At 43.9% G+C, this 72,089-nt stretch overlaps 6 protein-coding genes and 1 pseudogene across 7 annotated transcripts; 6 read left to right on the top strand and 1 right to left on the bottom strand.

The window, feature by feature from the left end:
- Window positions 1-3,808: 3,808 nt before the first annotated feature.
- Window positions 3,809-4,912, top strand: LOC310830503 (olfactory receptor 14A16-like; the record flags this gene model as incomplete). Its single annotated transcript, XM_083710282.1, has 1 exon — window positions 3,809-4,912. The coding sequence occupies exon 1, from the start codon at window positions 3,935-3,937 to the stop codon at window positions 4,910-4,912; it is 978 nt and encodes a 325-aa protein (XP_083566408.1). The 5' UTR covers window positions 3,809-3,934.
- An 18,070-nt stretch (window positions 4,913-22,982) lies between these two features.
- LOC310830502 (olfactory receptor 14A16-like) lies at window positions 22,983-23,969 on the top strand (the record flags this gene model as incomplete). The annotated part of the gene is made up of 1 exon (XM_083710281.1): window positions 22,983-23,969. One exon carries the CDS (start codon window positions 22,983-22,985, stop codon window positions 23,967-23,969), a length of 987 nt encoding a protein of 328 aa, XP_083566407.1.
- Window positions 23,970-28,621: 4,652 nt separating this feature from the next.
- Window positions 28,622-29,599, top strand: LOC310830501 (olfactory receptor 14A16-like; annotated as a pseudogene). Its single transcript has one exon. The product of its transcript is annotated as an olfactory receptor 14A16-like (transcript).
- A 5,459-nt stretch (window positions 29,600-35,058) lies between these two features.
- On the top strand, window positions 35,059-36,045 carry LOC310830500 (olfactory receptor 14A16-like; the record flags this gene model as incomplete). Its single annotated transcript, XM_083710280.1, has 1 exon — window positions 35,059-36,045. The coding sequence occupies one exon, from the start codon at window positions 35,059-35,061 to the stop codon at window positions 36,043-36,045; it is 987 nt and encodes a 328-aa protein (XP_083566406.1).
- A 10,191-nt stretch (window positions 36,046-46,236) lies between these two features.
- Window positions 46,237-47,229, top strand: LOC310830499 (olfactory receptor 14A16-like; the record flags this gene model as incomplete). The annotated part of the gene is made up of 1 exon (XM_083710279.1): window positions 46,237-47,229. One exon carries the CDS (start codon window positions 46,237-46,239, stop codon window positions 47,227-47,229), a length of 993 nt encoding a protein of 330 aa, XP_083566405.1.
- Window positions 47,230-51,716: 4,487 nt separating this feature from the next.
- On the top strand, window positions 51,717-66,065 carry LOC310830498 (olfactory receptor 14A16-like; the record flags this gene model as incomplete). Its single annotated transcript, XM_083710278.1, has 2 exons — window positions 51,717-52,101; window positions 65,434-66,065. The coding sequence occupies 2 exons, from the start codon at window positions 51,717-51,719 to the stop codon at window positions 66,063-66,065; spliced, it is 1,017 nt and encodes a 338-aa protein (XP_083566404.1).
- Window positions 66,066-68,314: 2,249 nt separating this feature from the next.
- On the bottom strand, window positions 68,315-69,268 carry LOC310830497 (olfactory receptor 14A16-like; the record flags this gene model as incomplete). Its single annotated transcript, XM_083710277.1, has 1 exon — window positions 68,315-69,268. One exon carries the CDS (start codon window positions 69,266-69,268, stop codon window positions 68,315-68,317), a length of 954 nt encoding a protein of 317 aa, XP_083566403.1.
- Between the last annotated feature and the right edge of the window lie 2,821 nt (window positions 69,269-72,089).

Here is a 72,089-nt window from a genome sequence, read left to right as displayed (position 1 = left end):
TGTCCTTTTAGAAAACAAAATAGAGGACAGGAAGTTCACAATGGGGAAGTAATTCCACACAAAGAATTCCTAGATCCAAAGCTTTCTAGATCCAACAGAGATCAAGTTGCTAGGTAGGTGGAGTTAGCAGACTCCAAGCAGTCTCTGTCCCTCCACTCTGCTGCTTCCTGGAATAAGCTGCAGTTGTAGCATGGCTCCCAGCTACAAAAGAGCCCAAGTGAACTGAATCTTCCCAAAATGTGATTTTACAGGCTGCATCTTTGCTAACTCAAAGATTGCATCTTCCTTTCTGTAACGAAACCAAGCTCTTTTCCTTTTAAGTCATTTAGAACATTTTACTTCTTTGTTTTGTTTTGTTTTGTTTTGTTTGATTTACTTCCAATGGATGGAGATTTATCTGTTGCAACTTTTGAAACTATGTGAGTAGATATCTTCACCTACTTGCTAAGCTAAAGTGTCTATCATTTATTATAGCTGAAGTATTTTCAGGGAAAATGTTTGTTTAAAGGTGGAGGGCGGCAGATGTAAATCCAACTAAGTTTTAATGTGTTTGGAGAAATCACAATTGTATCAACTCTACTATGAGAGGTTGAAGAATCTCCCTTCCAAACCTCTTTCTGCAACAAAATTACACAAAAATACAAAAATAGTCACAATTGAGAATAGCACTTGAGAGCTATCTTTTCCCAGGCATGGTTACCTCAGATTTTCAGGAATGATAATGACCCTCAGATTGCATCACAAATATTTAAGAAGTTTAATATATATATATATATATATATATATATATATATGCTTTCGTAGATTTTCACGGGTACAGGAATGCAGGTTTTGTATATATTCAATGTTACCTCTAGTCCCACATACAGAGGCTTTAGTCTAGTGACTAACACAGGTTCTTATTTGGCATTACTAAATTACAAGGTCACATCACTAGAAAAGGGAAGATCCCCTGCTGAGCTTCTGTTTCATGGAAAAGTCAGGACCAGGCTACAATGTGCGAAACACCTTAACTCTGACGTAACACAAGGTGTTCAGTCTCAGTTACATAAGAGATTGAGACAAAAATAATATCACTGATAGCTTGACAACCAAAGGTGACCTCAGATAGGCAAGCATTGCAATGCGCGTCTCGCAAGACAGGCTTGAGCGTCTCGCAAGACAGGCTTGTTTAAGAAAGACGGGGGGAGGAGAACCAGGACTGTTTGAAAGTGAACGATGTTTGGAATTTGATCTTTAACCTGGCAGAGCCCTCTAGGAGATATTTTACAAGCCTTGGACAACTAATGGGCAGACCGAAGATAAATTTTGGCAGTAGGAGTGGAATGGTGGCTGTCCCTATGAAATATGACTTATGGAGTGCGTAAAACCCACACAGACGATGTTTGTTCTTAACCTGCCTGTGAAGATTATCAGAGATCGCAAAGAAAGGAATATATGACAACAACAAGAATGAAAAAAGTAAAAAAGAGACTATCTGGATAGAACTGGATAGAACTGTTTAATTAATGCAGTAATAGAAGTGATGTTTGGATTCTCGTCCGGAGCTTGATGTATGGGTACCCCCAACAAAATTAAAAAATTCGGCTGTATAATTTGGAATTAATGTGATTTGAAATAATGTGATATGATTGGCCTGTTAATAAAAATTATGTTTAAAAAAAAGCATTGCAATGCAACAGACAGCAACTCTTCTGGAGATCGAAAAGGAGAAGAAAGAATGGCAGAAGTGGGAGGAACACAGCAGAGGGGGGAAATGGAGCGGGGAATACTGAGCCAGTCATACGTCACACAACTCTCTGTATCATGAAACTAAATAAAAACGTTATTCAAAAAAGAAAGAAAGAAATGAGTGTAAGTAAGTCCAGTTGAAACCAGAAGGTTCCATCAGCCAAGCACCCATTCCCACCACCCTTCTGAGAAATACTCCTCCCCACCTTCCCACTATATATAAGGGTCTGGTGACTTCTGTTTCAGAGTATCTGAAGAAGTGTGCATGCACACGAAAGCTTACACCCAGAATAACTTAGTTGGTCTCTAAGCTGCTACTGGACAATTTTGGGGGGAAGGATTCTTTTAAAGACTGTTTTAGGACTTTTTTTTTTAAAGGACTTGATTCTTTTAAAGGATTTTTTTGGAATAGTTTTTTTAATAATATTTTCAAGATTTATTTATTTATTTCCACCATGGCATACCAACACGGCTACCTACCTGATTCTAGAAGGTTCTAGGGAGACTTATATAGCATTATTATTATTTTAAATGTTATGTAGTGTGCTATTTTGAAACAGGAAGTTGTTTATTTATTTCTATTTAAATACCCTGATTATTTGTGTTAGAATCATGTGGCCAAGTCTTTAGAAACACTGCTTTAATTTTTGTGGGACTCCTGAGTCCAAGCTTCCAGGGACACAATTAATCATTTGTGTCAGGCTCTTGAGACCAAACTCTGAGGAGTGTGTGTGGGGTTTTTGTGTGTGTGTGTGTGTACACATGTTATAATTTTCCACCCCATGGTAAAAGCTTCATTCTGCATGAGTATACAGATAGGTTCACTGTTCCAGAAGAAAAGGATGGGATTATTATTATTATTATTTAAAAAGATGAAAATAAAGTGATGAAGAAATTGCATCTGGAAATCAACTTTCTATTAAGGAAAAAAGTAAGATATTTATAAGTTTATAACTTTAGTGATACCTGTGTAGTTTTCAGAGGAGTAAACACAGACAATGTTTCTATAGTGTATTGTGTAGAATCAGGAAACCTGCTTGTTGCGGTCTCTCCTGGAACTTATTGAGACTTGCATAGAATACCCAATGACCTGGTTTCCATGACATACTAAGCCAAATATTATCTTGGGAAGACGGCACAAATGGAGAGGAAAGCGGAAAGAGGAAAGAGGAAACGACACATCATGGAGAGGAAAGCAGAGTAGCTATTCTCCTCCATGATCCTTTTTACTGTCAGCTCAAGCTGCACCAAGTTTTGTTTCAGCATGTCATCCAAAACAGGACTAGCGGTTAGCCTCTCTCCTCACCAACCATGAACTTCAACCAAGAACAAACCTTCACTGCAGCTCCAAGTGAGTGAGGAGAGAGCTGAAGCACCTTTTCTTGTCTTAGCATAATGAGGTAGCAAAAAGGTCTGGGGAAGAGCAAAGAAGCTTTGAACCTGTACATTTTACATGCAAAACAATGTGGTTTGTGCACAGCATGCATTAAGGTTAAAAACATATAACAAAGATAAGAACAGTTGAAGCCTGTGTGATCTTAACTAGCAGGGGGAGCTAAACATTAGGCCTAGAATTTAGAATATAGGTGAGTATGTGCCAAGTGTGTGAGACATGTGGAACTATTATCAGTGACTCTTGCCAAAGACCTCACTGAAAGAACAGGGATATTAGGAATCAAGCTTTTAACACGTCCATGACCCAGATTGTTATGGACATTGCATTTAATAGAATAAACTTGATTTTGAATCTGCATCATATAGGCAGCAAGTTATCCCCTTATATTTGAGAGTTACTTCAGTTTTGATGCCGAATTACAATATCAAAATACCTTTTGTAAATATGGGAATTCTCTCAAGGTACATCTGTCCTCTGCATATTGCCATATACTAAGCAAGTATGGCAATGATGGCAGTAGGACTCCTGTGTTCCTCCTCTAGCAGTGGCAGCATTAAACTTCAAGAGCTTGAGAACATCTACTAGTTTTGAAAAAGTGGGAAGTTTATTTTAAAATAATGATATATTATCTATATGAAGACTATGTTCTCATTTAAATAAATATTTGTTTCTCATTTTTTTGTTCACTTCTTTTACCATCAACATCCAGAAACCCTCTTCCAATGTAGTAAATATTTGTTATCACAAGAGGACTTAAAACAATGTTTATCTTTCTGTTTTCTTCCAGTGACAGGAAAATTTTTACTAATGAAGGAGAAAATAAGTAATGAATCCTCTGTCTCTGAATTTCTGCTCCTGGAGTTCTCAGCAATACGAGAACTGCAGATTCTACACTTCTCTCTGTTCCTGGCATTGTATCTGGCAACTGTATTTGGGAATCTTCTCATCATCTCTGCCATAGCTTTTGACCACCACCTTCACACTCCCATGTACTTCTTTCTGATGAACTTGGCCATCCAGGACCTAGGGGCTGTTTCAGTCACCATCCCCAAATCCATCGTGAATTCTCTCATGAATACCAGACACATTTCTTACGCTGGATGTGTTGCTCAAGTTCTTTTGTTTCTTTTCTTCTTATCATCTGATATTTTCCTTCTTACAGTCATGGCATATGATCGCTATGTTGCCATTTGCAATCCATTACAATATGAGATGTTGATGAACAAGGCAGCCTGCAAACAAATGGTAGCTGGCATGTGGGTTGCTGGCCTTCTGTATGCAGTCATGCACACAAGTGCAACTTTTGCAACCCCTTTCTGCTCCAACATTGTCAATCAGTTCTTTTGTGAGATCCCACAGTTACTTACACTTGCCTGCTCAAACTTCTACCTAATGGAAATTGGAGCTATAGTGGTGAGTATAATAGTTGTGTTTGGATGTTTTGTCTTCATTGTTGTCACTTATATGCACATCTTTACTGCAGTTCTGAAAATCCCTTCTGTACAGGGAAGGAAAAAGGCGTTCTCCACTTGCATACCTCACCTTGTTGTCTTCTCCGTATTTTGTTTCACAGGATGTTTTGCTTACCTTAGGCCTCCCTCCAAGACTCCCTCTGATGGGGACTTTGCATTAACTGTGATGTATAGTCTTGTACCACCCATGTTCAATCCAATAATCTATAGCATGAGAAATAAGGAGATAAAAAATGCATTATCAAAACTGTTGGGTTTGAGGAAATCTCCTCTGTATATATCTTCCAGGCTTGTTTTGAAAAGGTATAATTAAAGGGCACTCCTGGAACACAGCATCATTTCAAGTTAAATTTTCCTAATAGATTCAGATATTCAAACTCAACATCTGCCTTGTTTCAAATGGTCATCTTGTATTCCTTCAGCTCAGCTCTATCACACTTTTGCTTGTCAGATCTCATGGCATGTTGATAATACATTTATGTATGTATGTTGAAGTTTATACCCCGTTGTTCACTTGCATGGTTTTCAAAGTGCCCAATAACAGGCTGAACACATCTCAGTAGCACTTAATCCTCTGGTTTATGGATAGTAACAGGTCATGTTTCCTGTCTACTCTGTCACCCCACATCATGCAAAGAGCCACTTTAACAGACTATTCAGGTTTTCAAAGGAGTGACAGCACCTAGATGAAATGACAACACTGGTCTTGAAAGACCTACATTGCCTCCCAGTACCTTTCTGAGCACAGTTCATAGTGTTGCCCCACCTGCTGCAGATCGGACGTGCTGAAAACTATCTGATTTCAGTCCACTGCAATTTCTGTTATAATAAAGCTTTCTTTTCCAGAGACCTTTGTGAAAAGTTTGTCATCCACAGGGCCTTGGAAGGTGGGAATAGGCTCCAACCTCACAGGACAGCGGGCAGCAAACCGGTCAATTTTGACCTTCTATGCAGTATCCGCAACAAGTTAAGACTTGTCTCTGGTTAAAGATCGAGGTGAGACTCCCTTCAGTATTCCATTGCAGTTTTGGTGTACTGAGAGTTGGGGAAATTGTGTTGGAGCCAGCACGGGGTGGAGGCTTATTGCTTCAGGACTTTTCCTTATCTGCTTTGGAGCTTGTTGTTAGAGTCAGGAGCTCTAAGACAGACCTAGTGGGCAGGGGGGCCACCATCAGGTTTCCGGTCACTGGTGAGGCAGGCCCTTGCCTAGGGCTCTTCATCCCCCTGGGGCCTGGCCCACTCCTAGAGCACTAAAACGGGTCCCTGTTAGCCAGGCATCAATTTGCTCATGTTGTGTGCCAGTTATTGCAGCCTGCGACTTGCCTACTGCCTAATTCCTTCCCAATAGGTGCTGCTACAAAGGCTGCACACTGGGGCCTGTCAGTGGACAGGATTATGAATAAGGCTTGTTGGAAGTCTGACGCTGACAAGGGTTACATCAGGAAGCGTCACCAATGATGCCATTTGGATTGTTGTCCACAGCATCAAGCACTGGGCTGGCAAGTGTGCTGACGAGTCTGGACTGGGGTGCCATCTTGGCCTTCCTGCCCATGTGAACGTATCCTGGATGTCCAGATAGGGAATGCTTTGGGAGGACTTCCTCCCTTTGGTGCAGTCAAGTGTGACCTGTGAAGGTCTTCCCCCAGCGTTGGTGGTGCAGCTGCGCAAAAAGGTTTGCCATCTTCCCTCAGCATAAGTTTGTGTTCCCACGTGCAAGAGGACTTGGATGAGTTGATGGCAGCTCTTCCTGAACTCAAAATATTTTGGTTGCAATTGCTTCAGCGACATGTGTGACACAGCAGCCACTGCCCAGCTGCCACCAAGAAGGCCAGAAAGTGTGTGGATGGTGCAGTGGCCAAGAAGGTCCTAGCCTTGGGAGGTGCGGTTATCCGCCATGCAGGCATTTCCTTCAAAGATGGGGTTTTGTACAGGTCAGATGGAGTACATCTTTCTGATTCTGGAAATGACCACTCACCTCATTAAATGGGAGGCACCCTTTGCGTGGTCGTGCACAACCCCCTGGACCCTATGCAGCACCATTAGCACAGGCTTGGCTTCGCCTTTTCCAGGTGGGATACCTGGAGGTCTCCGCCTACCTCAGCCAGTTGCCCAATCCTGCCTGGAGAGGCGTTGCCAAGGTGATCAGGCCAGGTAGGGGGAGGGACTACCTGCCCACACAATAGGGGGAGGATCTTACCTGGGAATCGTCAGATGGCTCCAGAGCTTCTCCCACCCTACCCATCCTCAGTTAAGACTTCTTCTGCAGGTTAACCTTTTCTCCACAGGTACGCGGGCACTGCAACGTTAAGGTTGCTGTTGAGGGCTGGAAAGAATTCTCCTGCATTGGCAGGTTTGCCTTTCCTGTAGCAAAACATCACAACCTTGGTGGTATCAAGCCTTGGCCGGAATCCTTTAATCTATCTTCGCTAAATTGGGGGGGGGGGTGCAGCGGTGACCCACGTCCCCTCCTCTTTGCGGCGGCGATCCCAGGGTTCCCCCGTTAAAGGGGTTGTTTGGGGGGAGGCTTTGGCCGTATGCCTAGAAGTTGTCATTGCTCTCCCCTGCAATGGCAGCTTAACAGGGGCGGGCTCTCTCTGATTGAACCTATGTTCTCCAGATCCAGCCCATCTCTCCCCCCCCCCCCCACAACCCTGATGTTTCCCATATCCCCAGCAGGGGACTGGGAGGGATAAACGGCCAATGCCTAAGCCAAGGTCTACCCATAACTGAAACATAATAAAGTTGTGGCCAATTTTAATCCCATAGCACGTTGTCTTGAGTCGTTATTCCACAAGGGGGCCACCCAGGGTTTGGGGGACTCCGCCTGTCCATGCAATGATGTTTGGCTGACTAAAGTGTCAGCGGGGTTAAAGGTTTGGTAGCAGGTGTAATAATTTTTGGCGGTGAGCACAGGTGCTTTTGTGGCAGTTAGGCATTGGTTCAAGGTGGTCTGGAGGGGAGGTCAGATAACCTGGCCCCTCCAATGTGCAACAGGTATTCCGTTAAAGGAATCCAGGGACTCGCCATGCTTTTGTCGACACCTTTTGGGGGGTAGGGCCACGCAAGAGTCCCTGGGAGCATTTTGGGGTGAACTTGAGTCATGTGGCCATAACAATGCTCCCCCATGGTGTTTACCTGTACTGACGATATGGTGGGGCCCAGTCGTCAGTGTTATCCTGTTGAGGTCAAGTGCAGCTAGTCAGGAACCAACGCCTAAACAAACCACTCACTATCTGTAATCAATTTAATTGTGGCCAAAATTTTGCCAATAACCTAAAACTAAATTCCTTGTTGTCAGGGTTTCAGGGACAGAGAGCGAGGGGGAGGGGTCCCAGGGTGACGAGGAAGAGGACGACGATGACCCGAGGTTGTCAGTGAGTCCGTCAAGTGAATCCGAGGATTCCCAAAAGGGAGCCCCCCTGGTCAGGCCAAGGGGCAGTAGAGAGGGAAGCAGTCAGAAGCAGGGGAACGAAGAGGGAATCCCCAGTGGGGGTTGGAGATCGGGACCGGCCTCTCCGTCGGAACGGAGTGAAGGGGGTGGAGTTACCAGTGCGTCAGAAGGAGCAGAACAGGGAGCAGAGAGGGGAAGGAGTTCGGAGCAGAACGTCCTGCCGGAAGGGGAGGAGTGTAGTACCGAGAGTAGCGTAACGGTCGAAAGGAAGGTCAGAGGCAACGTACGCGCGCCAAGTTCAAATGTGGAGGCGCGCGGAAATGAGGAGAGCCCTGAGGAGGAGCCTGGTCCCAAAGCACGAAGGAGGGGGGAGCAGGCGTCAGAAGACTCAGCCTCGGGGGAGTCCCGAAGGGAGGGAGCACAGGGGGGCAGGAAGACCCTGCGGAAAAGGAAGGAGAGGAAAAGGTGGAGCAGTACAAGCCTCTTAAGCTGGTGCAGGGGCGGGACTGACTCAGAGGGGACTTCAAACATCTAAGGGTAACAGATGCTGAGCCACGGAGCTTAGATGTAACGACAACAATGTTCTTCAATAAAACCTTTTGTATATAACTTGGACTGGATTTTGGTCTCTTGTGAGCTGGGACCTCGGGTGGCTCTGACACTTGTCAATTGTGTCTTTATTATTGGGAAGCTCCTGCGAATCTTAACATGCAACCAAAAGATTGCATGTTCCTTTTTGAAAGGAAATGAAGCTCTTTTATTTCTGAGTCACTTTTTGAGATCACTTTTACTTCTTTAATTTTTGTACTGCCAATGGATAGAGACTTGCTTGCTCTAAGGTTTGAAACTCTGTGAATATCTTCACATATTTGCCAAGCTAAGTGTCTATGATTTGTTCTAGCTGAAGTATTTTTACAGGGAATCCAGTTAAGTTTTAATGTGCTTGGAGAAATAACCATTGTGCTAACTCAATCAAAAGAATTCTGAAATAGTCACACTTGAGAGCTACCCACCCCCCCAGGCATGGGCCGTAAGTTTGCATCACAGGTACTTAAGAATTTTTTTCATGTTACTTCTAGTCTCAAAAAGTCCCAATCTAGTGGACAGGCAGAAAGTGAAGTAAAGATTATAAAGTATTTGCGGGGGGGGGGGGGGGGGGGACAGACGGATGGACAGAACTTGGACTCAAAACAGATCCTTATTTGGCATCACAAAATTAATGTTTGGTTGGCCGATATTATCAAAGGCATAAGAGGTTGGTTGCAGGTGTGAAGGTATTGGTGGTGAGCTTTGGGCTCGCGTGGTGCTTAGGCATTGGAATAGTGTTGTGGGGGGGGGGGGGAGGAAGGGTGCAGCCATCACCTGCCCCTCCATGCTTAAGGGTATTTCGTTAAAGGAATCTGGGGATATGGATCTCATCCAAAGCCTGTGGAGCGGCTAGGGCCATGCCAAGATGCCTTCAGGAATCCAGGGGATGCTCAAATTGATCCGCATCAGCAGGGCTCCCCCTACTGGTGGTTTACCCTTACAGACTTCCTGCAAGGCATGCAGGAGTGTAGTCTCTTGTTGCCAATGCCTAAGCCAATACCGCTCACATTCTGTAACCAATAAAGTTGTGGCCTAAACTAACATTAACCTAAAATGCTGTGTCCTTGTGTCTTTATTTCTCTTGGGGGTGCCTTAGGGGCCTTGACACACAATTACAGGGCCACATCCTTAGAGCAGGGAAGCTCCCTTTCTTGTTTCATAGAAAACTCAGGACCAGGCCACCATGCATGTTAACACCTTAACTCTGATTTAACACAAGGTGTCCAGTCCCAGATACATAAGATACTGAGACAAAAATGATATTATGGAACAGGGTTATGAGCATAGACTCCTCTGCAACCAAAGGTGAGGGTTGAATGCATGATGATATCTCAGGGACACATAGGGATGTTGTTAATGAAGAACTAGCTCTCAGACAGTATAAAATACAGACCTCAGATGAGCATATATTAAAATGCAATAAACAGCATCTCCTCCAGATATCCTAAATGGGAGAACACAGTGGGTAAGGGGAAATTGCTGTACATGGGGAACACTGAGCTAGTTATACATCACACAACTATCAGAAATGAGTCTGAGAAGGTCCAGTAGAAACAAGAAGGTTCCAGAAAGACATATGGCATTAACATCATCACTATTATTAGTATTAAATTATATGGCGGTTTTTTTAGAAACAGGAACATAAATAAATCTTAGTGTCTGTGGTTTATTCTAGCTTAAATATTTTCATGAGCAATGTTTAAGGTGGAAGTTTACATACTTTGATGGATTTGTGTTGGACTCCTGGGACCAAGGCTTAACAAGCACTGCTGTTGCTTTTTGTGGGGCTCCTGAGTCCAACCAACAAGGAACACAATTGCTGATTTGATTGAGGCTCTTGAGACCAAACTCCTAGGGACATAACTGTAACAATAGTAATAAATTTCCACTCCATGGTAAACTCTTCATTCTGCAAGAGTATAGAAACATTTTCACTGCCTCAGAAGAAAAGGAGGAAGAGATTAAAAGAAAAAGAAAAAAAAGATCCATGGGTGGCTAAAAGAATACAGAACATCTTGAAGTGATAAAGAAATTTCATCTGGAAATTTATTTAAAGGAAAAGAGTAAGATGTTTCTATTTTTATAACTTTAGTGATACCTGTGTAGTTTTTGGAGGGTTAAATCAGCTATTGTGTATTGTGTAGAATGCGAAATCCTGCTTGTTATGTGGTCTCTCCTGAAACCTATATAGACTGCACATAGAAAACCAGTGAACTGGTTTCCATGACAAGCTAAGCCAATTCTTAACTTAGTGAGACTTCACAAATGTGCAATGTCCTGGTAAGAAGATTACAGGAGCTTTGCTCCTCCGTGCTCCTTTTTACTGTCATTTTAAGCTACTCCAGGTTTTGATTTGCACACCATCCAAACCAAGACTAGTGGTTAGCCTCTCTCCTCGCCAACTATGAGCTGCAACCAAGAACAAACCTTCACTGCAGCTCCTAGTGAGTTAGGAGAGAGTTTTAGCACTTTGCTTGTCTTGTCTTGTCTTGTCTTGTCATAGTGTGGCAGCAAAAAGATCTGGGGAGCAGCAAAGCAGCTGGAAGCTTCTCTCCAAGAGTCTATAAGGTAAAGGTAAAGGTACCCCTGCCCGTACGGGCCAGTCTTGCCAGGCTCTGGGGTTGTGCGCCCATCTCACTCAAGAGGCCAGGGGCCAGCACTGTCCGAAGACACTTCCGGGTCACGTGGCCAGCGTGACATCGCTGCTCTGGCGAGCCAGAGCTGCACACGGAAACGCCGTTTTTGTACATTTAGAAGACTGTGGTCTGTCCACAGCGCACATTAAGGTTAAAAACATAAAACAAAGATTGAAACACTTGAAACCTCTGTGATCTGAACTAGGAAGGAGTTGCAAAGCATTGAGCCCAGAATACTGAATACATGCCTCTTGGGAAGTATGTGCTCTGTGTCTGAGCTATGTGGAACCACTACCAGTGATTCAGCCAAAGACCTCACTGATCAAATAGGGATGTTAGGAAACAAGCTGTTAAGGTATTGTAGACTCAAGTTGTGATGGGCATTGCACTGGAAATTAACACAAACCCCACAAATTTTAGTCTCCATTATATGGGCACCTAATCATCCTCCTATATTTAAGTATTACTGTAATTCTAAGTAATTATCAAAATGTGTGTTGTAAATATGGAGATGATGGCGAGAGGCATCTCCCCTCTCCACATTGTTTCTGCAGACTTCCACATAGACAGAAAATATGCCAAAGATGGACATAGAACTACAGAAGTGGCAGCATCCACCCCACTCAATCACAATTGGCCAAAAGAGGCCTGGGGTGATCGTGATGCCGCTCTGGCGTAAAGGGCATCACTCCCCCCATACCAGGGGTGGGGGAACTATGTTGTGGATCCAGTTTGTGAGCAGCACCATCTACTAGTTTTGAAACAGCAGTAGTTTATTTTTTTTTATTTATGGCTGTCAGTTATATACACTTCAATAGTTTTAAAATTATTTTGCGTGCTGAGGTCCCCAAGACACCCCAAACCCAATAACTCAAACTTCACACATTATTTTTGTTTAAGGTTTTTGGCATAATTTTGGCCACAACTTTATTATCAATACAAATTGTGAGTGGTTGCTTAGGCATTGGTTAGACTATCTGTCCTCCCCGCCTTGGGGACAGCCCTGACTCCGTAGTCAGTGCGGAAGAGCAAGATCAGGGTCAACTGGAGCTGCGAAACAGACCCTCAGCTAATCCCCGCATGCTCCTTGGAACTTACACGGCCCGCACCCTGCACCAAGGGTTTGGACGAAGGGGATGGTAAGTTCCAGAATTCCTTTAACGGAATACCCGTGCAGCATTGGAGGGGCAGGCCCAGCCTATCCATACCCCTCCACCAACCAATTTTAACCAATGCCTAACCGCCAACCTTACAAGTTGTGACGATTTGCTACGCAGTAGGCAAAACCCAATTGGCACACACTAATCAGCCAAGAGGTAAATTCCTACTGGGCCCCCGCACCAAGGCGAACGACCCCATGACAGGCATAGCAAGGTCAAGCGAAGCCCAACAAGGGAGGGCGGGCGGGAGATCCGATGTCCACAGCAAAAGAGAAAGAGAAAGCTGTGGACCTTGCTTAAATAGCCACTGACCCCACCCCTAAGTTTGCAACATCAACTTTCCCCAGATAACCAGATCCTCCCATCTAAACAAGCCCTGGCTTTAACTTGCCTAGCAATCATGGGGTGCCTTGTATAGCCCCATCCGCAACCCGTGCTCTCCTTTTAGTGAGAACACGCTTTGCGTGCTGAGGTCCCCAAGACACCCCAAACCCAATAACTCAAACTTCACACATTATTTTTGTTTAAGGTTTTTGGCATAATTTTGGCCACAACTTTATTATCAATACAAATTGTGAGTGGTTGCTTAGGCATTGGTTAGACTATCTGTCCTCCCCGCCTTGGGGACAGCCCTGACTCCGTAGTCAGTGCGGAAGAGCAAGATCAGGGTCAACTGGAGCTGCGAAACAGACCCTCAGCTAATCCCCGCATGCTCCTTGGAACTTACACGGCCCGCACCCTGCACCAAGGGTTTGGACGAAGGGGATGGTAAGTTCCAGAATTCCTTTAACGGAATACCCGTGCAGCATTGGAGGGGCAGGCCCAGCCTATCCATACCCCTCCACCAACCAATTTTAACCAATGCCTAACCGCCACCCGAGCCCTTTACGCTCGCCGCCAACCACTCACAGACTAAACCACACCCTCAACTTGGACACCACTGCATCCAACCAGACATCATTCCCCAACGGGGAAAGATGCACCCCATCATCCCTGAATAATTCAGAGGCCTTGAACGAAATCAGAGGGTGAGGAATCACAAATCCGCCCAAACCAACCACCAATTTGCTTGCCGCGGAATTAATCCGCTTCCTAACTCTTTCGGTGGCCGCCGGGCAAGGGCTACCCCTCCAAATGCGGCGTTTCAGCAGCTGCGACCAAATTAGTGTGGTTGAAGGCACCAAGGCCGCCAAATCCCTCAAGTCCAGTAATATGGCAGCACGCAGCCCAAAGCAGGAAGAGGAAACCATATCATTCTCCCCCAGCTGCACCATTATCGCTGTAGGGGGGCCAGCGTGGAGGACCCGTCTGTGCATGAGAGGCAATAATTCTCTCCACTGCATCCCTCGTCAGGAAATCCAGGACACCTGCACGTGCTGCGGAAGGCCCAAGCCAGCTCCCAGACCAGATTGACGAGCTCTGACAGCGGCCCAGTGCACAATGCTGTGTCCCACTATCCAAATATGGATAGCGGCCAGACCTAGGGTTAAAACACAAAAATGTCAGTACACACACCACCATTATTTCCTCACATATACTTTGAATGCATCCGATCTCCAGCGACCCAGGTCCTTTATCCTCCTTGCAGACAAACCCCAATGGGCAGCTGTCGTTGCGGCACCAATACGGAAGGAGTGAGGAGCAAATTCCGATGCTTTGCGGCCGCAGGCCACTACCACCTTGCGCATCACCTTAGTGAACTGATGCCGGACTAAAGGGTGCCCATTTTCATGAATAAACAAAGGCCCCTCGCCTGCCGGCCGCAAGGACAAGTATCTCTTAAGATCCTTTACGGGGCAAGGACCCTTCTCTCCCGTTGCCGAGAGCCGAATGACGGCTCCCCTACCCACCTGGTCGGTCTTCGAATTCCTGATATGCACCCTCAGGTCCGACTGTGACATGCTCACGTCCTGCAACAGCAAACCCCTGGAACCTCCATCCCGTTTTTGCTCCAGGACCACCTCGCCTACCCTCAGTGCCCCAAAGAATGCCAAGGAAAAGGCTGCTGAAAATAGACGGGCCTCAAACTTGGACCAACAGATGCTCCGCAGTTTACTGCGCATCTGTATCAGCAACTCAAAAGTGATGGGACTTCCGGGAACAGTCCTCGATGGGGTGAGCCGTCCCCATCCCTCCAATGCCCGGCGCACCACAAACTTCCTACATGGGTCCTTGTCAAAAGTGGCCCTGCTAAAGAAAGAAATTGCTGCTGAGTGAAGTCGCAGGGTCCTAGCCGCCCGGCGCATCTGGAACAAATGTGCCAGATACTTAAGCACCTGGGCAGTAGAATGAGGGGTGATGACCGCCCCCGCCGATTGGCCATTAAAGGACAGAAAATCAGCCCAGGCCTTCTTATAGGACCTTGGCGTGGAAGGGGCGACTGATGCTGCTACTCCCTGTGAAACTAAGTGTTGCCAAGGTTCCAGAGATGATCCGGGAAAATCTCCGGACGGTCTCGAGCCTCTGGCGCCAATGACCTGAATCGTTCCATCTGAAAACGGGACAGAGCATCAGCAATCTCGTTAGAAATACCCGGAACGAAGCGAGCAGAAAATACAATATTAAAACGCAGACAGTGCAAAACAAACACCCGAAGCAAGGCCGAAACCCTAGACGACCGGGATGACTGCTTAGCTAAAACAGTCACTACTGCCTGGTTATCGGACCAAAAACAAACCCGATGGTCCTTAAAATGCTCGACCCACAAGTGTACCGCAACAACTATGGGGAAAAACTCAAGAAATGTCAGGTCTCGAGTTATCGCTTCCCCACACCAAGCCTGGGGCCAAGGTTCAGCACACCACCTGCCGTCCCAAAACAAACCAAACCCCAGTGACCCTGCCGCGTCCGAATGCACTTGAAAATCATTGTGGAGGTTCAAAGTGTCCTGCCACAGTGATACGCCATTAAATTCTTCCAGGAATTCCAGCCACACACGGAGGTCGGCTTGCACTTGGGCGGACAAACGAACCCTATGATGCGGTGCCTGCAGCCCCGAGGTAAGTTTGGCCAGGCGAGAGCAGAACGGGCGCCCCGGCGCCACCACCCTGCAAGCAAAGTTTAAATGACCTAGCAACGACTGAAGCTGTCGCAAGGTAACCTTCCTCAATGGGAGCAGTTCTTCAATGACCTTCCTTAAAGCAACTAACTTATCTGGCGGCAAACTAGAGGTTTGGGCCACGGTATCCAACAAGATACCCAAATAGGTAAGTTGCGTAGTGGGACCCTCAGTTTTCTCTGCCACTAATGGAACCCCCAGGTCTTCAGCCAGGGACGCAAAGGCACGCAGCAGAACCACGCAATTCCCCGTGTCCCTCGCGGAGGCCAGTAAAAAGTCATCCAAATAATGCGTAACCCCGCCCAAACCGGTTCTGTCGCGCAAGGCCCATTCCAGGAATGAGCTGAAACACTCAAAAGCCGCACAAGCTACCGAGCAGCCCATGGGCATAGCCTTATCAAAATAGAATCCCCCGTCAAACTGAAAACCCAGCAGCCAGAAATCCTCAGGATGAATTGGCAACAAACGAAAAGCCGACTCAATGTCGCACTTGGCCAATAGGGCACCAGGCCCAAACTTCCTTATCATCTTGATCGCATGATCAAGAGAGGCATACTTCACCAAACAGAGCTCCGGGGGAATTACGTCGTTAACCGACGTACCATTAGGATGAGAGAGGTTATGAATTAGGCGAAACTCCCCCGGGGCCTTCTTGGGAACTATTCCCAAGGGTGAAATGTGCAAATTAGGAAAGGGGGGGGTGGCGAAAGGACCAGCCATACGACGTAAAGCCAGCTCCTTTTCAATTTTCTTACGCGCCACACCAGGCATGTCCTTAACGGATTTCTGGTTCCTAGGATTCTGGGCTACAGGGGCCACGACCACTGGGATCCTAAATCCCAGCGAAAAACCATTACTCAAATACGACGCTGACTCTCTGTCTGGGTAAGATTCCAGTAACGCCAGTAACGGCTGTAGCCGAACCGGAGTATAGGCCAAAGAAAAGATATCACTTTCCTGCTCCGGGAACAGGAGGCTGGGCAGGGACCTTGGGGGGCTGCTGGGAGCCCCCTCCCCTGCGAAAGGGCCGCCTGGCCGCGGAGCAAGCAGAAGCCGAGTGGCTCCCAGAGCATTTGTCACAAAGGTGTGCGAATTTACAGGCTTGACGTTGGCAAATGCCCTTATTAAAGTCCCAGCAGAACCACTTGCGCCCAACTTTTTGGGTGGCAGGCTTGAATTTTTGCAACTCAGAAGCCTTCTTCTCAATACGTGGTGCCACATAAGTGGTCCACACATCCAAGTCCTTCCTGTCCCAGCGGGCCGTCGGTATCTTGGCCGCCCTACGCCTAAAGTTCTGGTCATATGATAATGCAGCAGTCTCGCCAGCCATCGTAAAAGCTGAACGGACAATAGACAGATAAACCCAGAGGTGCAGAGACCTCTTGGGATACGCTGCAGAAATCAATTTGCTCATGTTGTGCGCCAGTTATTGCAGCCTGCGACTTGCCTACTGCCTAATTTCTTCCCAATAGGTGCTGCTACAAAGGCTGCACACTGGGGCCTGTCAGTGGACAGGATTATGAATAAGGCTTGTTGGAAGTCTGACACTGACAAGGATTACATCAGGAAGCGTCGCCAATGATGCCATTTGGATTGTTGTCCACAGCATCATGCACTGGGCTGGCAAGCGCCCTGACGAGTCTGGACTGGAGTGCCATCATGGCCTTCCTGCCCATGTGAACGTATCCTGGATGTCCAGATAGGGAATGCTTTGGGAGGAGTTCCTCCCTTTGGTGCGGTCAAGTGTGACCTGTGAATGTCTTCCCCCAGCGTTGGTGGTGCAGCTGCGCAAAAAGGTTTGCCGTCTTCCCTCAGCATAGGTTTGCGTTCCGGCGTGCAAGAGGACTTGGATGAGTTGATGTCAGCTCTCCCTGAACTCAAAATATTTTGGTTGCAATTGCTTCAGCGACATGTGTGACATGGCAGCCACTGCCCAGCTGCCACTGAGAAGGCCAGAAAGTGTGTGGATGGTGCAGTGGCCAAGAAGGTCCTAGCCTTGGGAGGTGCGGTTATCCGCCATGCAGGCATTTCCTTCAAAGATGGGGTTTTGTACAGGTCAGATGGAGTACATCTTTCTGATTCTGGAAATGACCACTCACCTCATTAAATGGGAGGCACCCTTTGCGTGGTCGTGCACAACCCCCTGGACCCTATGCAGCACCATTAGCACAGGCTTGGCTCCGCCTTTTCCAGGTGGGATACCTGGAGGTCTCCGCCTACCTCAGCCAGTTGCCCAATCCTGCCTGGAGAGGCGTTGCCAAGGTGATCAGGCCAGGTAGGGGGAGGGACTACCTGCCCACACAATAGGGGGAGGATCTTACCTGGGAATTGTCAGTTGGCTCCAGAGCTTCTCCCACCCTACCCATCCTCAGTTAAGACTTCTTCTGCAGGTTAACCTTTTCTCCACAGGTACGCGGACACTGCAACATCAAGGTTGCTGTTGAGGGCTGGAAAGAATTCTCCTGCATTGGCAGGTTTGCCTTTCCTGTAGCAAAACATCACAACCTTGGTGGTATCAAGCCTTGGGCGGAATCCTTTAATCTATCTTCGCTAAATTGGGGGGGGGGGTGCAGCGGTGACCCACGTCCCCTCCTCTTTGCGGCGGCGATCCCAGGGTTCCCCCGTTAAAGGGGTTGTTTGGGGGGAGGCTTTGGCCGTATGCCTAGAAGTTGTCATTGCTCTCCCCTGCAATGGCAGCTTAACAGGGGCGGGCTCTCTCTGATTGAACCTATGTTCTCCAGATCCAGCCCATCTCTCCCCCCCCCCCACAACCCTGATGTTTCCCATATCCCCAGCAGGGGACTGGGAGGGATAAACGGCCAATGCCTAAGCCAAGGTCTACCCATAACTGAAACATAATAAAGTTGTGGCCAATTTTAATCCCATAGCACGTTGTCTTGAGTCGTTATTCCACAAGGGGGCCACCCAGGGTTTGGGGGACTCCGCCTGTCCATGCAATGATGTTTGGCTGACTAAAGTGTCAGCGGGGTTAAAGGTTTGGTAGCAGGTGTAATAATTTTTGGCGGTGAGCACAGGTGCTTTTGTGGCAGTTAGGCATTGGTTCAAGGTGGTCTGGAGGGGAGGTCAGATAACCTGGCCCCTCCAATGTGCAACAGGTATTCCGTTAAAGGAATCCAGGGACTCGCCATGCTTTTGTCGACACCTTTTGGGGGGTAGGGCCACGCAAGAGTCCCTGGGAGCATTTTGGGGTGAACTTGAGTCATGTGACCATAACAATGCTCCCCCATGGTGTTTACCTGTACTGACGATATGGTGGGGCCCAGTCGTCAGTGTTATCCTGCTGAGGTCAAGTGCAGCTAGTCAGGAACCAACGCCTAAACAAACCACTCACTATCTGTAATCAATTTAATTGTGGCCAAAATTTTGCCAATAACCTAAAACTAAATTCCTTGTCAATTGTGTCTTTATTATTGGGAAGCTCCTGGGAATCTTAACATGCAACCAAAAGATTGCATGTTCCTTTTTGAAAGGAAATGAAGCTCTTTTATTTCTGAGTCACTTTTTGAGATCACTTTTACTTCTTTAATTTTTGTACTGCCAATGGATAGAGACTTGCTTGCTCTAAGGTTTGAAACTCTGTGAATATCTTCACATATTTGCCAAGCTAAGTGTCTATGATTTGTTCTAGCTGAAGTATTTTTACAGGGAATCCAGTTAAGTTTTAATGTGCTTGGAGAAATAACCATTGTGCTAACTCAATCAAAAGAATTCTGAAATAGTCACACTTGAGAGCTACCCACCCCCCCAGGCATGGGCCGTAAGTTTGCATCACAGGTACTTAAGAATTTTTTTCATGTTACTTCTAGTCTCAAAAAGTCCCAATCTAGTGGACAGGCAGAAAGTGAAGTAAAGATTATAAAGTATTTGCGGGGGGGGGGGGGGGAACAGACGGATGGACAGAACTTGGACTCAAAACAGATCCTTATTTGGCATCACAAAATTAATGTTTGGTTGGCCGATATTATCAAAGGCATAAGAGGTTGGTTGCAGGTGTGAAGGTATTGGTGGTGAGCTTTGGGCTCGCGTGGTGCTTAGGCATTGGAATAGTGTTGTGGGGGGGGGAAGGAAGGGTGCAGCCATACCTGCCCCTCCATGCTTAAGGGTATTTCGTTAAAGGAATCTGGGGATATGGATCTCATCCAAAGCCTGTGGAGCGGCTAGGGCCATGCCAAGATGCCTTCAGGAATCCAGGGGATGCTCAAATTGATCCGCATCAGCAGGGCTCCCCCTACTGGTGGTTTACCCTTACAGACTTCCTGCAAGGCATGCAGGAGTGTAGTCTCTTGTTGCCAATGCCTAAGCCAATACCGCTCACATTCTGTAACCAATAAAGTTGTGGCCTAAACTAACATTAACCTAAAATGCTGTGTCCTTGTGTCTTTATTTCTCTTGGGGGTGCCTTAGGGGCCTTGACACACAATTACAGGGCCACATCCTTAGAGCAGGGAAGCTCCCTTTCTTGTTTCATAGAAAACTCAGGACCAGGCCACCATGCATGTTAACACCTTAACTCTGATTTAACACAAGGTGTCCAGTCCCAGATACATAAGATACTGAGACAAAAATGATATTATGGAACAGGGTTATGAGCATAGACTCCTCTGCAACCAAAGGTGAGGGTTGAATGCATGATGATATCTCAGGGACACATAGGGATGTTGTTAATGAAGAACTAGCTCTCAGACAGTATAAAATACAGACCTCAGATGAGCATATATTAAAATGCAATAAACAGCATCTCCTCCAGATATCCTAAATGGGAGAACACAGTGGGTAAGGGGAAATTGCTGTACATGGGGAACACTGAGCTAGTTATACATCACACAACTATCAGAAATGAGTCTGAGAAGGTCCAGTTGAAACAAGAAGGTTCCAGAAAGACATATGGCATTAACATCATCACTATTATTAGTATTAAATTATATGGCGTTTTTTTTAGAAACAGGAACATAAATAAATCTTAGTGTCTGTGGTTTATTCTAGCTTAAATATTTTCATGAGCAATGTTTAAGGTGGAAGTTTACATACTTTGATGGATTTGTGTTGGACTCCTGGGACCAAGGCTTAACAAGCACTGCTGTTGCTTTTTGTGGGGCTCCTGAGTCCAACCAACAAGGAACACAATTGCTGATTTGATTGAGGCTCTTGAGACCAAACTCCTAGGGACATAACTGTAACAATAGTAATAAATTTCCACTCCATGGTAAACTCTTCATTCTGCAAGAGTATAGAAACATTTTCACTGCCTCAGAAGAAAAGGAGGAAGAGATTAAAAGAAAAAGAAAAAAAAGATCCATGGGTGGCTAAAAGAATACAGAACATCTTGAAGTGATAAAGAAATTTCATCTGGAAATTTATTTAAAGGAAAAGAGTAAGATGTTTCTATTTTTATAACTTTAGTGATACCTGTGTAGTTTTTGGAGGGTTAAATCAGCTATTGTGTATTGTGTAGAATGCGAAATCCTGCTTGTTATGTGGTCTCTCCTGAAACCTATATAGACTGCACATAGAAAACCAGTGAACTGGTTTCCATGACAAGCTAAGCCAATTCTTAACTTAGTGAGACTTCACAAATGTGCAATGTCCTGGTAAGAAGATTACAGGAGCTTTGCTCCTCCATGCTCCTTTTTACTGTCATTTTAAGCTACTCCAGGTTTTGATTTGCACACCATCCAAACCAGGACTAGTGGTTAGCCTCTCTCCTCGCCAACTATGAGCTGCAACCAAGAACAAACCTTCACTGCAGCTCCTAGTGAGTTAGGAGAGAGTTTTAGCACTTTGCTTGTCTTGTCTTGTCTTGTCTTGTCTTGTCTTGTCTTGTCATAGTGTGGCAGCAAAAAGATCTGGGGAGCAGCAAAGCAGCTGGAAGCTTCTCTCCAAGAGTCTATAAGGTAAAGGTAAAGGTACCCCTGCCCGTACGGGCCAGTCTTGCCAGGCTCTGGGGTTGTGCGCCCATCTCACTCAAGAGGCCAGGGGCCAGCACTGTCCGAAGACACTTCCGGGTCACGTGGCCAGCGTGACATCGCTGCTCTGGCGAGCCAGAGCTGCACACGGAAACGCCGTTTTTGTACATTTAGAAGACTGTGGTCTGTCCACAGCGCACATTAAGGTTAAAAACATAAAACAAAGATTGAAACACTTGAAACCTCTGTGATCTGAACTAGGAAGGAGTTGCAAAGCATTGAGCCCAGAATACTGAATACATGCCTCTTGGGAAGTATGTGCTCTGTGTCTGAGCTATGTGGAACCACTACCAGTGATTCAGCCAAAGACCTCACTGATCAAATAGGGATGTTAGGAAACAAGCTGTTAAGGTATTGTAGACTCAAGTTGTGATGGGCATTGCACTGGAAATTAACACAAACCGCACAAATTTTAGTCTCCATTATATGGGCACCTAATCATCCTCCTATATTTAAGTATTACTGTAATTCTAAGTAATTATCAAAATGTGTGTTGTAAATATGGAGATGATGGCGAGAGGCATCTCCCCTCTCCACATTGTTCTGCAGACTTCCACATAGACAGAAAATATGCCAAAGATGGACATAGAACTACAGAAGTGGCAGCATCCACCCCACTCAATCACAATTGGCCAAAAGAGGCCTGGGGTGATCGTGATGCCGCTCTGGCGTAAAGGGCATCACTCCCCCCATACCAGGGGTGGGGGAACTATGTTGTGGATCCAGTTTGTGAGCAGCAACATCTACTAGTTTTGAAACAGCAGTAGTTTATTTTTTTTTATTTATGGCTGTCAGTTATATACACTTCAATAGTTTTAAAATTATTTTATCATTTCAAAACTCGACACATTCTGTGGTTCTTTAATTTTTATTTTTATTTTCATTTCCAGCATATTCTAAATTATCTTAACGGATTCTTTCATTCATCTACTTTAATTATATACTCTTATGAAACTGCAGCTTAGTACAACAATTTGTTCATAAATATTCAATAATGACTGCTCCCCACATTAAATGGGGGGTGCCCTTTGTGTGGTCATGTGCAGCCCCCTAGACCCTATGTGGCACCATCACCACAGGCTTGGCTTCGCCTCCCCCCAGGTGGGATACCTGGAGGTCTCCGCCTACCTGAGTCCATTCTTTAATAAAATGTTTGTTAGCTTGATTTCTTATTTTTCCAGTACATATTGCCACTTCTACATAGTCCATAAGTTTTTGTATCCATTCTTCTTTTGTCAATTCTTCTTTTTCTTTCAATTTTTGGGCAAATAACTTTCTTGCCGTTGTAGTAGCATACATGAATAAATTTCAGTGCTCTTTGGGTAGCTCTACCCCTATAATTCCCAGAAGAAAAAAGACTACTTAGCAGTAATTTATTTTAACATATATGGAGTTGAGATGAAGATTTATTATTACACTATTTTTTTTCACTACTTTTAAAAAAATCTATATCCCACAAAAATCATATCTGAAGCAGTATTGGATAACAAATATTGATTATTAGAAGAGGACTTAAAACTGTGCTTGTCTTCCTGTTTCCTTCTAGAAGCACCAGTCATTTTAGTAATGAATGCAAAGATAGGCAATGAATCCTCTATCTTGGAATTTCTACTCCTGGAGTTTTCAGCTGTACGGGAACTGCAGATTCTACACTTCTCTCTGTTCCTGGTATTGTACATGGTAATTGTATTTGGGAATCTTCTCATCATCTCTGCCATAGCTTTTGACCACCATCTTCACACTCCCATGTACTTCTTTCTGATGAACTTGGCCATACAGGACCTAGGGGCTGTTTCTGTCACCATCCCTAAATCAATGGCCAATTCCCTCATGAATATGAGACACATATCTTACGCTGGATGTATTGCTCAAGTTCTTTCATTTTTATTTTTCTCATCATCTGATGTTTCCCTTCTTACAGTCATGGCATACGATCGCTATGTTGCCATTTGCCATCCATTACAATATGAAATGGTGATGAACAGGGCAGCCTGCAAACAAATGGTTGCTGGTGTGTGGGTCTCTGGCTTTCTCAATGCAGCCATGCACACTAGTGCAACTTTTGTGACTCCTTTCTGCTCAAACATTGTCAATCAGTTCTTCTGTGAGGTCCCACAGTTACTTACACTTGCCTGCTCTAACGTATACCTAATGGAAATTGGAGCTATAGTAGTGAGTCTAATACTTATGTCTGGATGTTTTGTCTTCATTGTTGTCACTTATGTACATATCTTTACTGTGGTTCTGAAAGTTCCTTCTGTTGAGGGAAGGAAAAAGGTCTTCTCCACTTGCATACCTCATCTTGTTGTCTTCTCCATATTTTGTTTCACAGCAGCATTTGCTTATCTTAGGCCTCCCTCAAAAATTCCATCTAATGGGGACTTTGCAATTACTGTTATGTATGCCATTGTACCACCCATGTTCAATCCAATAATTTACAGCATGAGAAATAAGGACATTAAAAATGCTGTATCAAAGCTCTTGGGTGTGGAACACTCTTCTATTAATATCTTTTCCAGACTTATACTGAAACGGTTACACTTCTCTCTGTAGGTATATTGGGATCTGTGGAGATATCATGACCAGTTACAGCCTCTAGAAACATGTTGATATGCAGACTCAAAATCTGCCAGGTGTCACAAGGACATCTTGTGTTCCTCCAGCTTAGATGTACCATTAATAATGTTGCATTTCTGTTCACATAGCCTGTTAATCGTACATTTAGAGAGGGAATGTCTGTCATATAGTGCATGTGTGTACTCTTTCTGACCCAGTGCATTCATCTGGCAATCAGCTTTTCTGTGGATTGTCATTTCTTTTTATTTAAAGCTAAAGTGGGTTTTCCTAAAGAAAGGAGAAAAAAAACCCCACTCACATCCTTCGTTTCTAGCCATGGTAAAAGGAAAAATGCGGATAAACCCTTGTTTAGGAACTTCAGATGAGAAGCACCTGTTCTGATTGGATTTCGGGATTAGTTTTAGAGGGCTACCCAATTTGCTTCCTTGAGGCTAAGGAAAAAACCCTAGAAGGGGCTGTGAGATTCTTGCTAGGCAGTGACACGAATATCCATTTTAGTTGGGAAACGTCTATCCTGAGACTAGTTTTAAACTAGTGTTTTGACTGGGGTTTAAAAGTTCTGTGTAAAGAGTTTTTGCCTGAAACTATTGTGTCCCACTCAAGTAACATTTCTAAAATGAAGTGTTGTGCCTTAACAGAGTGACTATTAAGTTTGAATCATCAATGAATGTAAATCTATAAAATTCTATCTTTGTTCCAGAAGTGCCTCCTCATTACTTTGAACCTTTGGTGGCAGATAAGTGGACACAAGGCATCCTTGCCATAAGAAGAACACCTGGCTGCTTTTTTACTGACAAAAAGTTAAAATGTCTCCAGTGTTGTTACTAGGGAGAGTTGTATCTTTTAGAAACCCAGGAAAGTGGTCATGTTTCCCACCTCCCATCTTTAATGAGGGAATCTGACACAGTGGCCACTGACACAATTTCTCATAATCTTAAAAAACAAAACCACATCCTTTTGGAAAATGTAAGAATTGAGTTCCACACAGGGAAAGTAATTCTACACAGGAAATTGGGGGTCAGCTTCCCAGAACAGACAGAGTTCATCTTATTTGTGATAGCGTATGGGAATACAGAACCATTGCTTGAAGAAAAAACTAGTCATGCTCTGGGATTCATTGAAAGATGACACTCAATTTGCTAAACAAAAGACATTCACGTTGAACAGAGGTACCCTTATGTTTTTGGAGGTATGGGCAAAGTGAACGATGTATATAAAATCTAAATTTTATAGCCAAAAAGACCAGCGACACATGTTCCTTGCAAAGTTCCTTTGGACCTCACAAGGCTGGAAGTACTCAAATGTATGAAATCTTTATGAATAAATGAAAAGAACTTCCTGTTCTGTAGACATGGCATGCTAACATAGTCTAAAGATTTGAACACAATATTCTGATTATTAATTGTCCATAGTTACCTCCAGAGTAGGCATAGGAACTGCTTTTATAATGGATTTTTTTAAAAAAAAAACCACACCAAATGTTAAGTTGTTAATTTATGTATTCGTATGTCAGTCACTATATTTTACCCAGGGCAACCAAAGTCAACAGTGATACACATTAAATCTCACATAGATATGGAAACTCTGGAGACAAGTAGTATGTGCTACACGCCCTCTCACCAACCCCAAAAGCAACCACACACAAATAGAAGTAGAGGTACTGGCCCTTGTATTTGAATGTAAAAAATCCATGTCTGCATTGCAAATGGTAGTTTCAAGGATACCCTTCCAACTATTTTTCCCCCCTGGTGAAATACTATAGTATTTCCTTAGAGTTATTATTATTATACTACTTATTAGATTTAAAAACCAACCTTCATCACAAGCTCTCATGGCAGTTCACAAGATAAACACCTGGGTGAAATTTAGAGCATTGACCAAAACACAGCGCGGGGGGGGGGGGGGGGTAGAGAAGGTGTGAGGAGCCAGTCATACGTCATAAAACTCAGTACCATGAAAATAAATAAAAATATTATTTAAAAAGAAAGAAAGAAATGAGTCTGAGAAAGTCCAGTTGAAACCAGAAGGTTCCAGCCAGACCTATGTAGCAATATTATTATTTTAAATATTAGAAAGTGTGCTGTCTAAAAACTGGAAGTTTTGTTTTGTTTTTTACATACATTGATTATTTGTGTTAGACTCCTGGGGCTAAGTCTTTAGAAACACTGCTTTTATTTTAGTGGAACTCCTGAGTCCAAGTTTCCAGAGACACAATAGCTAATTTGTTTTGGGCTGTTGAGACCAAACTCTGAGGAGTGCATTATATGTGTGTGTGTGTGTGTGTGTGTGTGTGTGTGTACACACACACACACACACACACACACACAGAGAGAGAGAGAGAGAGAGAGAGAGAGGTTATAATTTTCCACTCCATGTTAAAAGCTTCATTCTCCATGAGTATACCCATATGTTCAATGTTACAGAACAAAAGGATGGGGTGATTTTCTAAAATACAGATGAAAATGAAGTGATGAAGAACTTGCATCTGGAAATCTACTTTCTATTAAGGAAAAGAGTAAGATATTTACCGGTATATGTTTAAAACTTTTGTGATGCTTGGGTAGTTTTCAGAGGACTAAACGCAGACAATACTTCTATACTGTATTGTGTAGAATGGGAAAACGTGCTTGTTGTGGTTCCTGCAACTTATTTAGACTCACGTAGAATACCCAATGATCTGGCTTCCATGACATGCTAAAGCAAATTTTATCTTAGGAAGACTGCACAAATATTGAATCTCATGGAGAGAAGAGTATAGTAGCTTTGGTCCTCCATGATGCTTTTTACGGTCAGCTCAAGCAACAGCAAGTTTTGTTTTAGCCTATCATCCAAGCCAAGACTAGTGGTTAGACTCTCTCCTCACCAACCATGAATATTAACCAAGAAAAAAAACTTCATTACCGCTCCAAGTGAGTGAGGAGGGAGCTGAAGAACCTTGTCTTGGCTTAGCATAATGTGGCAGCCAAAATATCTGGGTAAGCGCAAAGCAGTTGTAAGCCTATACATTTTACATGCAAAACAATGTGGTTTGTGTGCAGCATGCATTAAGGTTGAAAACATATAACAAAGATAAAAATAGTTGAAACCTGTGTGATCTTAACTAAGAAGGAGTACTAAACATTAGGCCTAGAATACAAAATACAGGTGAGTATGAGCCAAGTGTGTGAGTCTCATGGAACTATTATCCGTAACTCCTGCAATGACCGCTCCCCACTTAAAACGGGGGGCGCCCTTTGCGGGGACGCGTGCAGCCCTGGATCTGGAGTGGCCCCATCAGCATAGGCTTTGCCTTCCCTCAGGTGGGATACCTGGAGGTCCCCGCCTACCCCAGTGAGTTGTCCAATCCCACCTGGGGGAAGCGTTGCCAGGGAAACCAGGCCAGGTAGGGGGAGGGATTACCTGCCCACACAATAGAGGGTGGATCTTAATTGGTAATCCTCACTTGGCTCCAGAGCTTCTCCCACCCTACCCACCCTCAGTTAATGTCTTCTTTTGCAGGTTAACTTTTCTTCATAGGTTTTGCAGGTTAACCTGTCTCCACAGGTATGCGGGCGCTGCTACGATAAGGTCGCTGTTAAAGGGCCGGAAAGGAATTTCCCTGCATTGGCAGGTTTCGCCTTTCCCGTAGCAAAACGTCACAACTTTGGCGGTATCAGGCCTTGGGCGGAATCCTTTTGTCCATCTTCCTCTTTGCGGCGGCGATACCAGGGTTCCCCGTTAAAGGGGTTTTTGAAGGGAGGCTTTGGCCGTACGCCGAAAGGTCGTCATTGCTCTCCCCTGCGGCGGCGTAACGGGGGCGGCTATCTCTGCTTGAACATATGTTCTCCAGAGCCGGCCCATCCCCCCCCACACACTGGATAACCCTGATGCTCCCTAGGTCCCCGGCTGGGGACTAGGGAGGGAGAACGCCCAATGCCTGAGCCAAGGTCTACCCACATTTGAAATTTATTAAAGTTGTGGCCAATTTAATCCCATAGCACGTTGTCTAGAGTCGTTATTCCACATGACGGGGGGGACCACTCGGGATCTGGGGACTCCGCCTGTCCACGCAAAAGACTCACTGAGTAAAGGGGGATATCAGGAATCAAGCATTTAACATGTCCAGGACCCAGATTGTTATGGACATTGGAATTTAATAGAAGAAACTTGATTTTGAATTTGCATCATACAGGCAGCAAGTTATCCCCCTATATTTAAGAGTTACTTCAGTTTTGACCATGAATTACAATATCAAAATATGTTTTGTAAATATGGGGATTCTCTCAAGGTGCATCTGCCCTCAACATATTTCCATATACAAAGCAAGTAAGGAAATGATGGCAGAAGGACTCCTGTGTTCCTCCTCTAGAATTCAATCAACATCAAGAACTTGAAAACACCACAATCTACTAGTTTTGAAACAGTAGTAGGTTTTTTTAAAAAATAATAATAATGATATCTATATGGAATTGAAAGCTAAATTCTCATTTGAATAAAAAATAATTGTTTCTCCTTTTTTGTTCACTTCTTTCTTTTACCTTCAACATCTAAAAGCCCTCTTCCAAAGTAGTAAATATTTGTTATCACTAGAGGACTTAAACCAATACATATATTCCTGTTTTCTTCCAGTGACAGGAGGATTTATATTAATGAAGGAGAAAATAAGTAATGAATCCTCTGTCTCTGAATTTCTGCTCCTGGAGTTCTCAGCAATACGAAAACTGCAGATTCTACACTTCTCTCTGTTCCTGGCATTGTATCTGGCAACTGTATTTGGGAATCTTCTCATCATCTCTGCTATAGCTTTTGACCACCACCTTCACACTCCCATGTACTTCTTTCTGATGAACTTGGCCATCCAGGACCTAGGGGCTGTTTCAGTCACCATCCCCAAATCCATCGTGAATTCTCTCATGAATACCAGACACATTTCTTACACTGGATGCGTTGCTCAACTTCTTTTATTTGTTTTCTTTTTATCATCTGATATTTCCCTTCTTACAGTCATGGCATATGATCGCTATGTTGCCATTTGCAATCCATTACAATATGAAATGGTGATGAACAAGGCAGCCTGCAAACAAATGGTTGCTGGCGTGTGGGTCGCTGGCCTTCTGTATGCAGTCATGCACACAAGTGCAACTTTTGCAACCCCTTTCTGCTCCAACATTGTCAATCAGTTCTTTTGTGAGATCCCACAGTTACTTACACTTGCCTGCTCAAATTTCTACCTAATGGAAATTGGAGCTATAGTGGTGAGTATAATACTTGTGTCTGGATGTTTTGTCTTCATTGTTGTCACTTAGGTGCACATCTTCACTGCAGTTCTAAAAATCCCTTCCGTTGAGGGAAAGAAAAATCTGTTCTCCACTTGCATACCTCACCTGGTTGTCTTCTCTGTATTTTGTTTCACAGTATGTTTTGCTTACCTTAGGCCTCCCTCTAAGACTCCATCTGATGGGGACTTTGCATTAACTGTGATGTATAGTCTTGTTCCACCCATGTTCAATCCAATAATCTACAGCATGAGGAATAAGGAGATCAAAAATGCATTATCAAAACAGTTCGGTTTGAGGCAATCTCCTCTGGATATATCTTCCAGGCTTGCTCTGAAAAGGTGTAATTAAAGGGCGCTCCTGGAACACAGCATCATTTCAAGTTAAATTTTCCTAATAGATTCAGATATGCAAACTCAACATCTGCCTTGTTTCAAATGGTCATCTTGTATTCCTTCAGCTCAGCTCTATCACACTTATGCTTGTCAGATCTCATGGCATGTTGACAATACATTTATGCATGTATGTTGAAGTTTATACCCCATTGTTCACTTGCATGATTCTTAAAGAGGCTGAACACACCTCAGCACCCCTTAATCCTCTAACACATGGATAATAACAGGTCATATTTCCTTTCGGCTATGACACACTGCAGTGATTTTAATCAAGTATTCACATTTTCAAGGAAGTGATAGCACTTAGATGAAAATATTTTTGGGGGAAGAGGAATTCACAGATTTACTGGAATGTCACATGCACACATATCTGAATTAACATCTCAGCAAAAATTACAAGCATCTTGGAGGCAGTCAGAAACACAAACACTGCCCTGTGATAGGGAAGTGTTAGAATGCATGGGGGGGGGGGATACAACCTCTTTGCAAAAATATTTTGCCATCTAAAGGAAGTTCAGGAAAAAATACAAAAGAGAGACACCTCCTCACCAGACAATGCAGATTTTTACATCACTACTGAAATAAGAACAGAACAGGGACTAGAGTTATTCACCATTCCCTTAGAAACATATGGAAGTGTGATGGAATAGCAGCATAGATAAATGTGACTGCAATGGACAGATCTTGAGTCAGCAGCAGGCAGAGTTTGTTAGAACACCAACCAATCTGGAAAAACTGGTGAGTAAAAAATACAGAACCTTGCTGTCAAACAAATTGGGATTGTATGTCAGTTTGATAGGCACTGTTTGTCATTTAGACAGCAACCTGGAGAGAGAAAAACCTATTCTGATTCGGATTAGGAACTACTTTAGCTAAACATGGATAACCAATTTGATTCCTTGAAGGGGAATTAAAAATCTTAGAGGGGTTGTAAGATAGTTGCTAGGGCAGTGAAACAAACGCCCATTGTAAGTGGAAATAGTCTATCCTGAGAAGAAGTTTGAAGAAAAGTGCTGACTGGGGTTTTAAAGTTCAGTGTAAAGAGTGTCTGCCTGAAACTACATGCTGTGCCTTACATAAATATGCATGTATAAAATGAAGTGTTGTGCCTTTGAAGAGTAACCATACAGCTGGAACCCACATTAAGTGTAAGGAAACTGAAGTCTCCAGTGTTGTTAATAAGGAGAGTTGTATCTTTGAAACAGAAAATTGCTCATGCTATCCAGTTCCTATTTTCAGTGAGAGAGTCTGACACAGTGATCACTGACACAAAGTATCAGAATCTTAAACAACAAAACAAAACAAAAACCAGGTCCTTTTAGAAACAAAATACTAGACTGTAGTTTTACACTGGAGAAGTAATTCCACAAAGAGAATGTTGCGTGTTGAGTCCCTCCAGGCCACCCTCACCAAGAAATGCACACATCACACATTAATTTTGTTTAAGGTTTTTGGCATCAATTTTGGCCACAACTTTATTTAAATACATAATTGTGAGTGGTTGCTTAGGCATTGGTTATGACTATCTGTCCATGCCCAGGGACAGAGCTGACTTCCGGATTCCAGCGGAAGCCAGCATGGGAAACAAATATTGGGTGAGAAAGTGAGGCTGGGCCCCAAACCATCACTTCTCACCCTCATGTTCCTGTGGGGCTTGCACGGCCCAGGTCCGATTCCAGGGACAAGGACGAAAGAATGGCAAGCCCCTGGATTCCTTTAACGGAATTCCCTTTTTCCGCATCACCATTGGAGGGGTAGGCACTTACCCCTCCTCCAACCGAATTTTAACCAATGCCTAACCGCCAACCTTACAAGTTGTGACGATTTGCTACGCAGTAGGCAAAACCAAATGGCACCAGCCAATCAGCCAAATGGGAAAATTCCTACCAGGCCCCTGCACGAAGGCAGGCGACCCCATGACAGGCATAGCAAGGTCAAGCAAACGAAACCCCCCCTTAAAGGGAGGGTGGGCGGGTGATCCGGTGTGAAAGCCAAGAGGACGCCCAGTAATGGCGACCTATATTTAAAGGCTCTAACCCCACCCCCAAATTGGCTACATACAGAACTCCCCAGTAACCCAATTAACCACTTAGCGACCTGGGTTATCCAAAACTGCACAGTCATACTAGGGTGGCCTGCATTCCCCAACCGCAACACATGCTCTCATTTAGGGAGAACACGTTTTGGCATAATTCCGTTCCACCTTAAGAACAGATGTGTGGAATTGTTGTATGTCACATGCCTGTTTACACTCCAGCACAGCTTGCTGGGAACTTTCGTTTTGTGTATAGATATTGCTTATGCTGCTTGCTTTGGACATGAAGGGGATCAGACATGTTTTCCTTTTGACCTGATGTATGCTGAATAAACTGCTTGTAAATATGCTCACACATACTTATTTTGTGTGGTGTTATCTCTGCTGATTAGAGCATGCCCTAGCTTTTGAAGTTCAGGTCATTGATTCATGTGGCACCAAGGACTGGAGTTTGTCCGGTACACCAACTGGTGGGATGGAGCCAGCTGGGGGCCTGCCAATTGCCCCCGTTTCCTTAGTTGTATGCCAACAGAGAATTGAGGGTCAGATTTCAAGATCAGATGGAGGCCATCCCATTTACAATATTATGTAAATACAGAATTTTTGCTAGGACTAAAAACTTTTCATGCTCTGGGACTTATTGAACGATGGCACACAATAAGCCACACAAAAGACTTTGTTGAACAGAGGTATCCTTATTTCTTTTAAGGAATAGGCAAGGTGAACATTGTATTTAAATGGAAAATACCATTACACATAAAGAGCTTGTGTTTATGCACATATTTCATATTAAATCTGCCTCCAAGGTGCACCACAAGACATTTTGGTGCCTTGTGGCAGTCAGTTGGTTGTTCACTACTCCTCATCTAGTGGCATGTATCAGCAGAGTCTTCACAAATTTCCTGCTACCATTAGAACAGCTTCTACCAGAGTCCATAGTTAATGGAAAATCTCCTTTTCCACACAGTTCAAAGTACCAAAGTGTTTATTGTCTCCAGACACAAGAGAAACCTAAACACTACTATGTGTACAGTTCTTCTGGACTTTGAAGTAAAGATATATATGTATGGAGATCTGCTAACACTATCACCATGCTAGCTAATACTGCTTTGTAAAACCTACAACCTCTTCCCCTTTCTCTCACAGATTCAAGCCCTGACATGCAAGCAGGACAGCAACAGGAAGTGCACAACAAAACCATAATGAAAGCAAAGCCCTGGAGATTATTATACCTTTGTCTATGTGTAGACATAATTCCTGAAGCAATGGCTCAGTAAGTCATATACTCAACCTCGTTGGTGTTGCCATGGTAACAAAGTGCACCTGGCAACCTTATCTCAGAATATTCAGACATGGTGGATGTGTGCCTTAAGACATGAGCCCAAGCACTCTGTAATATTGTTCATATTACACCAACAAGACAATGTATCACATTTTTAAAGGAATTGATAGCAGTAAGATATATATGAAATCCTTGCTTGTGGTGGTATTATCACAGAACCTGATGAATGACTACAGCAAGTTTTTGAATATGTTCAGGACACAAATAGAAAAAGAGGTGCTGAATGTAAAACAATTCACACCTTTCTATATGGGAGACCAATATAAGCAGGACAAACCACAAACCCTTAGTCACCATTGCAAGCAAGGGCCTCAAGAACACTCCAAGTATTATTTTTCTCCAGGTGAAATCTATGGTATTTCCTTAGAGTTTACACCTGGTTGAAATTGCATTGCCCAGAGCTTTTAGAACAGTGAGATAAGCAGTGAGACTGTGAGGTGGTATGTGTGAACTGATAGTTTTAAAATTGCCAGGCTCTACAAGTGCATGCACTGAACTGAGATAGGGCAAAACAATACTCTTCAGATGGTTATATATGCTCCTTGCAAGCTAGTGCCTCTAGCCCCAACTCTTCCTCCATGAGAAATTTCACTGCATGCCACTGAACTAGCGGGGTGGCAGAAAGCAAAGTAAAAATTATAAAGCATTTATGTAAAAACCCTTAGACTCAAAACAGATCTTTATTTCGCATTACAAAATGACTGGGCCACATAACTAGATAAACGAAGATCCCCTGCTGAGCTCTAGTTTAATAGAAAACTCAGGTCCAGACTACAATATGCAGAACACATTAACTCTGACTTAACACAAGGTGTTCAGTCTCAGATACAAAAGAGACAGAGACAAAAATGTACGATGGCACAGGGTTATGAACATACATCCCACTACAACCAAAGGTGACGGTCAAAAGGTATGATGGTATGATATAGACATGTAGGGCTCTTAACAGAAAGTAACTCCCAGATCATATCAAATACAGACCTCAGATTGTCAAGTATTCAAATGCAACATAAAGTATCCAGTTCAGATATCATAAAAGGGAGGAGAGTATAGCAGAAGTAGGAAGAACACAGGGGGGGGGGGGATACTGAGATGGTCATATCTCACACAAGTATTTTAAATATTATATAGTAAGTTGTTTTGAAACCGGATGGTTTAGTTGTATATCTTCAGTATTTGGGTTAGACCCATGGGGCAAAGTCTTAAAAAAGCACCATGGTTTTTTCGTGTGGGACTCTTGAGTCCAAGCATCCAGGAAAACAATTGCTATTTTGTTTGGGGCTCTTGAGACCAAGCTCCCAAGAACATAAATATAATGATGGTACTAATTTTTCACCCCATGGTAAAATCATCGTTCTGCAAATATATACAAACATTTTCACTGTCTCAGAAGAAAAGTACAGAGAGATTTTTAAAAAAGAAAAAAAGATCCATGAGTGGATAGAAGAATACAGAAAATCTTAAACTGGTGAAGAAATTGCATCTGGAAATCTATTTTTTATAAAGAAAAATAGTAAGTTGTTTATATTTTTGTAACATTAGTTATACCTGGATAGCTTTCAGAGAACAAAATGCAGAGAATGCTACTATAGTCTATTCTGTAGAATGGGAAATAGTGCTTGTTTTAGGTTTTTCCTGAAACCTGACATAGACTGCACATAGACTGCACATAGAAAAACCAGTGACCTGGTTTCCATGACAGGCTAAGCCAAATTTCTTGCTTCTGTAGTCACATGCATGAATAAATTGCTATACTGTTTGGGTAGTTCTGCCCCTATAATTCCCAGAAGAAAAAACACTACTTAGCAGTAGTTTATCTTAGGACGATGGTGCAGTATCAATATGGAGTTGAAAGCTAGGTTCTCCTTCAGATGAAGATTTATTATTACACTATTTTGTTCACTTCTTTCTTTTAAATCTATTTCCCACAAAAACCACATCCAAAGCAGTATTGGTTACCAAATATAAGTTATCAGAAGAGGACTTAAACCTATACTTATCTTCCTGTTTTCTTCTAGAAGCACCAATCATTTTAGTAATGAATGCAAAGATAGCCAATGAATCCTCTGTCTCTGAATTTCTACTCCTGGAGTTTTCAGCTGTACGGGAACTGCAGATTCTACACTTCTTTCTGTTCCTGGTGTTGTACATGATAATTGTATTTGGGAATCTTCTCATCATCTCTGCCATAGCTTTTGACCACCACCTTCACACTCCCATGTACTTCTTTCTGATGAACTTGGCCATTCAGGACCTAGGGGCTGTTTCAGTCACCATCCCCAAATCCATCGTGAATTCTCTCATGAATACCAGACACATTTCTTACACTGGATGCGTTGCTCAAGTGCTTTTATTCTTTTTCTTCTTATCATCTGATGTTGCCCTTCTTACAGTCATGGCATATGATCGCTATGTTGCCATTTGCAATCCATTACAATATGAAATGGTGATAAACAGGGCAGCGTGCAAACAAATGGTTGCTGGTGTGTGGGTTGCTGGAATTCTTAATGCAGTCATGCACACGAGTGCAACTTTTGCAACCTCTTTCTGCTCCAACATTGTCAATCAGTTTTTCTGTGAGATTCCACAGTTACTTACACTTGCCTGCTCTAACATGTACCTAATGGAAATTGGAGCTATAGTGGTAAGTTTAACATTTGTGTTTGGATGTTTTGTCTTCATCGTCATCACTTATGTACACATCTTTACTGTGGTTGTGAAACTCCCTTCTATACAGGGAAGGAAAAAAGCCTTCTCCACTTGCATACCACACCTGATTGTCTTCTCCTTATTTTGTTTCACAGGATATTTTGCTTACCTTAGGCCTCCCTCAAAAACTACATCTAATGGCGACTTTGCAGTAACTGTGATGTATACCATTGTACCACCCATGTTCAATCCAATAATTTACAGCATGAGAAATAAGGAGATTAAAAATGCTGTATCAAAGCTCTTGGGTGTGAAGCACTCTTCTATTAATATCTTTTCCAGACTTATACTGAAACGGTTACACTTCTCTCTGTAGGTATAAGAATTGGGAACTGTGGAGATATTATGACCAGTTACAGCCTCTAGAAACATGTTGATATGCAGACTCAAAATCTGCCAGGTGTCACAAGGACATCTTGTGTTCCTCCAGCGTAGATGTACCATCAACAATGTTGCATCTCTGTTCACATAGCCTGTTAATCGTACATTTAGAGAGGGAATGTCTGTCATATAGTGCATGTGTACTCTTTCTGACCCAGTGCATTCATCTGGCAATCAGCTTTTCTGTGGATTGTCATTTCTTTTTATTTAAAGCTAAAGTGGGTTTTCCTAATTTCGGGATTAGTTTTAGAAAGCTACCCAATTTGCTTCCTTGAGGCTAAGGAAAAAACCCTAGAAGGGGCTGTGAGATTCTTGCTAGGCAGTGACACGAATATCCATTTTAGTTGGGAGATGCCTATCCTGAGACTAGTTTTAAACTAGTGTTTTGACTGGGGTTTAAAAGTTCTGTTTAAAGAGTTTTTGCCTGAAACTATTGCGTCCCACTCAAGTAACATTTCTAAAATGAAGTGTTGTGCCTTAAGAGAGTGACTATTAAGTTTGAATCCTCAATGAATGTAAATCTATAAAATTCTATCTTTGTTCCAGAAGTGGCTCCTCATTACTTTGAACCTGTCAGGAAACTGCCATCGGAAGAACAGGTGGCGGAAGGGCTCCAGGAGGATAGAAGAGACTCAGCAGCAGAAGAGGGAACCAGTAGGGGGGGAGCAGGAGCTCCAAGGGACAGGAAGTCGGAGGGGAGGCTCTGGGACACTTCCAGTGAGAACAGTGAGGAGGTATCAAGGCCCCCTTTAGCGACCCCCACCCCTCGCCGGAAGCTGTCACGCAGGGAATCTAGGAGACGCGTTTCCGTTAAGCAGCTTTTATGCTGGAAGCGTTTCCGCAAGCACCCACTGTCGGATTCTACCAGTGACTGACGGAGCCATGTCCAAGGGCTCCGCTCAAGGCAGAGCTTTGCTACGTTAAGCAAACTCCGAGGGACTAACCCTTTTACGCACAAGTAGCTCATTGTCCCATCACAGCAATCCGACAGTCCCTGAAAGCGCTTGTGCAAGGAGAGGCATCATGAGCAATCCAGCCGGAGCCGGAGAAGGGGGAGCAGCTGCAGCCGTTCCAAGCCTGGAAGAAAGGTACAGGATGTTGGAGGTTCAGTTAGCCCTGCAAACGGCTAGGCTTGAGGAGAGGAGGGCTCACGATGCAGAGAAGGGAAAAGCCACCCAAGTCTCAAGGAAGGTGCCGGGACTGGTGCAGAAATTTGGGGGTGATCCCAGGAACTATCAAGCCTTTAGGACAGAAATGCAATATGCCCTTAATCTGCAGTTTGATGATTTTCCTGATGAGGAATCGAGGGTGGCGTTTGTGATTGGCCATCTAGAAAAAGGGGCGAGAGACTGGGTGAGACCCCTGATGGCAGCCAATAACAAGGTCCTAAAGGACACAAGGAAGTTTTTTCGCGCCATGGATCTGATGTTCTCCAGTGAGATTGAGCAGGGAGTGGTGCGCAGACAGTTAATGGCGTGTAAGCAAGGGAACCGATCTGTCCGTGAGTACTGGACTGAGTTCACCATGTTGATCCATAAATTAAGTTGGGATTTGTCTGCGGAACCGATACAAATGCTGTTCGAAGAAGGATTATCTTCGGCAGTAAAAGATGAACTTTCCCGGGCGCCCAGGGCGGAGTATATGGACCAGCTGACTAAATCAGCGCTGGCCATAGGAGCACGGCAGGAGGCTAGAGCCTTGGAGAAGCGGGAAGGGAAAGAGGAGCGTTGGAGGGATTTCCGCATTCCAGAGATTCCAGAGCAGCCTTCCCAGCCAGCAGAGCCGATGGAAATCGGAACAGCGCGCGCGCGCGCAGTTTCAAACCCCAGCGAAGGGCAGAAGAAGGAGGGGAAAGGCGCCAAGAAATGTTTTCTCTGCCTACAGCCAGGTCACTTTGCCAGGGTTTGTCCGCAAAGAAAGGAATGGCAAGGAATGGCGGGAGCTGTTGGGGAGGAGGCGTAGGGAGCTAAGGAGTCAGTAAAAGCCAACGCCTGGCTGCAACCATCGGGGCACAGCAGCCAGGCCAAGGATCAGTGAATGTGCCCACGCCGGAACCACCAAGACCAGCGCTAGTAATAGAGGTGTTGCTAGAACTTGCAAACGAACACGCGCTAAAGGTTAAGGTGCTATTGGACTCAGGCAGCTCCTGCAACTTTATGTGTAAGGAGTTTGCAGCCGCACACCAGATACAAACCATCCCTTTAAAAAATCCTCTGCAGGTGACCACGATTGATGGGAGGGCGCTGTTGGGAGGAGAAGTTAACCAGCAGACTGTCGCCATGACAATGAGGGTGGCAAGACACACGGAACTGATAGCGTTTAATATAGCCACTTTGGGAGGAGCGCCCATCATTTTGGGGATGAGCTGGCTAGCGCTGCATGATCCGCTCGTGGGATGGCATCAGAGAGTGGTTTCCTTTGGGTCAGCGCATTGTATGGGACACTGCACGGAAAAGGGGGGCCAAGTAGGTACCCAGGCCACGGTAGCAAAGATAGAAGCAACAGATCAAGGAAGGGTACCACAACAATATGCAGATTTGGCCAACGTCTTCAGCGAAAGGGAAGCAAATAAACTACCCCCGCACAGACCCTTTGACTGCCAAATCAACTTACTCCCAGGAGCACAATTGCCAGTGGGCAAGGTGTATGCAATGTCAGACAGGGAGATGCAGGAGTTAAGGGAGTTTATTGACAAAAACCTCAAGCGTGGGTTCATCAGAGAGTCACGAGCGGTGGGGGGTAGCCCAGTGTTCTTTGTGGACAAAAAAAATACAGATAAACCGAGATTGGTTGTGGACTTCTGGGCCCTGAACGCAGTGTCCGAACCCGTGACTTTCCCCATGCCCAGAATTGATGACATTCTGACCCGGGTGAGAAAAGGGAAAATTTTTACCAAGTTGGACCTGAGGGGGGCGTATAACCTGATACGTATGAGAAAGGCAGATGAGTGGAAAACCACTATGTTCACCCCCTTGGGGGCCTTTGAGTACTGCGTTATGCCTTTCGGCCTCCAGGGGGGGTCGGCCGTTTTTCAGTCATTCATGAATCACGTCCTAGGACCATTGATTTACAAGAACTGTGCTGCGTTCTTAGATGACGTACTAGTGTACTCAGAGGATGAAGAGCAGCATGTGCGAGATGTACGAGAGGTACTGAGCAAACTGCAAGAAAACCAGCTGTGGGTGAAACTGGAGAAGTGTCAGTTTCACACCAGAGAGGTGGAATTCCTAGGGTACCGGTTGTCAGACAAGGGGCTGGCCATGGATCCTAGCAAGGTGCAAGCGGTACTGGAATGGAGACCACCGAAAACTAAGAAAGATGTGCAAAGGTTTTTGGGGTTCGGAAACTTCTATCAGAAGTTCATCAAGATCTTTGCCCACTTAACGGCCCCCATCACAGATTGTCTCAGCAGTAAGAAGAAATTTGTCTGGACGGAAGAAGCGCAGCGAGCATTCGAAAGTTTAAAGAGGGCGTTTGCTTCGGAAGAACAACTTTTACACGTGGATCTGCAGCAGCCGATGAGAGTGGAAACCGACGCGTCTGACAGAGCGGTGGGCGCCGTACTCCTCCAGCCGGGACAGGATACGTCAGAATGGAGACCGTGTGCCTTCTTCTCGAGGAAGTTGAACAAATCCGAGAGGAACTATACCGTGTACGACAGGGAATTACTCGCCATCCATGAAGCGTTCAAGATATGGCGACACCTGTTGATCGGGGCGCAACACAAGGTTCAAGTGCGGACAGACCACAAAAATCTAGAATACTGGAGGACAGCCCGAGTACTGAACCAGAGACAAGTAAGATGGGCGCAAGAGTTCTCCAAGTTCAATTTTGAAATTCGCTACGTGCCGGGGGCAGAGAATGTCAGAGCGGACGCTCTCTCCAGAAAACCTGAGTACTTAGAGGGGGAAGGAGCGGTGGAAGAAAGACACATCATCCCTGAGGACCACTGGGTTTGTGGGGCAGCATTGGTGGGGCAAAGAGAACTGGTAGAGGGTACTGAGAACGATGAATATGCCCAAGAAAAGCTTAGGGAACTCAGGGAGACAGGTGAGAACACAGGGGGTTTTGAGGAAAAGAACGGAAAACTATATTACAAAGGGGCACTCTACATACCAGATGGGGAACTAAGAGGGCGGGTGCTCAGTTGCATGACAGCCCCACGGCGGGGCACTTCGGACAGCACAAGACCATGTGGTTGGTTACCAGGGAGTTTTGGTGGCCCAAGGTGAGGGAAGACGTGCGGGAGTATGTCCGGGGATGCGACAGGTGTCAAAGAGCAAAGGGAGAGAGGTTGGCGCCAGCAGGGTTATTAGAACCCTTACCCACCCCAGAAAGGCCATGGGAGATGGTATCCATAGATTTCATGACCGATCTACCGAAATCCAAAGGGAAAACAGCGGTCATGGTGGTAGTAGATCTACTAACTAAGATGTGCCATTTTATAGCTTGTTCACATGCAGTCACAGCGGAAGAAACCGCAAGGTTGTTTGTAAAGCATATTTTCAGGTTGCATGGCGCCCCCTTGAGGGTTTTGAGCGACAGAGGGAAACAATTTACTTCCAGGTTCTGGAGGAAGCTAATGAGCTTGCTGCATGTGGAGGTAAGTTTTTCCACCGCCAGGCACCCAGAAACAAATGGGCAAGCAGAAAGGGCAAAGGGGGTTTTGCAACAATATCTGAGGTGTTATGTAAAAGACAGAGAAACTGATTGGGTAGATAAGTTACCTCTGGCAGAATTTGCCTACAACAACGCGGAAAACGTGTCCACAGGGATGAGTCCCTTTCTGGCCAATTATGGGTGTCACCCTCGAGCATTCCCAGGAGAAGGAGGGAAGAACTGGAGTGTACCGGCGGTGGAACACTTTGTGGAAGAAATGGAAGCAATCCACCGGCAGCTCCAACTCAACTTGGAGAAAGCCAAAGAAGAATATAAGAAACAAGCAGACAGAAATAGGAGGGAAGGTGAAACCATAAGGGTGGGAAACCGGGTGTGGCTATCCACCCAAGGACTGCTGTTTAAGGGAGGGTGTAAGAAATTGAGACCCAAACGGTTGGGACCCTTTGAGGTCATACAACAGGTTAACCCAGTAGCATTCAAACTCAGATTGCCCAGTCACATGAAATTGCACCCAGTATTTCACAGATCATTACTGTCACTGTACCGAGAGGGACGGGAGTGGGGGGAACGTGAGAGGGGGGTCACCCAAACACCAGTCATAGAAGAGAGAGAACGCAACATGGAAGTGGCAGGAATCATTGATTCCAGGTGGAAGGGGAATCGGGTGGAATACTTGGTAGAATGGGAAGGGGAGGAAGAGTCAGAAAACACATGGGTGCTGGCAGAAGAAGTCCACGACGAGGTTTTGATAGAAACGTTCCATCAGCGTTTCCCAAGAAAACCGCAGCCGGTGGAGCGATTTAGGAGGGAATACTTCAGGACCACTGATGAGGAAGGGGTGTTTGAAGGGTTCCCAGAGTCAGGGGGTGAGGAGGCGGCATACTCCGACGAAGAAGAGGAAGACGGGGAAGGAAATGGAAGGCAGTGGCTAGAAGTGTTTGAATCCTCTGAGGACGAGGAGAGTTCCTTCCGCGGCTTTCCAGCCTCACCGCCTGTAGAAGAGGAGGCGGGAGGGGGTGGAGGGGGGCCTGGAGGGGAGGTGGATGTCAGGAAACTGCCATCGGAAGAACAGGTGGCGGAAGGGCTCCAGGAGGATAGAAGAGACTCAGCAGCAGAAGAGGGAACCAGTAGGGGGGGAGCAGGAGCTCCAAGGGACAGGAAGTCGGAGGGGAGGCTCTGGGACACTTCCAGTGAGAACAGTGAGGAGGTATCAAGGCCCCCTTTAGCGACCCCCACCCCTCGCCGGAGGCTGTCACGCAGGGAATCTAGGAGACGCGTTTCCGTTAAGCAGCTTTTATGCTGGTAGCGTTTCCGCAAGCGCCCACTGTCGGATTCTACCAGTGACTGACGGAGCCATGTCCAAGGGCTCCGCTCAAGGCAGAGCTTTGCTACATTAAGCAAACTCCGAGGGACTAACCCTTTTACGCACAAGTAGCTCATTGTCCCATCACAGAACCTATGGTGGCAGATAAGTCGACACAGGGCATCCTTCCCATAAGAAGAACACCTGGCTGTTTTTTTTACCAACAAAGAGTTAAAATGTCTCCAGTGTTGTTACTAGGGAGAGTTGTATCTTTTAGAAACCCAGGAAAGTGGTCATGTTTCCCACCTCCCATCTTTAGTGAGGGAATCTGACACAGTGGCCACTGACACAATTTCTCATAATCTTAAAAAACAAAACCACATCCTTTTGGAAAATGTAAGAATTGAGTTCCACACGGGGAAAGTAATTCTACACAGGAAATTGGGGGTCAGCTTCCCAGAACAGACAGAGTTCATCCTATTTGTGATAGCGTATGGGAATACAGAACCATTGCTTGAAGAAAAAACTAGTCATGCTCTGGGATTCATTGAAAGATGACACACAATTTGCCAAACAAAAGACATTCACGTTGAACAGAGGTACCCTTATGTTTTTGGAGGTATGAGCAAAGTGAACGATGTATATAAAATCTAAATTTTATAGCCAAAAAGACCAGTGGCACATGTTCCTTGCAAAGTTCCTTTGGACCTCACAAGGCTGGAAGTACTCAAATGTATGGAATCTTTATGAATAAATGAAAAGAACTTCCTGTTCTGTAGACATGGCATGCTAACATAGTCTAAAGATTTGAACACAATATTCTGATTATTAATTGTCCATAGTTACCTCCAGAGTAGGCATAGGAACTGCTTTTATAATGGATTTTTTTAAAAAAACACCACCAACAACCAAATATTAACTTGTTAATTAATGTATTCATATGTCAGTCACTATATTTTACCCAGGGCAACCAAAGTCAACAGTGATACACATTAAATCTCACATAGATATGGAAACTCTGGAGACAAGTAGTATGTGCTACACGCCCTCTCACCAACCCCAAAAGCAACCACACACAAATAGAAGTAGAGGTACTGGCCCTTGTATTTGAATGTAAAAAATCCACAAATTTATATTTGGATACCAACATTAGCAGAAGCAGATGAGAAACCCCATGTCTGCATTGCAAATGGTAGTTTCAAGGATACCCTTCCAACTATTTCCCCCCCCTGGTGAAATACTATAGTATTTCCTTAGAGTTATTATTATTATTTTACTACTTATTAGATTTAAAAACCAACCTTCCTCACAAGCTCTCATGGCAGTTCACAAGATAAACACCTGGGTGAAATTTAGAGCATTGACCAAAACACAGCGGGGGGGGGGGGAGAGAAAAGGTGTGGGGAACACTGAGACAGTAATATATCATACAACTCAGTACCATGAAAATAAATAAAAACATTATTTAAATAAAAACATTATTTAAAAAGAAAGAAAGAAATGAGTCTGAGAAAGTCCAGTTGAAACCAGAAGGTTCCAGACAGACTTATGTAGCAATATTATTATTTTAAATATTAGAAAGTGTGCTGTCTAAAAACTGGAAGTTTTGTTTTGTTTTTTACATACATTGATTATTTGTGTTAGACTCCTGGGGCTAGGTCTTTAGAAACACTGCTTTTATTTTAGTGGAACTCCTGAGTCCAAGTTTCCAGAGACACAATAGCTAATTTGTTTTGGGCTCTTGAGACCAAACTCTGAGGAGTGCATTATGTGTGTGTGTGTGTGTGTGTGTGTGTGTGTGTGTGTGTGTGTGTACACACATATACACATATGCATACACACACACACACACACACACACACACACACACACATGCAGAGATAGAGAGAGAGAGAGGTTATAATTTTCCACTTCATGTTAAAAGCTTCTTTCTGCAAGAGTATACCCATATGTTCAATATTACAGAACAAAAGGATGGGGTGATTTTCTAAAATACAGATGAAAATGAAGTGATGAAGAACTTGCATCTGGAAATCTACTTTCTATTAAGGAAAACAGTAAGATATTAGAGAAGTATAATAGTTGTGTCTGGATGTTCTGTCTTCATTGTTGTCACTTATGTGGACATCTTTACTGCAGTTCTAAAAATCCCTTCTGTTGAGGGAAGGAAAAAGGCGTTCTCCACTTGCATACCTCACCTTGTTGTCTTCTCTGAATTTTGTTTCACTGCATGTTTTGCTTACCTTAGGCCTCCCTCTAAGACTCCATGTGATGGGGACTTTGCATTAACTGTGATGTATAGCCTTGTACCACCCATGTTCAATCCAATAATCTACAGCATGAGTAATAAGGAGATAAAAAATGCATTATCAAAACTGTTGGGTTTGAGGAAATCTCCTCTGGATATATTTTCCAGGCTTGTTCTGAAAAGGTGTAATTAAAGGGAGTTCCTGGAATATAGCATCATTTCAAGTTAAATCTTCCTGATAAATTCATATATGCAGACTCAACATCTGCCCTGTGTCACATGGTCATCTTGCATTCCTTTGCTTGTCAGATTACATGGCATGTTGATAATCCATTTATGTATGTATGTTGAAGTTTATACCCCATTGTTCACTTGCATGGTTTTCAAAGTGGCCTACAACAGGCTGAACACATCTCAGTAGCACTTACGGTAATCCTCTGGTTTATGGATAGTAACCGGTTATGTTTCCTGTCTACTCTGTCACCCCACATCATGCAAAGAGCCATTTTAACAGAGTATTCAGGTTTTCAAAGGAGTGACAGCACCTAGATGAAATGATTTTTGGCGTTGCCTAGATTTCATAGATTTACTGGAATGCCACACGCACACATATCTGAATTAACATCTCAGCAAAAACTACCTGCATGTTGGAGGCAGTCAGAAATACAAACACTGCCCTGTGATAGGGAAGTGTCAGTATGCATGGGTATAAATGGGTATACATGGGTATACAAAGAGGTATACAACCTCTTTGCAAAAATATGTTGCCATCTAAAGGAAGCTCAGGAGAAAACACAAAAGAGACACACCTCATCACCCGCCAGTGTAGATTTTTACATCACTCCTGAAACAAGAACAGAACAGGGACCAGAGGAATTCACCATTCCCTTAGAAAGAAATGGATTGTCAAGTATTCAAATGCAACATAAAGTATCCAGTTCAGATATCATAAAAGGGAGGAGAGTATAGCAGAAGTAGGAAGAACACAGGGGGGGGGGGGATACTCAGCTGGTCATATCTCACACAAGTATTTTAAATATTATATAGTAAGTTGTTTTGAAACAGGATGGTTTAATTGCATATCTTCAGTATTTGTGTTAGACCCATGGGGCAAAGTCTTAAAAAAACACCATGGTTGTTTCGTGTGGGACTCTTGAGTCCAAGCATCCAGGAAAACAATTGCTATTTTGTTTGGGGCTCTTGAGACCAAGCTCCCAAGAACACAGATATAATGATGGTACTAATTTTTCACCCCATGGTAAAATCATCGTTCTGCAAGTATATACAAACATTTTCACTGTCTCAGAAGAAAAGGACGGAGAGATTTTTTAAAAAAGAAAAATAGATCCACGAGTGGCTAGAAGAATACAGAACATCTTAAACTGGTGAAGAAATTGCATCTGGAAATCTATTTTTTATAAAGAAAAATAGTAAGTTGTTTATATTTTTATAACATTAGTTATACCTGGATAGCTTTCAGAGAACAAAATGCAGAGAATGCTACTATAGTCTATTCTGTAGAATGGGAAATAGTGCTTGTTTTAGGTTTTTCCTGAAACCTGACATAGACTGCACATAGACTGCACATAGAAAAACCAGTGACCTGGTTTCCATGACAGGCTAAGCCAAATTTCTTGCTGCTGTAGTCACACGCATGAATAAATTGCTATACTGTTTGGGTAGTTCTGCCCCTATAATTCCCAGAAGAAAAAACACTACTTAGCAGTAGTTTATCTTAGGACGATGGTGCAGTATCAATATGGAGTTGAAAGCTAGGTTCTCCTTCAGATGAAGATTTATTATTACACTATTTTGTTCACTTCTTTCTTTTAAATCTATTTCCCACAAAAACCACATCCAAAGCAGCATTGGTTACCAAATATAAGTTATCAGAAGAGGACTTAAACCTATACTTATCTTCCTGTTTTCTTCTAGAAGCACCAATCATTTTAGTAATGAATGCAAAGATAGCCAATGAATCCTCTGTCTCTGAATTTCTACTCCTGGAGTTTTCAGCTGTACGGGAACTGCAGATTCTACACTTCTTTCTGTTCCTGGTGTTGTACATGATAATTGTATTTGGGAATCTTCTCATCATCTCTGCCATAGCTTTTGACCACCACCTTCACACTCCCATGTACTTCTTTCTGATGAACTTGGCCATCCAGGACCTAGGGGCTGTTTCAGTCACCATCCCCAAATCCATCGTGAATTCTCTCATGAATACCAGACACATTTCTTACACTGGATGCGTTGCTCAAGTGCTCTTATTCTTTTTCTTTGTATCATCTGATGTCGCCCTTCTTACAGTCATGGCATATGATCGCTATGTTGCCATTTGCAATCCATTACAATATGAAATGGTGATGAACAGGGCAGCGTGCAAACAAATGGTTGCTGGAGTGTGGGTTGCTGGCCTTCTGTATGCAGTCATGCACACGAGTGCAACTTTTGCAACCCCTTTCTGCTCCAACATTGTCAATCAGTTTTTCTGTGAGATCCCACAGTTACTTACACTTGCCTGCTCAAACTTCTACCTAATGGAAATTGGAGCTATAGTGGTGAGTATAATAGTTGTGTCTGGATGTTTTGTCTTCATTGTTGTCACTTATGTACATATCTTTACTGTGGTTGTGAAACTCCCTTCTATTCAGGGAAGGAAAAAAGCCTTCTCCACTTGCATACCACACCTGGTTGTCTTCTCCTTATTTTGTTTCACAGGATGTTTTGCTTACCTTAGGCCTCCCTCAAAAATTCCATCTATTGGCGACTTTGCAATAACTGTGATGTATACCATTGTACCACCCATGTTCAATCCAATAATTTACAGCATGAGAAATAAGGAGATTAAAAATGCTGTATTAGAGCTCTTGAGTGTGAAGCACACTTCTATTAATATCTTTTCCAGACTTATCCTGAAAAGGTTACATTTCCTTCTGTTGGTCTAAGCATAAGGAACTGTGGAGATATCATGACCAGTTACAGCTTCTAGATACATTTTGATATGCAGACTCAAAATCTGCTGGGTGTCAAAAGGACCTCCAGCGTAGATATTCCATTAACATTGTTGCTTCTCTGTTCACATAGCCTTTAATTATGCATTTAGAGAGGGACTATCTGTCATTTAGTGCATGTCTAACCCTTTCTCTTCTCCAACAGCATTCATCTGATAACAAGCTTTTCCGTAGAATGCCATTTCTTTTTATTTAAAGCTAAAATGGGTTTTCCCGAGGAAATGAGTAGGGAAAGGAGAAAACAACCCTATTCACATCCTTGGTTCCTAACTATGGAAGAAGTAAAAGTGTGGATGAGCCCTTGTTTAGGAACTTCAGATGAGACGGACCTGTTCTGATTGGATTTAGGGATTAGTTTTAGAGAGCAACCCAATTTGCTTCCCTGAGGCTGAGAAAAAAAGCATTGACGGGGCTGTGAGATTCTTGCTAGAATGCACAAATGTCCATTTTAGATGGAAATAATCTATCCTGAAACTAGTTTTAAATAAGAGTGCTAACTGGGGCTTAAATGTTCTCTGTAAAGAACTTTTGCCTGAAACTATTGTGCCCCACATAAGTAACATTTCTAAAATGAAGTGTTGTACCATACCATAGTGACTATTAAGCTGGAATCCTTATTGTATACTGTATATAAAATTGTTCCAGAAGTGTCTCCTCATTACTTTGAACCTTTGGTGGCAGATAAGTGGACACAGGGCATCCTTCCCAAAAGTAAAACACCTGGCTGGTGCTGTTTTTTTTACCAAGAAAGAGCTAAAACAGCTGCATCTTTTAAAAACCCAGGAAGTTGGTCATGTTTCCCACCTCCCATCTTTAGTTAGGGAAATTGACACAGTGGCCACTGACACAATTTCCCAAAATCTTAAAAAACAAAACCACATACTTTCAGAAAATATAAGACTGGAGTTTCACACAGGGAAAGTAATTCCACACAGGGAGTTGGGGGCAAGCTTCCCAGAATTGATAGAGTTCATCCTACTTGTGATAGTGTATGGGAATAAAGAACCATTGCTTGGAGAGAAAAAAACTAGTCATGCTCTGGGATTCATTGAAAGATGGCATGCTATTTGCCAAACAAAAGACATTCACGTTGAACAGATGTACCCTTATGTTTTTGGAGGAATGGGCAAAGAGAACGATGTATATAAAATCTAAATATTATAGCCAAAAAGACCAGTGACACATGTTCCTTGCAAATTCCTTTGGACCTCACAAGGCTGGAAGTACTCAAATGTATGGAATCTGTATGAATAAATGAAAAGAACTTCATGTTCTGTGGACATGGTATGCTAACATAGTCTAAAGATTTGAACACAATATTCTGATTATGAATTGCCCATAGTTGCCTCCAGAGAAGGCATAGGAACTGCTTTAGTGAAGGGATATTTTTTTAAAAAATGTTAAATGGTTAATTTATTTATTAGATTATCAGTCACTATATTTTGCCCTAAGCAACAGAAGTCTACATTAATATGCCTTAAATCCCACATACATATGGAAACTCCAGAGACAAGTGGTATGTGCTACACGACGTCTCACCAACCGCAAAAGTAACCATGCACAAATAGAAAAAGAGCTGCTGGCCCTTGTATTTGAAAATTATAAAGTATTTGCTAAAAAAAGGCTTTGGATCCTTGTATGGCATTTCAAAGTTACAGGGCCACATCCTTAGAGCAGGCAAGTTCCCCTGATGAACGCTTGTTTCATAGAAAACTCAGGACCAGGCCACCATGCATGTTAACACCTTAACTCTGATTTAACACAAGGTGTCCAGTCCCAGATACATAAGATACTGAGACAAAAGTGATATTATGGAACAGGGTTATGAGCACAGACTCCTCTGCAACCAAAGGTGAGGGTTGAATGCATGATGATATCTCAGGGACACATAGGGATGTTGTTAATGAAGAACTAGCTGTCAGACCGCATAAAATACAGACCTCAGATGAATATATATTAAATGTAATAAACGGCATCTTCTCCAGATATCCTAAATGGGAGAACACAGTGGGTAAGGGGAAATTGCATGTGCAGCACTGAGCTAGTTATATCTCGCACAACTATCAGAAATGAGTATGAGAAGGTCCAGTTGAAACAACAAGGTTCCAGAAAGACTTATATGGCATTGACATTATCATTTTTAATAGTATTACATAGTATACTTTTTAGAAACAGGAATGTAAACAAATCTAAGTGTTGGTGGTTTATTCTAGCTTAAGTATGTTCATACGTTTACATACAGTACTTTGTATGATTCGTTTTGCACTCCTGGGACCAAGTCTTAATGAACACCGTTGCTAATTTTTGTGGGACTCCTGAGTCCAAGGAACACAATTGCTGATTTGTTTGAGGCTCTTGAGACCAAACTCCCAGGAACAAAACTATAATAATAATAATAAATTTCCACCCAATAGTAAAATCATCTTTCTGTAAGAGTATAGAAACATTTTAGCTTTCACAGAAGACAATGAGCAGTTGATATCTTTTTGAAAAAAAACGTCCTTGAGTGGCTAGAAGAATAAAGAATATCTTAAAGTAATGAAGAAATTGCTTCTGGAAATCTATTTTCTATAAAGGAAAAGAGTAAGATGTTTATATTTTTATAACTTTAGTGATACCTGGGTAGTTTTTGGAGGGTTAAGTGCAGACAATACTACTATTGTGTATTGTGTAGAATGTGAAATCCTGCTTGTTATGTGGTCTCTCCTGAAACCTATATAGACTGCACATAGAATACCCAATGTCCTGGTTTCCATGACAAGCTAATTGCAAATCTTAATTTAGTGAGATTACACAAATGTGCAGCCTCCTAGATTGCAGTAGGTTTCCTCCTCCATGGTCCTTTTTACTGTTAAAAAAGGTAAAGGTAAAAGACCCCTGAGAGTTAAGTCCAGTTGCAGATGACTCTGGGGTTGTGACGCTCATCTCACTTTACAGGCTGAGGAAGCCGGCGTTTGTCCGCAGACAGTTTTTCCAGGTTATGTGGCCAGCATGACTAGGCACAGCGAAACACCAAAACCAGAGCAGCACACGGAAACGCCATTTACCTTCCCGCCAGAGCAGTACCTATTTATCTACTTGCACTTTGATGTGCTTTTGAACTCCTAGGTTGGCAGGAGCTGTGACTGAGCAACAGGAGCTCACCCTGTCATGGAGATTTGAACCACTGTTCTTCTGATCTGCAAACCCAAGAGGCTCAGTGGTTTAGACCGCAGCGCCACCCGCGTCCTTTTATTGTTATCTTAAGCTATATCAGGATTTGATTTAGCACATCATCCAAAGCAGGACTAGTGGTTAGCCTCTCTCCTCATCAGCCATGAGCTACAACCAAGAATAAACCTTCACTGCAGCTACTTGTGAGTGAAGACAAGTAAAGCAGCTATAAGCTTCTCTTCAAGAGCCCAGCATTTGTACATACATAAGACTGTGGTCTGTGCACAGTGTACATTAAGGTTAGAAACATACAACCAAGATTAAACAGTTGAAACTTCTGTAATCTCAACTAGGAAGGAGTTGCAAAGCATTGAGCCCAGAATACTGAATGCATGTCTGCTGGTCAGTATCAACTATGTGTCTGAGTCATGTGGAACCACTACCAGTGACTCAGTCAAAGACCTCATTGATCAAACAGGGATACAGTATTAGGAATCAAGCTGTTAAACACCCAAGTTGTGACAGGCATAGGGAATTAATACAAAAAGCTTCAATCATCTTCCTAGAGTTAAGTGTTGCTGTAATTCAGTATCAAAACTGAAGCAACTATCAAGATCAGTTTTGATACTGAAACTTGTTCTCAAGATAACATTTTGTAAATATGTACATGATAGCAAGAGGCAACTGTCCTCTGAGTATAGGGCTGCCATATGTCTGGAAATTACCGAGATTTCAAAGGCGGAATTGACATCTGGGGGGGGGGGGGATTCCAAAAGGCGGCACTTTGTCCTGGATCTTAGACAAATCAATTGAAAAATCACTTTTTTTGGCTCAACAATTTTGGTGGCATTCTGGATTTTACTTTTTGAAATATGGCAACCCTAAGAAAGTATGGCAAGGATTGTGGTAGAACTCCAGTGTTACATCTCCAGCAGTGGCATCGTTCATTTTCCAGATATTGAGAGCAGCAGCATCATCCAGTTTTAAAATAATAGTATTTTATTTTAACATAATGGTGTATGAGCTATAAAGAATTAAAAGCTAACCCCTGCTTTGATGAAGATTTGTTATTAGATTTTTTTCTCTATTTCCTTCTCTTACCTTCTATATCTCACAAAAGCTCTTCCAAAGTATTAAATATTTGTTACCAGAAGTGGATTTAAACCAGTGTTTAAATGTTTATGCCAATAAAGCTCAATAACAACAACTGATGTTGTACTTCCTGTTGTCGTGTTTTTGTTTTTCCAGAGGCAGCAAGCATTATAGTAATGAATGCAAGAATAGGTAATGAATCCTCTGTTTCTGAATTTCTACTCCTGGAGTTCTCAGCAATCCGAGAAATGCAGATTCTACACTTCTTCCTCTTCTTAGTATTGTACCTGGCAACTGTATTCGGGAATCTTCTCATTATCTCTGCAGTAGCCTTTGACCATCACCTTCACACTCCCATGTACTTCTTTCTGATGAACTTGGCCATACAGGACCTAGTTGCTGTTTCAGTCACTATTCCCAAATCCATAGCCAATTCTCTCATGAACACCAGGCATATTTCTTATACTGGATGTGTTGCTCAGGTCCTCTCATTCGTTTTCTTTTTATCATCTGATACCGCCTTGCTTACAGTCATGGCATATGATCGCTATGTTGCCATTTGTAATCCATTCCAATATGAAATGGTGATAAACAGGGCAGCATGTATACAAATGGTAGCTGGTGTGTGGGTCACTGGATTCCTTAATGCAGTCATGCACACTAGTGCAACATTTGCTACACCTTTCTGTTCAAACATTGTCAATCAGTTCTTCTGTGAGATCCCACATTTACTTACACTTGCCTGCTCAAACGTATACCTAACAGAAATTGGAGTTTTGGTGATGAGTGTAATCATGGTGACTGGCTGTTTTGTCTTCATTGTTGTCACTTATGTGCACATCTTCACTGTTGTCCTGAAAATTCCTTCTGTTCAGGGAAGGAAAAAAGCCTTCTCCACTTGCATACCCCACCTTGTTGTCTTCTTCGTATTTTGTTTCACAGGATGTTTTGCTTACCTTAGGCCTCCATCTAAAACTCCATCTGATCTGGACTTTGCATTAACTTTGATGTATACTTTTGTTCCACCCATGTTCAATCCAATAATCTACAGTATGAGAAATACAGAGATTAAAAATGCTGTATCAAAATTACTGGGTTTCAGGCAAGCTTCTGTTAATATCTCTTTCTGGCTTATTCTGAAAAGTTGAAATCTCTCTAAGTATTGTTCTAGATCTGTGGTACCAATGCTTAGGTTCAGTAAATATTAGGATTTACAACCTGAAAATGGCCAGTTCCTAGTGTATTAGGACTAGGAAGAAGTATAGTGGACTCTCTGGTAAGCCTCCATATTAAACACATGTAAAGCTGGTTAAGTGGGTACACTTCATGGATTATGTAGTAGACTAATTTTTGTGTGAGGTGAACATCTGCAGGGCATTATTCTTTAGCAGTTCAAAGCATCAAAGGGCAAAGTGTGAATAAGTGTGAAATGCTAGACACTTTTGAGGTAATAAACTCTAGAATGCCAAAGGAGAGGCCTTCTCCTGTGTTACAAAATGAGACCAGAACTTAGGTGAACTGTAAGGAAGAAGTGGGAAAGGACAACATCTTGAATGTGCCTTACAAGATAGGCTACAGAAGACAAGATTTCTGGTGATGCTGCCATAGATTAAGTTTGTATGTTATGGGGTGCTGCTGCTGTGTGCCACTCCATTGAAGGCTAAAGGGTTTTATATATGTATAAAATAAAACATATATCATAAAGACATTAGAGACTCAATTGTGCCTCATTTTCTGCAAAGGAACACAGACTCTGGGTGAGTGTCTAGAACCCTCTGGAGTATTGTTACTGCTCAGCCAGAGATTGGGGGTGGCACACAACCACTGTAACACTATAATCATAGGGAACTACTGATATGTTGTGCCCAGTTACAACTTCCAGATAAATTTAGATATGCGGATTCAAAATATATCCTGTGTTACATGAGCATCTTGCATTCCTCCAGCTTAGATGTACCATTCACAATTTTGTTTGTCTGATTGCATGGTATGCCTAGGTGTGCCGTTAGATTTAGTGGATTTGTCAGGAAAGGCCACTAACCTCAACCACATGCCATTCATTTATATGAATGATATCACACTTAGATTTTAAACCTTTTAATGCATTAAATGCATTTGAAGCAGTGGTTGAGAAGAACTTAGTGATCATGTTGGCTTCTTCTTTTTTAATTATTCTCCTGTAACTATACAGAGCTATTATCAGAAGTAAAGGGCCAGAAAATTACGGTAATATTTATTTAGGAACCTCAATTGATTATTTGTGTCAGACTCCTGGGACCAAGTCTCAAGAAATGCTACTGTTGTTTTGTGTTGAGCTCCTGAGTTCAAGCTTCTAAGAACACAATTGTTTATGTTGGGGTTCTGAGACCATACTCCCAGGAATATAAATATTATAAGAATAATTTCCCACTACATAGTAAAAGCATCATTCTGCAAGAGTACACAAATATTTCCACCGTCTCAGAAAGAAAAAGAGAGGGTGAACTTAAAAGAAGAAGAAGAAAGGAACAGGTTTTATGAATGGTTGGAAGAATACAAAGGACCCTGAAGTGATAAAGAAATTTCATCTGGAAATTTACTTTCTGTTAAGAAAAAGAGTAAGTTATTTACATATTTTTAATTTTAGTAATCACCTGAGTAGTTGTTTTAAAAGCTGAATGAAGAAAATACTGCTATAGTGTATTGTGTAGAATAGGACATTCTGCTTGGTAGATGGTGCCTCATAAAGCTTATATAGACTGCACTTAGCTTACAAAATGGCCTATGGTTTGTATGACACACTAAGCCAAACCTTAGCATAGTGATGTTGTGAGGAAAATACCCACCCAGCGCTCCCTGAGTCCCTTTATTCAACAACATTGAGGAATGAGGCCACACAAACCCCAGGATTGATCAATCAAACAGACCGTTGTTACAGGGAAATTGGATGGGAGAGGCTGAGACACACACACACCTGAGGCTTGCCTCACCATGAGGCAAGGACAAAGTGTCTTTGCTGCACATTACCAAAACATCATTTATTTGGGTTCAAAGCTCCATTCACAAGGTGCCTGTCTGGTCAGAGGCTCCAGATCCATGACAGCAGCCCTTAATATTGAGAAAATGAATAACAGCAACATATCTGCAAAGGCATTGCATCTGCCAGGGAAGTTCAGCTCAGTTTGCAGAAGGGGCCCACGACTTAGTGCTGAGCCCCACACCTCCAACAAAGGAAAACAGGGGAAGTCTCAGTACCAAATGTAGCAATTCACAGATAAATGGCTCAATCGGAAAACTTTACAAATTCATAAGAAATCACTTGTTGTATCAATCTTCTCAGTTCCAATGGCATTTAGGACCCAGGGAAGTGAGGTATAAGGGGAGCGGTTAGTGAGCCCACCATAATCCCCAATATGTACAGTCAAGTCTGCAAGGCCTTCCTAAGGAGACATGACAGGTGATATCCTTCCCCAAGAGTGTGAGACAGATAACCATCTAAATCACAATGCCTACCCACCTCATAGTGGGATGAAGCCCAGACAAGACAAAGGGGTGTATTTGTCTTTATTCAGGGACCAAGGAACTGTAAATACTTCCATTTGTACTGTGATGAACTAAGTGTGAAAGACTATATTTGATTAACAGGGGCATGCCTGGATCTCAGGTTCTACCTGAGACCACACCTTTTCTGTGACGAAATGTTAGAAACTTCAGAATCTAGACCAGAATGGAAAAATCCAGGCAGCAATATTTTTTAAAACACAAGTTTTATTGACTTTGGTTTAATTTGTCAGACAAATAAAGCAAAGGGGTGCATTCAGGAAAAATGAGAGAATGCCCCCGAACACCAGGGGCAGACAGTTTTTATCCCCTTAGGCAAAGCAAAGTTCAGCCCTTGACCCACCCCTTACATATTCCTCTTTATACATATTCATTAAAAGCTCTACCAATTAAAGAATTGATGGTGGCCCTTCGGTTCCAGGTTGCATTATTCACTAGGTGGCACTGCGAGCTTATAATCCTCTTGACCTATTGGCAATTCCCGTAAATGCTCCTTGACCCCCGCCTCTTTCTGTGGTTTTTAACAAGTTCAGGCCTCAGTCTTCTTTTAGAACTTTGTGGTGGGCTAAACATCCTGAGCAAACGGACAGTTTCTCAGAATGAGCTCAACCACTAGCAAAATCCCCTGGCCGCATCCTCTTGCAAAGAGCAGGGGCAAGCAGGGGAGAGAGAGATGTCTTTTTAGCTTTTAGTTTGCTTTCTAAGATGGCTTTCAGCTTATAAAATGGCTCCAGCCTGGCTCTCCAAAGTGGACCTCTGGTCTCCACTCCTTCATTCCCCCTTTCCATCACGAAAATGCCGACCGTTACGGTCTCCATTTTCGTTTTGATGGATCTATAGGTCACTCGTGGCATCTGTTGGGGCCAAGGTGCATACCAGACATTCTGACTTATTGGCAGAATGGGCTACCATCTCAGCCATTTGTAACTACCTATTGTAGGGGTTGTGGGCGCCCCACTCAGTCATTAGACGGAAAAAATTGGCATGGGAGGCCAGGGGACCCTTTCCCGCTTTGGCCAATACACAGGTAGGTTCTCCAATTCTCCAACCAGATACGATATTGTTCATGCCAGCAAGAATACAGGAACATCCAAAGAAATAGGGCAATACATACCACTCCTACCCACCAACCTCAATATTTCCATAGTTCCTCCCACCAATACTCGGGGCCATTCCTAATATTCTTTTACCGCTGAAGGGCCCACTGATATTCGTATTCAATAAACGCTTGGGCCTCAGGGGTGATTCTCCACCTTATTTCGGAAGCTCCTACCACTTGGATCAACTTCCCAACTATTCCCGGTGGGTGGAGACCCCTGTGGTCTCCTGGGAGAGTACTATATCCAAAAGGGGCTTCTTCTTCCACGTAAATGATGTTGCACCCACAAGAATATATCCACCCCTGCAACGGCCTGACACATGGGGTGACTATATCAAGGGGTTCTGGTCCCAATACCAAAAGTCCTAGTGGTGCCTCTAAATTTGCTGGAGAGCAAGTCTCTACGTTGGGGATGCTGCCCTCGGGCACCCCTCCCATCCAATTCTTCTGGAACTAGGTGCCCTGTCTGTCTACTGGGTGGCAACTCTTATGCAGCCACAAGAATACCCTGCCACATTCAAGGGTATTAGGTATGGAGTTACCAGGCTCAGTAGTTCAGGCAGTATTCTGGGATTTTGGGAGACTCGAGCCACCACGATAGTCACAGGTGGGACTGCAGAATTTACAGGCACCTGTTCAGCAATTTTAATGTGCACCTGATTCAGACACCCTCCCATGCAACACCCGGAGTAAGATTTGGGCCTGGTTTATCAAATGGGGTTGATACAATGCTCTACCCTGCAACCAGCAGGCTATTCTATAGAGTTGGTATGGCTCGGTAGGCTCAGGGCAATAAGACATAGAGCAAGTCAATAAAGAAAATAAGAGAGAAAAGAGAGAGTCTTTGTGACTGTCCTTGTGATGAGTAGTCACAGGATCTCGTTGCCCGTGGCCCAACGCTTTTCCTTGGTAGCGTCAGACACAAGGTGATGATCAGCTTCAGAGGGTCAGCAGGATTTCAGACGCGTGTGATGTACCCAGGGGATCACCTCGGCTACTTTCACTGCAGTAGGGGATGAGGGGGTCGCCAGACGTTGTCACCCAGAGGAACTGGTGAACCGGCTCAGCGAGACTGCCGCGGGACTGCACGATGTACGCTCGAGGGAATACCTGGAAAGGAAGCAAACACACACACGACAAACAAAGGGATTGTACTTGTCCTTGAGTGATGTGATTTTTTTCATCTGCCCCAAACTGGCGGGGATGTCTTGGACGAAAGGGGGTGGCCTGCCATACAAAAGTTCAAAGGGTGATAGTCTCAGTCTCTTGGTTGGCGCACAGGACACAGTTTTGGGATGTAGCAGCAGTTAGTTATAGCAGCAGTTAGTCGAGATAGGTTGGTGATGTAAAGTATTCTCCCAAGGTGTGCTTTAGCAGTTGGGCTTCCCAAATGGGTGGATTCGTGGCAATTCTTCACAATCACGCTGGCCAGATGCTGGGGCACCAAAAACACGGCTGTCTGGTCCTTCCTGGAGCGTTGCTCCTTCTTGACATGCCCACTGATGTTCATCAAGGGTGTAACGCTGTTCCACATCATCTGGAGTGAGTTCTGGGATTATTCTTTTGGCATAGCAGGCATTTCCTGGAAATCTGGGCTGCCAGTTGATAAAGGTTGGCTATATAGACATACTTTTCCAGCTGCTTGGTTGTGGCATCTGGCCCCATGTGGGTGGACTCATAGTATCTGGTTTGTCAGCAGTACTTAAGATCACTTCTGGGACCACTGCTCCAATAACTGAGGCGGGGGCCGGTTCCCGGGCTGCTTCCTTGGCCACTCTGTCTGCCAATCGATTTCCTCTGGCCACTTCTCCTGGTCCAGTTTTATGTCCATAACCTCAATGCAATCGTGCGTCTGCTCCTCACCTTCTCCTACCGGCAACAGGGTAGCTGGGTTGAGGGCGGTGGTGCCCACTGGTGGAGGTCTCAGAGCTGCCTCACAAGCTGCATTATCTACTTTCCAGTTGCCTCTAGTGACCATGTCCCGACCTCTGCTATGGCCTTTGCAGTGCATCACATCAATCTCTTTGGGGGCCCATACAGCTTCTAGTAACGTCTCAACTTCTGGACCGTATTTCAGAGCTTTCCCGTGGGCTCCATTCAAGCCCCGCTCTTTCCATAGGGCGCCATGCGCATGCAGGGTTAAGAAGGCATATTTAGAATCAGTATAGATGTTAGCCTTGCATCCAGCTGCCAATTGCATGGCAATGCCTTTCGCTGTTGGACTTTACCTCAAAGGACAAATAACTCTTGGAGACTTTGGCCTCCTCAGAACTCTTGGAATGCTTGCCTGGCCTGCACCCCCACTTTTGGGTGCTCTATTGCCTGAGGAACAGCTTGCAACTGCCTTTTCAGCCTTTCTCCAACACACAGTCCATCACACAGATGCGTTGAACCGTAGAAACAACTTCCCAAAGCAGCCTCAGCCCCCTCTGGGCTTGGTACTCAGCCCCCTCTGGGCTTGGTACTCTTTCTGGGCATCCTCTAGGCCCCTCTGGGCTTTCTGGGCGTCCCACAGACCCTTCTGGGCTTCCAGATCCCTCTGGTCTGGCTTCTACTGCGGCCTGACATGCCGTCTTCAGTCCCTGCCACGCAACCCAGGGCTGCTCTAGAGCATCAACCACGTCTGCTTCACAAGCCTCCACTGCGCCTGTAAACTTCTTAATGGGCTGGGCAAAGCCTGTTTCAGCCTGTGTACTTTCCCATAGCTGCTTTTCTGCCAGTCAGTAATACATGCATTTTGACCAGGCTTCCCAATTGGCTCCATGTAGCCTTTTACAGGGGTAATTCTTATGGCCTTGCTGTTGCTGAGCAGGCATCTTCCTCCCCCTTGGCTGCGGGTCTCTGAATGGCTACGGCGGACCCCTCGGATCCCTGGGCTGTGAGCCATTGCCGTGCCTAACACTGCTGCCTTTTCTTTCCTCCACTGCTTTTTCTCCCTCTTCTCAGCCTCTCCTCTTTGTTCAAACACCTTCTGGGCGATGGCCATGATCTGAGATCTGGACATGCCCTGGAACCCAGGCTGTTTTTGGATTTTGGTTCTAATGTCCTTTGCACATTGTCCTATGATAGGTACTTAGAGCATTGCGATTGTCCACATTATTTGGGTCCCACTGTGGGTTGGTTAAGGGATATCGTTGAGGCCACTCTGCCTCCTGAACCTGCTGTTCTTTTAGGTGTTCTAGAGCCTGTGTATTAATTCTCCTCCTTTCCTCTGAAGTAAAGAGAGTGTTCAGCAATTGCTGACAGTCTGTCCAGGTAGGCTCATGTGCTGCAAATATAGAGGACAGCAAGTCCACAATTGCCTGGGGCTTCTCAGCAAACGCAGGGGTGTGGGTCTGGTCTTCCAATTCATCAAATCAATGGTGGTGAAGGGGACATATTGAAAGGTGAATGTCCTAGGCTGCGGTGGCGGGGCAGGTGGGGCAGGGACATTTTGAGCACCGTCTTGCCCTGCCGGAGGTGCAGGGGGTGGAGGTGGTGGATTGTCAAAAACCACGCGAAGGGGGGTCAGGACTGCTGTCCCTGCCTCTACACTGGACGTGGGCTGATTGGATCTGCACTGTTTTAGGTACTTTCCAAAGGCTTTTTCTCGACCCCTGTGATAAGCGTCTGCAGCATCTCGATACATAGTGGTCGAACTTCTGTATTTGTTCATCCTTTTCCTCAATTCTTTAAGACTGGGGTATAATTCATCCAGGACCTGGTCACTGGGCTCTGCCTTGTGTACTTCTGGGCTGGCTGGCAGCCCCCCCTTTCCTGCTTCGGCTCCTGGGGCCGCATATCGGGGCAGCGGTGGAGCTTTGAGGATATGGGGCTGTCCCTGTCCTCCCAAGGGGGGCCACCACGGCACTTGGATCATATGGGGGTGGGGCCAGGACTTTTGCCTCGGATCCCTGGTAAATGGGCTTCTTGAGGCGTTTTCCTGCCTGTGCTCCTTAATTTTGCATTGATCAGTCTTATATTTCTTCAGCCAGGGGGTTGGGGGGGTTCTCTATTATCACGTGAACCTCTAGAACTTCATTCATGTTCACAAACTCATCCAAGTTAAATGGAGAAAGCTCTTCTTCCTCTTTTGGTTCTGTGCAGTTTTTTTGTTTGTTTGTTTTTTAACTTCTAATATTTCTTCCAACAGACACCTGCCACATGGCTGCTCACACCCTGTGTCAGCTTCAGGTGTCCGGCTTGTTTCTTCATGCCTTCCTTCATCTTTTTCTGTGGCAACTAACTTGTCAACTGTGGTGGCCACAAAGATGCAGGTCCTCTCTTGAGGCTCCTCTGCCTGAGCCTCAAACTAGGGGTCTATTGCAGTGTTCTCTGAGACACACCTAAACACTGAGCCATCCAGCTGGTGCCTGGTTAAGGACACCAATTAAATTGCCCTCCCTGTCTCAACTGTAGTTACTATAGGGATCAAAACTATTGGAGGTCTGCAAGGCTCATGTGCTTCCCAGTTCAGTAATGGGCTTTGGAGAAACTAGGAGGCTTGCCTTACTACCAAAGCCACAGCTCAGCAGAGAATTCTCCAGCTCTGCCTGGCTGAACTCTTGCCTTCATTGAGGTCCAGAGATCTGAAACCTTTGTATACACTCTAGTTCTGTATACTAACTTGGATAACCTAAGGGATCTCTGGAGCGATCCCCTCCATCGCTCCCAAAGCTGAATCTGAGTCTGAAACTCTTCCCTAAATAGATACTCAGCCTCAAAGATACCCCTTGTTGCCCTGTCCCAGTTAGGGCCCCTATGTTACTTCCCAGTTCACACAGAGTGCGCAAGCATTCTGGCGTCATCACAACGCCATAGTCTCCGCTGAATCCTTTCTTGAAATTGTTCAGCATACACTGTAGGGGAGTTACCGGACCTTTTGAGCCACCCATCCCATATTTAATATGGCCCTTGTGCAGCGTCCCCAAACACCAAACACACAGACACGCAGTTCCCAACTTTCCTCGCCCAGTCGAGCTCGCGCTGCTGGGAAACGAAGTACTTATTGGTTCTACCCCAGGGGAATACCCTGGGGTTGCGCACACACACGCACCAAGTGCCTCTTTCACTGGACGCTGTACCACACACTAGCCTCCCGGTCCCCCCCTTTTTCCTTTCTGCCTTCCTTTAAATCCTTAAGCGTGGGTGGGTATTAGGGGCCAATCCTTCCCTTACTGCCACCAAGCACGCTTGGACATGTGATCAAGATGTCCCTTCTCCTTAAAAAAGGAGGTTTCCTATGTCCTCAGGGCCCTTTGCCATGTACTCACCCCAGCCGGCTGGTTCCTCCTGCCCTGTCAACCTCGGTCCTTCAATCCGTTGTCTCCTCTCACAGGATCCAGCAGAAGGGTCAAATTAGCTTCGCCCTCCTCCGAAGAAAAACCTCGGTGGCGCCAGGAAAGCGGCCTATTGGCTCTTCCCCTGCGTCCTGCCTAGAAAAGGACAAGGGAGCTGCCTTCTGGTCTTTTTGAGCACTTAAGGTCCTTGATCCGAGTCACGGCACCAGAAATGTTAGAAACTTCAGAATCTAGACCAGAATGGAAAAATCCAGGCAGCAATATTTTTTAAAACACAAGTTTTATTGACTTTGGTTTAATTTGTCAGACAAATAAAGCAAAGGGGTGCATTCAGGAAAAATGAGAGAATGCCCCCGAACACCAGGGGCAGACAGTTTTTATCCCCTTAGGCAAAGCAAAGTTCAGCCCTTGACCCACCCCTTACATATTCCTCTTTATACATATTCATTAAAAGCTCTACCAATTAAAGAATTGATGGTGGCCCTTCGGTTCCAGGTTGCATTATTCACTAGGTGGCACTGCGAGCTTATAATCCTCTTGACCTATTGGCAATTCCCGTAAATGCTCCTTGACCCCCGCCTCTTTCTGTGGTTTTTAACAAGTTCAGGCCTCAGTCTTCTTTTAGAACTTTGTGGTGGGCTAAACATCCTGAGCAAACGGACAGTTTCTCAGAATGAGCTCAACCACTAGCAAAATCCCCTGGCCGCATCCTCTTGCAAAGAGCAGGGGCAAGCAGGGGAGAGAGAGATGTCTTTTTAGCTTTTAGTTTGCTTTCTAAGATGGCTTTCAGCTTATAAAATGGCTCCAGCCTGGCTCTCCAAAGTGGACCTCTGGTCTCCACTCCTTCAATATCTATGCTGTCTTGATGATGCTTCTGGAAATGTACTATGGGAAACTTTAAAAAACTGATGTAATCATTGTTTGGTGCTTCTGGCTGCTTTGTCTTTGTGGTAGTGGGAAGTTTTGCTGCAACAATAAATATTAGGCCTGCTGGCTGCTGTTTTGCTTCTATCTCTTGGCTGAAGTCTCTTGCTTGTGACCCCTGACCTGAACCTATGGGAGTCAAGGTTAGGTGATTGTGGACTCCCTGTTACACTATTCAACAGAACAAAAGGGTTATTAGTCCTGCAAACAGGAATGCAGATGTGGGGAATTTCTCATCAATCCACAAATCTCTTCTTCAAGGTCAGAGAGATAGATAAAAGACAACTCATCTAACTACAAGCCCTTTACTCCCCTTTCTAAGCATTGGAGCTTATCTATTTCCTGCTGATTTGGTAGGCAGATCACAAACCAATTACTTTTTTATTGTGTCTTAAGCATGGATTCCCTGCATGATCACCTCAAAACTGAGTCTCTGCTTTTTGCTTATAACAGTGAGAATGCACAAATGTGCAGCAATATTACTATAGTGTATTGTGCAGAATGTGAAATCCTGCTTGCTTTGTGGTCTCTCTTGAAAACTATATAGACTGCATGTAGAATACCCAATGAATGACCTGGTTTTCATGACACGCTAAGCCAAATCTTATCTTAGTGAGACTTCACAAATGTGCAACCTCCTGGAAAGAAGATTATAGTCGCTTTGCTCCTGTGTGGTTCTTTTTACTGCCATCTTAAGATACAGTTTTGTCATAGCACATCATTCAAACCAGGACTAATGATTAAGCTTTGTCCTCACTAACCACGAGCTGTAACCAGGAGCAAACCTTCATTTCAGCTCCTAGTGAGTGAGAAGAAAGCTTAAGCACTTTGTCTTAGCTTAGTACAGTGTGGCAGCAAAATGATCTGGGCATGAGTAAAGGAGCTGTGAGCATCTCTCCATGCACATTTGTACATTCATGTCACCATGCAGCAGCATTGCATGAGCAAGTGGGCAGCCCAGCCCTTGTTACTGACACTACCAGTGCAACCTGCCCCACACTGGAGTCAAGCAAAGGCACATGATGCTGCCTGCCTGTGTAGGGGGGGACAACAACAATAAAACAATGAACAGGGTGGTGATACAATGACTGCTGCAATCAATACTATCACAATATGCAGAGTGCAGATGCCTCTCACTGATACCTCCATATTTACAAAGCATATTTTGATCCTGTAATTCAGTATCAAAACTGAAGTAACTAACTCATAAACATAGGGCGATGACTAGCCACCGGAATGATACAGGGTCCAATTCAATGTTCGTGTTTTAATTTCCAATGACGACCACAACTTGGGCTGAGGATAGCCTGATTCCAAATATTCTAGTTTTATCAGTGGGGTCTTTGAAGGAATAGTTCATAGGGGTTCTACGTGGCTCAAACACATGGCTTACATTCAGCAGGAGGCATGTATTCAGTATTCTGGGCCCAATTCTTGCAGCAAGTTTTAACTGTTTTTATCTTTATTGTATATTTTTAAACTCAATGTACACTGTGCCCGGACAATGGTGTCAGGGGCATAGCATGGGTGTTGCCGGGTGTGTGTGTGTGAATCAGGCATCTCTGTGTCTCTCTACAAGTATTGGAAGAAGCGCATCTGGTTTTCACCCAAGTGGCGTTTTGGCTGGCCGGGCTCCCCTGGAGGAGAGAGCTTAACCACTAGTCTTGGTTTGAATGATGTGCTATGACAAAACTGGTTGAAATGGGCAGCACCATCTACTACAATAGTAGTTTATTTTAAGAGAATGATGTATTATCTATAGAGAGTCGATATTTGTTTTCAAAAGATCATTTAATCTAATGTTTGCGTGGACAGGCGGAGTCCCCAGATCCCGAGTGGTCCCCCCCGTCATGTGGAATAACGACTCTAGACAACGTGCTATGGGATTAAATTGGCCACAACTTTATTAAATTTCAAATGTGGGTAGACCTTGGCTCAGGCATTGGGCGTTCTCCCTCCCTAGTCCCTAGCCGGGGACCTAGGGAGCATCAGGGTTATCCAGTGTGTGTGTGGGGGGGATGGGCCGGCTCTGGAGAACATATGTTCAAGCAGAGATAGCCGCCCCCGTTACGCCGCCGCAGGGGAGAGCAATGACGACCTTTCGGCGTACGGCCAAAGCCTCCCTTCAAAAACCCCTTTAACGGGGAACCCTGGTATCGCCGCCGCAAAGAGGAAGATGGACAAAAGGATTCCGCCCAAGGCCTGATACCGCCAAAGTTGTGACGTTTTGCTACGGGAAAGGCGAAACCTGCCAATGCAGGGAAATTCCTTTCCGGCCCTTTAACAGCGACCTTATCGTAGCAGCGCCCGCATACCTGTGGAGACAGGTTAACCTGCAAAACCTATGAAGAAAAGTTAACCTGCAAAAGAAGACATTAACTGAGGGTGGGTAGGGTGGGAGAAGCTCTGGAGCCAAGTGAGGATTACCAATTAAGATCCACCCTCTATTGTGTGGGCAGGTAATCCCTCCCCCTACCTGGCCTGGTTTCCCTGGCAACGCTTCCCCCAGGTGGGATTGGACAACTCACTGGGGTAGGCGGGGACCTCCAGGTATCCCACCTGAGGGAAGGCAAAGCCTATGCTGATGGGGCCACTCCAGATCCAGGGCTGCACGCGTCCCCGCAAAGGGCGCCCCCCCGTTTTAAGTGGGGAGCGGTCATTATCTCTTTTTTTCAGATTCAGCAAGCATTTTAGTCATGAATGCCAAAAAAGACAACAAATCTTCTGTCTCTGACTTCCTACTCCTTGAGTTCTCATCAATACGGGAACTGCAGATTCTACACTTCTCTCTGTTCCTGGTATTGTACCTGGCAATTGTATTAGGGAATCTTCTCATAATATCTGCAGTCACCTTTGACCAGAAACTTCACGCTCCCATGTATTTCTTTCTGATGAACTTGGCCATCCAGGACCTAGGTACTGTTTCAGTCACTATTCCTAATTCCATGGCCAATTCTCTCATGAATAACAGACACATTTCTTCTGCGGGATGTGCTGCTCAAGTCCTCTCACTTCTATTCTTTCTATCATCTGATATTGCTCGCCTTACAGTCATGGCATATGATCGATATGTCGCCATTTGCAATCCATTACAATATGAAATGGTGATGAATAGGGCATTCTGCACTCAAATGATTGCTGGTGTGTGGGTCGCTGGCCTTCTCTATGCAGTCATGCACACTAGTGCAACTTTTGCAACTCCATTCTGCTCAAATATTGTCAACCAGTTTTTCTGTGAGGTTCCACAGTTACTTACAATTGCATGTTCTAATTTATACCTAATAGAAATTGGAGTTTTGGTGGTGAGTATAATCCTGCTGGCTGGCTGCTTTGCCTTCATTGTTATCACTTATATACACATCTTCATGGCCGTTCTGAAAATTCCTTCTATTCAGGGAAGGAAAAAGGCCTTCTCCACTTGCATTCCCCACCTTGTGGTCTTCTCCATATTTTGTTTCACAGGAAGTTTTGCTTATTTCAGGCCTCCTTCTAAAACCCCTTCATTTCTGGACATTGCCTTAACTGTGATGTATACCATTGTACCACCCATGTTCAATCCAATAATCTACAGCATGCGAAATAAGGAGATTAAAAATTCTTTATCAAAGCTGTTGGGTTTGAAGCCCTCTTCTATGAATATCTTTTCCAGGCTTATTCTGAAAACAGGAAATCTCTCTCTGTGAGTAGAATCATAGGGAGCTCTTAAAACACACTGTCCTTGTTAGACATGTAGATTCAAAATTCCCCCTGTGTCACAATATCTTCTTGAATTTCCCTAGCTCAGTTGTACTGTTTACACTTCACTTCTCTGATCACGTAGCCTGTTGAATTGATCTTACATTGATATATTTACTGTGCAGATTGTTCAACTGAACTGTGGGAAATAATTTCCAAGGCAGCCTACAACTGGCTGAATACCCACTCAACCCAGCAGACCTTAATCCCCTACCAGATGGATGGGAATAGGACATATCTCCCTCATCCTCTGTTGACCCAGAACATGGAAATGGCAATTTGAACTGAGTATTCTTTCTGACAGTGAGCATAGAAGCAAGCTTCTTGAAGCTACTGGTCCTCTGGCTAGTGATTGGCGTTAGGCTTGTCTTCCTCTTGCTGTGATGTCCTTTCACTGAGTTGGGACAGTGTTTTTCATTAAAGAGGAGAACAAATATTGTTTTGACATATTGAGGGCTTGGACTGTGGAATCAAATGGAGTCATATTAAGTCTCTGCTACTAGTCAGAGCACTAAGGACCATTGGAACTCTAAATGTCCTCCCTCTAAGGATGTGCAGCATGGCAAAGGTTAGTTCAAACTGCTTCTGTACATCAACCTCTGATGCTTTCATTCCTCTTCTTTCCATAACCTCTTTTATATCTTGTATATTTTTTAATTTTGTTTTGTTTTCATTGTCTTAAATAACTTATTTGGAATTAGGCTTAGGATTTATCCCCGCTTCCACTTGTCCTGTGCCCAAAAACTACAGGTCTGAGAGGTTGGCAATCTGACTTGGTCAAGGTGCCCATCTGTACTTACTGCAGGGGACGCATTGGAAAGCAAAGACTCTTACAAAATTGTATAGTCAATCAACCAACTTCAAGGGAACAACAACTCTATGAACAATAGTTAGCATTTGAGGGTGCTTTTTTGTTTTTAGTGCAGGCAAAGAACATCTCAAAATGGAAATGATACTGGTTTATTTATAACATTCTGATTGGTATGGATAGATGAGGTCAAAATAAAACTTTTCTGCCACAAAAGTTGAACTTGGCTGCATTGAATTTCATTTGACAGACAAGGGAACTGCTACTGTATACAGTGGTACCTCAGGTTACATATGCTTCAGGTTACATACACTTCAGGTTACAAACTCCACTAACCCAGAAATAGTGCTTCAGGTTAAGAACTTTGCTTCAGGATGAGAACAGAAATCGTGCTTTGGCGGCGCGGCAGCAGCGGGAGGCCCCATTAGCTAAAGTGGTGCTTCAGGTTAAGAACAGTTTCAGGTTAAGAACGAACCTCCAGAACGAATTAAGTACTTAACCCGAGGTACCACTGTACAAGCATAATTAACATGAAGTAAAATTGAATTAATAACAGCTCAGTATGGCACTACTACTAATATTGTGATCTAATCAGTTCTTCTGATTTAGTAATCATTGCAGCTTACGAACAAATCTTTGCTTAAGAACAAAGCAACAATTTTATTGATTTAACATGTTTATAACTTGTAATTCTTCTAAGGATCTGCAAGCAGGGGTGCAACAAATGCTTTTAAATCACAATGCACAAAATATAAATTCAAACAAAAGAAGCACATCAAAACAAAAGAAGAACTGTTTGACAGTGGAATAGTCTCCCTCGGGAGGTTGCGGGCTCTCATTCCATGGACCTTTTTAATAATAATAATAATAATAATAATAATAATAATAATAATAATAATAATTTATTTATACTCCACCCATCTGGCTGAGTTTCCCCAGCCATTCTGGGCATCCAAAGCAGAGATTGGATGGCCATCTGTCATAGATGCTTTAGCTGTGTTTCCTGCATTGCAAAAACTTGGACTAGATGACTCTAAGGGTCCCTTCCGATGCTAAAATTCTATGATTCTATCATACAGCATCAAATAGCAGCAGGGTCAACATGACAGACCTTAGAAACAATCACAATGCACCCCACCCCTGCTCAAAGGCCTGAATGCTGAAGTGTGTTCTTACCTGCCTTTGAAAACACTGCAGTGTCAGGGCATGACATGCCTCAGAAGGAAGTCATCCTGAAATACAATGCTAAACATGCAGTGTAAGGCTACAATCCAATGCACACTTTCCTGGGACTAACTCCCAGCCAATGTAGTGATATCCATTTCTGAGTAAACAAACATAGGACTGGACAACACTTATGCAAGCCATCTAGGCAACCGAAAGTGTTTCCTAAAATGAAGAATGGTTTTTGCCTAAGAATTGGGGGAAAATATTGATAAGCAGCTTCCAGAATGCAATTTTGAGCTCCCTGTTTCTTATGCTATAGATGACCGGGTTCATTACTGGTGGCACCATGCAGTAAAGCATAGAAACCAAGAGGTCAAATGCTGATGGGGACCTGGAGGTTGGCTTTAGGTAGACAAACATGCCACTTACCATAAACAGGGAGATAACAATAAAATGAGGCAAGCAAGTTGAAAAGACTTTTTGCTTCCCTTGACTGGATGGGATTCTCAGTACAGCTCTGAAGATCTGAACATAAGAAAAAACAATTAGAAAAAAGTAAACAAAGCCAAAACAAGACCCCAGAATCAGAACCCGGACTTCATTGATATATGAGTCAAAGCAAGAGATCTTTAGCAGTTGTGGGATTTCACAGAAGAATTGATTGATGACATTAGAACAGAAGTCCACAGTGAATGTAGTTCCAGTGTGCATTGCTGAATAGAAAAGTCCACCAATCCAAACACTGGTTGCCATCTGAATGCAAGCTTTCTTGTTCATGACAGTCTCATAATGCAGTGGATTGCAGATGGCAACATAGCGATCATATGCCATGATGCCAAGCAGGAGGTAGTGGGAGATCATGAAGAAAACTAGAAAGAATACTTGGCAAACACACCCAGAGTAAGAGATGGCTTGGTTTTTCATCAAGGAATTTGCAATAGACTTGGGAACTGTAACAGATATGGAACCAAAGTCTTGTAATGACAGATTGGCCAGAAAAAAGTACATGGGTGTATGAAGCTGATGGCTATAGATGATGACTGTGATGATGAGAAGGTTTTCTATGAAGGCCACCAAATACATTATGACAAAAAAAATAATGTGGAATATCTGCAGCTCCTGAATTTCAGAGAATCCGAGCAGAAGGAATCCATTCACTCTTGACTGGTTCAACATTGTATTGTTCAGAGTTCTATTTGGTACCTGTGAAAAGAAAGATGCCACACGACTTCTTTTTTCATTTGATTGTATCTATTTGTGAAATAGAGTGGTGCTCTTTGGACAAAATATCTCTCCCTTTCTGGCAGTAGTGATGGAGATAAAAACTGTACTAATGAACTTTATTGATGTCTCATTTTTAATTGTACCCAGAAGGTTCAGTTCTCAGGAGTTAAGTGCAGCTCAGCAGCACTAGGTCAGACACATTTTGGGACTCATGTGCTCATTGTGACTGTGATTCAATGGCTGCTATTTAACTTGAAAACATTGTTTTGATGATGACTCTGTTTATATGATTGAATGTTGACACCCCCACCCTTTGAATGGAGCTGAGGAGTAGGAAAGTTCTTTGGTAGGGTTTGTGGTTTGTGGGTGGTATTCCTAGTTGCGGGGGAGGGGGGACAAGATCAAGGACCAGTCTGTATTTTGGGCATGGTGACAGAACTGGATTCATCTAGCCTGTGGCACAGTGTGACTTAAGAGTTAGCCCTCCTGGACAACTGAGTAAACTGGGCCCATTCATTCATGTATATTCTTACTCAACCCAGTAGGCTTTATATGTGACAGACCCCTGAATGTATTTTTGAGCTGGATAAGGCCCTCAAATGAACCAGGCCTACTTGAGGCCATCTTATTCCAGATGGGCTTCAGGTCTCATTGGGGCCTAGTCCATTCACTATGTGGTAGGGACCAGTCAGCATCGGGATTCTTCCACCTATTAAGGAAGGCCTACCTCCTTTGGGGACTTTTGGTGAGATCAAGAGTGGGCTCTTGGATTTTCTGGGATTGCCCTGACTTTCATTAGCAAGGGATCTTTCATTTGGAAAGATTCCCAATGTTGCACCTTTTCAGTGTGGCTATGTGAATTCTCTCTCTCCCTCTCTCCCTCTCTCTCTCTCTCTCTCTCTCTCACACACACACACACACAGAATTTGCTGCTGCCTTTGCCAACCTGGTGCCCTCCAGATGGTTTGGCTTGCAACTCCCAACAACTCATCAGAATCTTAAGATCTCTAAATGTATTTTACACACCAGTTTACACTGTGTGTGTGTAGCACATTACTACAGAGTTCCAGATGCTAACCTATTAAATTGTGATGTATGTAGAGATTATTGTGGATGTGCCAAAGATGTTGATGTTATGGAAGCAGAGGAGCACTATGTGCAATGAGTTACCCTGTTTGCAAGTCCTGCTCATGAGTTCCCATAAACTATAAGCAGCTAAATAGAACTCCTCCAACTCACTTCCTTATTCAGCCTGACTTCCTCTCAGCAGTAGCCCCTCTCCCTCAGACCATGTGCTCTAGCAGAGCACACAGCTACATTCACAATCTAACTCTCCAAATCAAGCCTCCAAACAGCTCAAACAAGCAACCAGCCTTAATCCAAAAGCCACAACGTCTTCTTCCATTTAGCCAGGGCCATCTTTACCCAGGGGTGCGGGACACCTGGGCGCCGAATTCAGGGGGGTGCTAGGCGCCCGCCACTGAAGCCGCCTAAGCTCTTAACTATCTATGTGTTATGAAATAATAAATAATTTTGATCTAGTTAGAAAAACAAAATACATATATACCTAGGTATTACCGAAATGTATACCTACTGTTTCACTAAAGGACTTTCGACTTTGTGCGCTCATTTATCAAAGACGTGCCATGCCAGTGGCAGCCCTTGTCATTCACAATGGTGGCACTTGACTCAATGATGGTGCTTGTCATTCACAATAGAAGCGCCTGTCATTCTCAACGGCACCGTACACACAAAATTAACTCTTACATCAAAATATTATGTTATGTATTGTATTGAGCTGTGCTGCTATGCGGCAGCTGAGTCAGCAGCACCTTTGACATGACTGATGTTTCCCCTAAGTAGGTGCCTAAACAATACTTACAAGTTTAAGTGTGGTGGTGTTGTATACTTAAGTATAAATGTGTTGCAAATAAATAAGCAAATAAAAAGTTTGTTTATTTTTCCTCCCTTCTTTCGTAAACAAGAGATAAGGCGTAAGCATTGTGTCTGATATAAGCATAATAAAAGTTAATTTGGGGGCTAAACTAAATTTGGGGGCACTGGGCAGGTCCTTGCACCCTGGCTGCACATATGCTAAAGACTGCACTGCATTTAGCTTTGTAAGTATTGTTGGTTTAGTAATTCTCTTTATTTATGTATATCTTTCCATGGCAAGGCATAAAGTAAGGCATGCAAAGACTGCAGGATGTGCTTTTAATTAAAGTAGAGAGCAAGCTTTGTATCAGCATATCGAGGGCTGGGATGTTGGAACCAAATGGAAGTATATTATGACTTCTTCTACCAGCCAGAACAGCAAGGCACATTGGGAATCTAAACCCTCTGCTTCCAAGAATATGTATACTTTGTCTCTTCTTTTCTACACTTTCTCCATCACTGTTCATCAACTCTTTTTAGGAATCAATCCTTTTGATAATCTTTTCTCAGAGATCAATACTTGCTTAGTCATTTATCACCTGGTGATTGGTCAGTGTCATCATCTGGTTGCATGGTAGTGGGACCCACAGGTTTAGGCTCACCCCAGGCAGCAAAATGTCTTGGGCCATCCCTGGGAACTACCTGAAACTAATCATTGATATTTGGGATGCGGGTGGCACTGTGGTCTAAATCACCGAGTCTTTTGGGCTTGCTGATCATAAAGTCAGTAGTTTGAATCCGTGCGATGGACCGTGCAAACCCAGTGCTTTGTCACAGCTCCTGCCAACCTAGCAGTTTGAAAGCATACCAGCGCGAGTAGATAAATAGATACCACTGT

Source organism: Podarcis gaigeae (assembly GCF_964106915.1).
Source record: "Podarcis gaigeae genome assembly, chromosome: 13".
Classification (NCBI taxonomy): domain Eukaryota; kingdom Metazoa; phylum Chordata; class Lepidosauria; order Squamata; family Lacertidae; genus Podarcis; species Podarcis gaigeae.
This window is presented reverse-complemented; position numbering and strand designations above follow the sequence as displayed.